At 57.1% G+C, this 53975-nt stretch overlaps 1 protein-coding gene and 1 long non-coding RNA gene across 4 annotated transcripts in view; both read right to left on the reverse strand.

Moving 5' to 3' along the window:
- Window positions 1–1483: 1483 nt before the first annotated feature.
- FADS2 (fatty acid desaturase 2) lies at window positions 1484–34643 on the reverse strand. The gene is given in 12 exon segments (NM_001329067.1): window positions 1484–1535; window positions 1842–1967; window positions 2635–2714; window positions 3035–3131; window positions 3323–3420; window positions 6447–6523; window positions 6850–6910; window positions 15495–15620; window positions 22711–22812; window positions 22899–23096; window positions 25623–25733; window positions 34437–34643. Coding segments are annotated over 12 exon segments (1335 nt in total).
- Window positions 34644–47049: 12406 nt separating this feature from the next.
- LOC103352296 (uncharacterized) overlaps window positions 47050–53975 on the reverse strand; it is a 17937-nt gene continuing 11011 nt past the window's right edge. For all 3 annotated transcript variants that reach the window (XR_007914318.2, XR_011386921.1, XR_011386920.1), the window contains one exon: window positions 47050–47384. This is a non-coding gene — a long non-coding RNA (uncharacterized lncRNA). The remainder of the gene's footprint in view (window positions 47385–53975) is intronic.

A 53975-nucleotide genomic window follows, 5' to 3' on the forward strand; every position in this document is an offset into this window, starting at 1 on the left:
CAACATGGTAGAAATTATGAGCAGTTTCCAGGGGAGTCGTTCTGCCCCTGGGGGAGCAGGCAGGCCCTGGCTGGGGCCGCTGTTGTCATGACAACCTGGAGACGGACACTCGCTGGTCCCTCCTGGCTGGCCGGGGGACTAGAAGGCCTGCCCCAGGCGCCCCCACGCTCCCGTGTTCTCGCTCCGCCCCTCCCCTGAATCTAAGGGTCATGGGTTAGTGGGTTAGATCGTGGAAAGCAGCAGCTCGGACCCCTCCCTCCCTCTTACGTCCCCCTCCCCTCAGCTGCCCTGGCCTCCAGCGCCCACCTCCTCTTCCTCTTCTCAGCTCCGCGTGGCCCTCATTGGGCCCCTGTTCCCCTGGCACCCCAGGGTCACCTCCTCCTCAGACTCCCTCCCTCTCCGCTTCCCCAGTCCTCCTAACAGCAGCAGCCCCCAGTCCCCATGGCCCGGTGTGTGTCCCCACCTCCGCCCATGGGGGCACCTGGGGCAAAGCCGATGTCCCACCCTCCTCTCCGAGTGCAGCCTGCAGCAGAAGGTTAAAACACAGTCACAGTAAGGACAGCAAGACAGACAGCGCGGGCAGCCCCGCTGTTTGGAGGGCTGTGCCAAGACCTCGCGGTGCTGGTGGCCTCTGGGGAGCGGCTGGCACTGCCCAGCAGGTAATGGAACATTTTGGAGAAGGTCTTGTTGCTCAAGAATCTCAGGACAAAGATCCTCGCTGGGTGGGAGAGGCCACTGCCTCTGCTGTGCCCCCGGGGGCGGGGCTGGTGGTAGTAAGCCCCTCTGGTCCTGAGGCCCAGTGCCCTGGAGTGGGGACGGTGGTGGGCCGGCACCTGGACAAGCCCCAGGCAGGGAGCGCCAGCGGGCGCTGTCGAGCACAGCGCCCTGGACCTCGAGGTCTGGGCTGGCTGCGCCGCAGAACCCAGGGCCCTGGGCAGCAGGCAGGAGGGCCCAGGTGCCCGTCCCAGCCTTGGGAGGGAGACCTGGAGCACAAGGCACAGCTTCCTACAACAGGCACGTCACCAGCGGCCGTCAGGGAGAGCAGCGCCAGGCCCAGGGGGCCAGGGAGCTTTACCCGGCTAGCACCCTGCCCCACGGACCCGGGAGTCGCGGGACAACAGCGGGGAGTGTGACCCTGGTGGCTGGGTCAAGAGGGGAGTCCCGGGCCTGACCCCTGGGCCTCTGGTACCCTCAGATCTCTAGAGGCAGAGGCTGCAGCAAGGGGTGGAGACGCCTCCTGGGGCCACCTCTCTGCTCCGTGGGAGAAGGGGCTGGGAGGCAGCAGGCGGAGGGCTGGGGCCCACCGAGGGCAGGGCTGGGGGCAGCAGGGAAGGGAGAGAAGAGAAAGGAAGAAAGACCAAGCATGGGGTGCATGGGCCGGCGTGTACCCCAGCCTCACGGACACCCCGGAACAGAAGCCCACCCCTCCCTGCGGCCATCACCCAGGCGCCCCTTCCCGGTGGATGCCCCGAGGGCTACGGCCTCATTTGTGGAGGTAGGCGTCCAGCCACAGCTCCCCAGACTTCTTCAGGGACCTGCAAAAAGAGAGGTGGGGAGAAGGCTCAGGGACCAGGAAGCTCTGGGAAGGGGCAGAGTGGAGAGGCCACCAGGAGATGGTCTCAGCTCTCAACCAGGGTTTGCCACTGGCACAGGCGGCAGCTACTAGAGGGGGGCTCCGCAGGGGGGCTCCAGAGGAGAGGAGAGAGGAGGGTTCCTCCACCATCCAGAGAAGCCACGTGATGCCCAGCCACGCACGGGCCAGGGATCGCCTGCCAGGCGCTGCTGCCAACATGCGTGACCTCAGCCCCTCCCTGCACCCACCTGCCGACTCCCCACCTAACCTGATGATGTCCAGTAGCGCCTTCAGCAGCGGCTTCTCCTGGTACTCAATGCCATGCTTGGCACACAGGGACTTCACCAGCGGGGCGATCTTGTGCAGGTTGTGCCGGGGCATGGTAGGAAAGAGGCTGGGGAGGGGCAGGTGGAGTGTGAGGACGCCGGGGGCTGGGCTGCTCCCCACCACCCTCTACAGCCCCGGAGAGGCCCAGGCCACAGCCAGGACGGTACTCTGGGTGCACAGCTCCTCCTCCTGCGAGCCTGTGGGGCTCCCCGGCTGGCCCGGGAGAGGGGAAGCTGGGGCCATTTGTAAGCAGGGTGGGCTTGTGCTCTTGGGAGCTGCAAGGACATTGGGCGGCCAGAGACAACAATGTGGTGCTTTTCACAGAAGGAAGTAGAAGATAAGGAAGGAGAGGGAGAGGAGCAGCGGCCAAGGACAAAGCCGGGCAGGGGGAGTCCCTTGGCTCCCACGCTGCATGCGAGCTGTCAAACCCGCCTCAGCTTGCCCGTCCATCAAGTGGGCTTGAGGACCCCTGCCCTGCAAGCTCTCTGCAACTCCGGCCACCCATGAGGGAGGGTGGCTGTCACCGACACCATGTGACACAGGGTCCAGCAGCACCACACCTGACCGCAGGGAGCCCCTCTCCTGACCGCAGTGGGCTGGCTGCAGAGCCATGACAATCAGACAGGGACCTTGGCAGGGGGACGCAGGGGTGGTCTCACGAGCCGCCCTCTGCCCGCCCCTCCCTCCCACTGTCCGTCTCCCCGCCTCACCCAAGCCCCCGGGGCCGCACTCACTGGTGCTCGATCTGAAAGTTGAGGTGCCCACTGAACCAGTCGTTGAAGAAGGACTGCTCCACGTTGCAGGTGGCCGCCAGCTGTGGAGGAGATAGGAGGAGTGGCCGGGGTAGATCAAAGGCTTGGCTTCATCCCCCAAAGGCCCAGCCTTGCCTGGGGCCTCAGGACCACTGCTGTGTGTCACAGGGTCCCGCCTGCAGGCCTGGGTCTGTCCAGATCCCCCCCTTTCCCTCCCCCACCGCCCGTTCCTGCAGGGGACTCCTGTCACTTTCTCCTTAGCTAGCCCCGAGGCCACCAGCGGGGCATGGGGAGCCCAGCACAGCCCTGTCCACTGGTCAGCCACATCTGGGACAGGACCGTGGACACTGGTCCTGGCTCTGCAGGGCCTGCTTCCCCTCACCTGGCTGCTGAACCAGTCTCGGTAGGGTTCAAGGTCAATCTCCATGACGATGTGATTCATCTGTGTGACCCACACAAACCAGTGGCTCTCCAGGAACCTGAAAGAGAGCACAGCTCAGCGCAAGGACCCCCGGGAACTCTCCGTGGGGCCGGCCACATGGCAACAGATCCACTCTCCCACCCAGCCCAGAGCAGGTGCAGGAATGGGGACATCCGGGGCTTTCCTCCCCTAGACAATGCCAGTGCTTGGGGTCGGGGGCCCAGGGATCAACCGGCAAAGCTCAGGCACCTGATGAAGTTGAGGAAAAGGAGGGCTCCCAGGATGCCGTAGAAAGGGATGTAGGTGAAGAAGAAACGGGCATAGTAGCTGATGGCCCAGGCCAGGTCCTGCGGGGAGGAAGAGGATGAGGTGCGGCTCCACTCCACCTGCCCTGGTGCAGCACACTGCCCTCGGCCAAATGCACACCGCAGGCCATGCAGCAAAGGTGTCCAAGAGAAGCTCCCAGAGGCCTCCAGGAAGCGGGGCACGGAGCCACAGAGAGGCAGCACCTCCCTAACGCTGTCGTCCGCATGCCCGGGGTTTACCCGATGGCCTCGGTTTCCAAGGCGATGCTGAGTATCTCTGTAGCAGCAATGGGACTGCGTGCTCTGCTCTTGGGCACACAGGCAGGGGTGGGCCACGGGTCACCGGCCCAGGGGCAGCCGCAGGGAGGGACAGAGGGCGGCAGCCCCTGCCAGGGCCCAGGGGACTCTGAAGGCGCATTCAGAACATAGCCCTCGACTCGTGCCCAGGCCACCGACTGCCCTCAGTCCCCTCCCTGCTCAGCAGCACCTGGGATCTCCTTCCCTGCCTGCGAGGGACCTTGCCCTCCCCTGTCCTCACGGGGGCAGTAACAGGGTCACCTCCTGGGCCAGCACCTCTGCTGCAGCTCTGCCCTCCACCACAGGCCCACTGGCAGGTGTTTTGCAGATATCACGTACCCAGGCCCATGTGTCTCCCTGGACCACAGCAGGGGCCTCCCATTGGTCTCCTGCTGGCCCTTGGGTAGCCATGGCAACCGGAGTGACCTTTGTTCCAAGCAGATCCTATCTGTCCCCTGCTAATGCCTCTCAGAGCTCTGTGGGAGCCACTCTCTTCAGTCACCCTGACCCAGCTCATCCGCACCGCAGGGCCTTTGCACAGACTGCTCCACCAGGGATGCTTAGACGGCATCATCACAGGCTCCCGCACAGTGATCCAGGTGGGGGTGAGATGAGACTAAGGAGGCGGGCCACAGCCAGGTCACCCCCATCTCGGGGACAACCATGGGGGAACATCATCACATTGGTGTCTTTTTTTAAAGGGAACAGATTTCATGTATTTCATAGATACATTTTTTTTAAGATTTATTTTTATTTATTTGAAAGAGTTACAGAGAGAGATAGAACCAGAGAGAGAGGTCTTCCATTCTGCTGGTTCACTCCCCCAAATGACCGCAACAGCCAGAGTTGAGCCAATCCGAAGCCAGGAGCCAGAAGCTTCTCCCAGGCTTCCCATGTAGGTGCAGGGGCCCAAACACTTGGGCCATCTTCCACCACTTTCCCAGGCCATAGCAGAGAGCTATATCGGAAGAGGAGCAGTAAGGACTTGAACCGGTACCTATATGGGATGCTGGCACTGCAGGCTGGGGCTTTAACCCACTGTGCCACAGCACCGGCCCCTACATTGGTGTCTTAAAGTAGATCTCGGGGCCTGCGCTGTGGTGTAGTGGCTAAGCCTCCACCTGCAGCGCCGGCATCCCATGTGGGCGCCTGTTCATGTCCCGGCTGCTCCTCTTCCAGGCCTGGGAAAGCAGTGGAAGATGACCCAAGTGCTTGGGCCCCTGCACTCGCGTGGGAGACCCAGAAGAAGCTCCTGGCATCAGATTGGCCCAGCTCCAGCTGTTGCGGCCATTTGGGGAGTGAACCAGCTGATGGAAGATCTCTCTGTCTACTGTAACCCTGCCTCTTAAATAAATAAATAAACCTTTTTAAAAAAACTAAAGTAGGTCTCATCAACTGGAGGCAGGGTGATGAGGTGGTGACGTCAGCCCAGACCCAGGCCCACAGCACAGATGAAGAGGTGACAGCTCCCTTAGGAGCCACCTAAGGTGGCATCACCTGCGTTTGGTGATGGCTCGGTTGTGAGGCATGGCAAGGAGGGGCTGGAGAAGGGGTCAGCAGAACCAGCAGAGCCCGGCGGCAGCCTCTTCCCAAAGAGGAACTCCCAGAGGAGCCGCAGCCAAACCCTGGGAAGGCGGGGCTGGGAGAGCTTCCCCAGCATGCGGCTGCCGGTGCCTTTGCGGGGCAGTGAAAACCTCCCCTGGCGAGCCTCCACTGAGGCCTTTGCACCCCCCTGGTTCGGGGAGCCCCGGCCTGGCTGTTGAGTGGACTCGCCAGACACGGCCAAGGCCCAGACTTCAGGAGACAAAGCACTGTGAAGCCTTGGGTTGCCCTGAAGACAAGAGGCCCGCTAAGTGGCTGTGTCCTGGCCGGATCCCTTCTGAGGGCTGAGACTGTGTCCCTGTCGGCAAACCCTGCCCTGCCCACGGTGACTCCCCCATACAGGTTACTCCACCATGGGCACAAAATGACAATGCACATCTATGGAAATCTGGGGGCCTCCTCGGCCCCCTCTCCAGGACCCCCCAACTTTGGAAGCAAAATCGGGCGAGTCTTCCACGGCTGTTGTTTTGGGTTGAACTGTGTCCCTCTTCCAGATTCCTACACTGACGTCTGGCCTCCCACCCCATCAGCAGGTGAATGTCTGGTATTAAGGTCACTCCTGATGGAACCAGCTAAGATGAGCTCTTCAGGGTGCACTTCTAATCCAACACAACTGGTGTCCCCGCAAGAACAGGGACATTTGGAGGCAGCCACAATTGCAGGTGGGAGACAGAGGCAGGGAGAAGATGGCCAGCTCCAGCCACGGAGAGTGGCCTGGGGCAGCCACCCTGGCTGAGGCCTTGCAGCCCCCAGGCTGAGACCAGGGCCTTGCTCTGCAGGTGCAGCCAGAGCAGCCACACTTGGAGTCCCAGGCATCACTCAGCTGCTCCCGTGCCCCAACCAGCGTGGAGGTGACATGGCTCTCGGGACTTCAGGGGCCCCACAGAGGTGCAGGGGGACCGTGGCTGGGTTGCATCTGCCTCCTATCACGTTACCTTTGGGAACTTTCTGGAGGGAGGGGTCTGCCCAGGCAGTCACTGCCCCAGCAGACGCCCCTGCGGGTGTGTTTGGGGAGACCTTAGCAGGGGCCTCCCTGGCTCCTGGTGGCCTCCCAGAGTCCCTTCCAGAGAGTGACAAGGCACCGAGAGGGCAGTGCAGGCCTCCAGGGGCCCCTCGCCCAGCACCCTGCCTCCCCACTCCCCACAGAGCCCGTCCAGTCCCCAACTCACCACCCAGTCTTTGCGGACGATCATGGTCATGATGATTTGGTACTGGAAGTACATGGGGATGAGCAGTGGGGGCCCAACTGTGCAGAGAACAGAGGTTGGCCGGTTGCTTCCTGCCCCGCCCCGCCCCATCCCCACCCCGCCCTGCCTGGGAGATCAGGAGGGGCGGAGACACTGAGCCTAGGGACAGGATCTACACACAGGGGGAAGGCGGCCCATGGCCCTGGTGCCCAGGGAGGGGCCTGGGAGCTGCCCGTGGAGCCAGCGCTCCAAACAGCCAGGAGCTGTTGAGTGCGTGGCCCTGGATGAGGCTGTGCCCCCCCTTGTCTTCTGATGGGTCTGGGGTCTGCAAAGGGTGCAGATGGGAGGAGGGCAGCGGCCTCCTGGGCGGGGCGTCCACACTCACTCAGGAAGAAGTACTCGTGCTGGTGGTTGTAGGGCAGGTACTTCAGCTTCTTCTTGCCGTACTGAGGAGAGAGGGCAGATCCTGAGTACGCGGCACCCCCTTCCTGCCCTCCGTGCCTCCCCAGCTGGGGACAGGCCCATCTGCGCCGGGCTTCTGAGGCTCAGGGGCAAAGTCACTCCCAGGCAACACACAAAGGGGGCCGGCGTAGAGGATGAAGCCAGTCTGCAGCACTGGCAGCCCATATGGGTGCCAGTTCGAGTCCCGGCTGCTCTTCTTTCCAATCTGGCTCTCTGCTAATGGCCTGGGAAAGCAGCAGTGGAAGATGGCTCAAGTCCTTGGACCTCTGCACCCACGTGGGAGACCTGGAAGAAGCTCCTGGCTCCTGATCGGCTCAGCTCCAGCCGTTGCAGCCCTTTGGGGAGTGAAACCCAGTGAAAGACTTCTCTCTCTCTCCCTCTCCCTCTGTAACTCTGCCTCTCAAATAAATAAATAAATGTTGGCTGGTGCCGCGGCTCACTAGGCTAATCCTCCACCTTGCGGCGCCGGCACACCGGGTTCTAGTCCCAGTCGGGGCGCCGGATTCTGTCCCGGTTGCCCCTCTTCCAGGCCAGCTCTCTGCTGTGGCCAGGGAGTGCAGTGGAGGATGGCCCAAGTCATTGGGCCCTGCACCCCATGGGAGACCAGGATAAGTACCTGGCTCCTGCCATCGGATCAGTGCGGTGCGCCGGCCACAGCGTTCCGGCCACGGCGGCCACTGGAGGGTGAACCAATGGCAAGGGAAGACCTTTCTCTCTGTCTCTCTCTCTCTCTCTCTCACTGTCCACTCTGCCTGTCAAAAAAAAAAAAAAAAAAAGTTAAAAAAAAATAGAACAAGTGGGCCCTGCTGGGAACTGAAAAACATACCCCAAGGCAGGGCACCCCCGGGAGGGGCTGGGAGACGCCGGGGAGGGCCCAGCAATCATCGGGCTGCACCTCTCCCTCTCCTTGTAATTTTCAGTCACTCCCCTCAAGGCGGGCCCTGACAGGTGCGGGCCTCACCTGGTTACCTGAAGCCCTGAAATACCTGGGCCCAGCCCAGCCTGTCCCTCGGGACTGGGAGTGACGGATGCTGTAGGCCAAGCCCAGTGGCATCTCTTCCTCTCACCTGCAGGAAGGAGGAGGCTGTGGCTGGGACAACTTCCCGCCTGTGCCCAGGACCTGCATCCCGGCGCCAGCGGCCACGGTCGTAAGAGCGTCCGGCTGAAGCATCACCAGAAAGGGTCCCTTTGTCTCCCACACCCTAGCGAGGATCTACTCGTTCCCAGAAAGTGTGGCCCTCTGCTCAGAGACTATCATTAAGGTCAGGGCTGGGGCTGGCCTGGGGAGGTCTGAGCCGGGGTCCTCAGGGGGCGCCTCTGCCCGAGCAGTTCCCAGTGCAGGGAGGGGCAGGAGGGGTGGGTTCAGGGGAGGATGCGCCACGGCGGCCAGCCTGGGGAGGCACAGTGGCCGAGGGGAGCAGGGCTCCAGGTTGCCCTGGATCCTGCTTTAACCTCCTACCAGGAGCAGGGAACAGGGCTGCAAGCCCAGCCTCTGCTGTGGCTTCCTAGCCCTGGCCACTGGCCTCCCCACCACATCTCAGCCCACAGTTCACCCCATCCCTCTCAGGGCCTGAGCCCCAGGGGTGGCCTGGGCAGGTCAGCAGAGACACTTAGTGCTGGCCGGGTGGCAGGGTGGCAGGGAGAACGGGGGGTTGTGGGGAGAGCACCCAGCTGTGTTGGCATAGCAAGCATACTGCTTTATCCATTTATTTTTAATGCATTTACTTTAATTTATTTGAAAGGCAGAGAGAGACCTTCCATCCTTTGGTTCACTCCCCTTGGCTGGGGAAGTCAGAAGCCCAGAACATAATCTGGACCTCCCATGTGGGTGACAGGGACCCAAGACCTTGAGCCATTATCTGCTGTGTGTCAGAAGCAGAGCCAGGACCCAGAGCCAGGCACTCCCGCACAGGATGTGGGCATTGTGCTGTGTCAACCACTGTGCCCAGTGCTTGCCTAAGCCTACTATTTTCTTGGCTTCTGCTGCTTTTGGGGAGATGGCAGAGATTAGAGGGCCACAGCTGTCCCCAGGGTGACCCACAGGAGCCAAGGGGACACTGGTCCTGGGGACAGGGACTGGGGATCTGTACACAGTTCACTCTCTGAGCTGTGGCACCCAGCAGGCCCTGGGATCTTGTTGCACAGTGGAGGTGAGCTGCGTACTTCACAGGGTTGTCGAGGGACCAGCGGACAAAGCGGCTATGAAAGCCCCAGGGGATCGTAGACAGGTGCTGGACACAGTCCCACGCGGCTGCACATCCGTTTCCGTCTCATGGGCCTCTCCCAGGGCCTGGCTGGCCCACAGCCCTCTCCTCCAAAGGCTGGGAAGACCCCTGGGTCTGGCTGGCTGCTGTCTCTGGGCTAGGCAGGGACTGTACAAAGTTGCCCATGCACCGTGCCCAGGTGCCCAGGGCTCAAGGCCCTGCTTAGCCCCATTAGCTTTACTTTCGGCCAGAGGGCCCCATGCACCTGCCGTCCTCCGGGGTAGTCCCTGTCACACACACAGGAGAGCAGGGTCCTCACAGGAGAAGGCAGGCAGGCCCTCTGGACTGCAGGCCAGGGCGTGGGTGGCTCACTGTGGCCAGACCCAAGGAGATGGTGACACTCACAGGGCTGGCCTTGAGCAGGGACAGCGTGTTCCCAGGCTGAGGTTGATGGCTGGGGACGCAGGCCAGGGGCAGGAGTGGGAGGCCGCCAGCCCTGGGACCGCCCTCTTGTTCCCAGCCTCTCCAAGGACCACAAGGCCAGACTTGGGTGAGGGCCAGAGAGGGTGCCAGGGGCATGTGTGGGGTGCGTTTCAGCTTTGGAACAGAATGTCTGAGGAGTGACAAGGGCCTTCCTTGTGCAGGACGCCTTGGGGAGGGCAACTCTTGCCGAGCCAGGCCACTGCCTCTGGGCAGGGAGCCGTGAGTGGCAGAGCCACAGCGGGTCCCCGTCCCGGGTCCCTGACAGGGGGGCCATGGCTGTGCTGTGGCCAGCGGAGAGGGCAATGGCCCACTTGGGCCCCTTCCTGAAGGTCTGCAGGGAGCATGGAGGGTGAGCAGTGGATAGGCAGAGGGGCAGGGGTGCGGCCTGGCTGGAGGGAGGGAAGGGTGCTCTGTGGGGAGGCAGAACCCCAGTTTCTGAGTGTCCATTTGCAGCAGGGCATGAACACCAGCCTGGCAGCTCCCTTCAACCACATACAAGAAACAAATGAGCTGGCGCCGCGGCTCACTAGGCTAATCCTCCGCCTTGCGGCGCCGGCACACCGGGTTCTAGCCCCGGTCAGGGCGCTGGATTCTGTCCCGGTTGCCCCTCTTCCAGGCCAGCTCTCTGCTGTGGCCTGGGAGTGCAGTGGAGGATGGCCCAAGTGCTTGGGCCCTGCACCCCATGGGAGACCAGGAGAAGCACCTGGCTCCTGCCTTCAGATCAGCGCGGTGCGCCGGCCGCAGCACGCTGGCCGTGGCAGCCATTGGAGGGTGAACCAACGGCAAAGGAAGACCTTTCTCTCTGTCTCTCTCTCTCACTGTCCACTCTGCCTATCAAAAAAAAAAAAAAAAAAAAAGAAACAAATGTCTGATGAACGAAGCAAGATGGCCACGGGGCTCGCCACCGTTTAAGGCTGCTCTGAAAAGTGCGCTTCGGTGCAATCAAACCCCAAGCAGAAATAAGAGTGGGGGGTCAGCGGTGGGGCACCACCTCTTGCGGAACCAGCCTTCCATATTGGAGCACTGGTTCCAGTCCCTGCTGCTCCGCTTCCAACCCAGCTCCCTGCTAATGCACCTGGGAAAGCAGTGGAGGACGGCCCGAGTGCTTGAGCTCCTCCCACTGATGCAGGAGACCCTGGCTTCAGCCTGGCCTAGACCTGGCTTTTGCGGTTATTTGGGGAGTGAACTAGGAGGTAGAAAATCTATTCTCTCTGCCTTTCAAATTGATAAAATAAGTATTTTTTTTAAAAGAATGGAGTGGAGGAGAGCATTTGGCCTAGTAGTTAAGATACCGCTTGGGACACCCATCCCACAGGAGTGCCCAGGTTCAAGTCCCGGCTCCAGCTTCCTGCTCATGCTCACCCTGGCAAGCAGAAAGTGACAGACAGCTTGAGTACCTGGGTGCCTGCCACCCACTTGGGAAACCCAGATCAAGTTCCTGGTTTCTGGCTTCAGCCTGGCCCAGCCCTGCCTATTGTAGGCATTTGGGGAGTGAACCAGTGGATGGAACATCTCTCTCTTTGTGTCTCTCCTTTTCAAATAAAACAACTAAATGAAACTTTAAAAAAAAAAAAAAAAAAGAAGGGAGCTATAGAAAGAAAGAGATGAATTTTTCATTGTTTCCAAAAATGTGATCGTTGTACCCAGGAAACTCAACAGAATCCACTGAAAAGTGACCTAGGTTCAGGCAGAATCCGGTACACACGAGCCAGACATAAGAGCACCAAGCAAAATCAATCACTTTCCCAAACGCGAGAGAAGCCCCAGTTGTGAGAACAAAAATATAAAGCCCCTAAGGATTAATTTAAAAAAAGGACACTCATAAAACCACGTCCCAGGGTGGGACCCTCACATCCCGCATCCGAGTGCCTGGGTTTGAGTCCTGGCTCTGCTACCGATCCAGCTTCCTGCTAATGTGCCTGGGAGGCAGCAGGTAACGGCTCAAGCACCGGGCCCTGCCACCCAGCTGAGTTCCCAGCTCCTGGTTTCAGCCTGATCCAGCTCCAGCTTTGGTGGGCAGTTAAGGAGTGAACCCACAGATGGAGGATCTCTGGCTGGCTGGCTGGTGGGCTTTCAAATAAAGAAATTTTTTTAAAAAATTTTTCTTTATGTATTTGAGAGGTAGAGTGACAGAAAGAGAGAGAGTGAGATAGTGAGAAAGGTCTTCCATCTGTTGATTCACTCCCCAAATGGCCGTGATGGCCAGAGCTGGGCCGATCTGGAGCCAGGAGCTTTTTCCAGGTCTCCCAGAGGCCCAAGGACTTGGGCCATCTGCTGCTGCTTTCCCAGGTGCATTAGCAGGGAGCTGGATCAGAAGTGGAGTAGCCGGGACTCGAACTGGCATTCATATGGGATGCCAGTTCTGCAAGCAGAGGCTTAGCCTACTACGATAGAACACTGGCCCCTCAAATAAATAAACTTAAAATACGTAAATAAATAAGGCCATGTCCAAGGAGATAAAGATTCCTGGATGGGAAAGCAATGGAGTGAGGGGCATTCAGAAGGGGGAAGCTGCCCCACTACACTCTCACAGTGAGTTAAGTGCCAGGTACAGCCGAGTGCCGTGCACAGGGCACCCAGACACTCGGGTGCAGGAGAGCCCCCGCCATCACACAGGAGGGGCGTGGGGGCCCATGGGTGCCGGGGAGACTGGCTGGCTCAGGAGGCCAGTGGAGGTGGATGAACACACATCCCCTGTGGCCAGTGTCAGACACTGGGACAACAAACTGAAAATACTCCCTACAAAGAACTTCCTTAGCATAACAGCAAGGAAAGGAATCTCAAAAAGAATCTCGGCAGGGAGAGTATTTTGCTACATAAAACAAACAAAAACATCCTCCCGGAAACCATCAGTAAGCCCCAGAGGCTGAGCACTAACTGGCGAAGGGCAGGGCAGCCTTCGACAGAGCTGCCTGCTGGGCAGACTGTGCAGCCCCTGCTGGCTGCTTTGTTTATCTGTGCCTGGGAGAAAAGCCCTGGCAGGTATCCTGGCTCCCAGCCCTGGCCAACCTGGAGCTGGGAGAGGGAGTCCACGGTGATGCATGGGACTGGCCTATGACAAAGGCCATCTGACCCACTGTCCAGGGCAGCATGGCAGGTGCTCGGGCCCCTGCCGTCCACATGGGAGACTCAGCCTGGCCACCCCTCTCCACTGCAGCCATCTGGGGAGTGAACCAGCAGATGGAAGATTCTTCTCTCTCTCTCTCTCTCTCTCTCTCTCTCTCTCTCTCTCTCTCTCTCTCGTTCTCTGTAACTCTGCCTCTCAAATAAATGAAATAAATCTTTTTTAAAAAATGTTAAGGAGCTGTCATTGGGACACAGTTGGTTAAGCCACTGTCTGTGACATCTCTATGAGCACTGGTTTGAGCCTTGGCTGCTCCATTTCTGATCCAGCTTCCTGCTAATGTGCCTTGAAAGAGCGGAGGATGGCTTGATTGTGTGGGCCCCTGCCACCCACGTGGGATACCTGGATGAAGTTCCAGGCTCCTGGCCTGAGCCTGACCCAACCCCAGCCTTTGAGGCCATTTGGGGAGTAAACTAGCAGATGGACGACCTCTCTCTGTGTCACTCTTTCAAATAAATAAAATAAATATTTTTTAAAAGTTGAGGAAAAATAGAATGAAGGGATAATCTTATTTTGGTGTAAAAAAAAATTGAAATCCATGCTTAGGGAGCCAGTGCTGTGGCATAGCACCCATGTAGGCGCCAGTTCGAGTCTCGGCTGCTCCACTTCCGATCCAGCTCTCTGCTATGGCCTGGGAAATCAGCAAAAGATGGCCCAAGTGCTTGTGCCCCTGCATCGGCACTGAAGACCTGGAAGAAGCTCCTGGATCCAGGCTTTGGATTGGCCCAGCTCCTGCTATTGCAGCCATCTGGGGAGTGAACCAGCGGATGGAAGACCTCTCTCTCTCTCTCTCTCTCCCTCTTCCTGTAACTCTGTCTCTCAAATAAATAAAAAAGGAAATCTATGCTTAGTTATTACACATTTTCCACGAGCCTCCTTAAGAACCTTTGAATTGGCAAGTGGAGGACCAGACTCCCACAGCCCCCTACCCCAACACCTGCCCCAAAGCCGGCTGGAGAAAGGTGTGGGTGAGGAGCTGGCGTTGGAGCTCTGCCAGCCGCCCTGCTGGGAGCGCAGCTGCTGAGGCTGGTGTGGCGGAGGCACTGAGCCTCCGTCCCAGTGATCCAAGGCCCAAGGCCATCAGTCTGCTATCTGGACACCCTAATCTAAGTGAGCACACTGCTTCCTAGAGGGAAAACAAAAGCTTGGATTTGGGCAGAAAACAAACGCCAGGCTGGAGCAGCTGGGGTGCTTCCAAAGGACCGGGTTGTGGCTACTTTCCTGTAAGCAGCCCTGTCCCAGGGGGCTCACGTGCCCACGCACATACTCGTTCTCTCAGCTGGCAACACAAGGCTGAGATGGGCACCAGCTTCTGTCCTGGCCTCGTGCCAGGCCCTGGCTGCCCACGCGGCTAGGGGGAGCAGTGGCAAGGTGCCACACCTCACTCAGGGCACAGGGCTCAACTGGCAGAGGCCGGGACAGCCCTCCCTCCTGCGCCCGGCACCCTCATCCAGGGGGTGCTCTCCTACCCCGTGTTCTGCGTCCTCAACGTATTTGCAAAAAGCAAAGCTCATGTGATCTTCAAGTTCAAGTTCAACCCTGACTTTGGGGCTGCTTGTGACCTTACTAAACGATGACATCCTCCATACGCATCGAGAGTGCTTTTATTACAGGGAAAGGAAGGCTACACTAGCACCAGATTTTTCCCACCTTCTCAAACCGTGGGTTATGCTGCCTGTAGGAACGTCCCTGAACATGCACAGCCCCCAGAGAGAAAACCAGTCTCCCGGGACCCCTGGAGACGGGTTCAGGTGGGGAGAAGTGGCACACTGTTGTGTCTGATGTTTGTGGGGAAGCAGATGGACACGTGCTCACACACTCACGTGGGCACAGAATTCAGGGGTGGGGAGAATGAGACTCGCTTTTTAATTTTGTATATTTCCATGCTTATACCAAGTATGTGCTGCATCTGTGGTAAAGAAATGAACTGATACAAGAACAAAACGGTGTAGCAGAGTGAAGAAAACGCCCCGGTGGTCAGAAGATGTGGCAACTTCTCAGGGACAGGCCACTAAGTGGTGCGACCCTGGACCCACCTCACCCTCTCACTGAGCCTTGCGTCCTTTTACTCCATTATAAACTTGACCGAATTTTTCTTATTTGGAAGACAGAGAGAGAGAGACACACACACACACAAGGATAGATAGAGAAATCTCCTATCTGTGGGTTCACTCCCCAAATGCCCACAACAGCCGGGGCTGCGCCACACCAAAGCCAAGAGCCCAGACTCCAATCCAGGTCTCCCACATGGGTGACAGGGACACAACCACTTGAGCCATCAGCTGATGCATCCCAGGACGCACATAAGCAGGAAGCTGGAATTGGGAGCCAGAGCCGGGACTGGAACCCAGGCCCTCTGATGCGGGATGCAGGTGTCTTAAGTGACGTCTCAACCATCGCACCAAACCCCGGCCCAGCATTTCTCGCTTGGCATCAGGCCCTGTTGGGGTTCCTCCCAGTGCAGAGGAGGCTGCTGCTCCAAATAAGGTTTCCTGAGCACGGTCTGGCCTGCTGGGGATCACCTGGGCCCTAGAGCCAGGCCTTCCTGCTAAGCTGGAATGAGATTTCCCAGCGTCCTCTCTTGCTGAGGAGCTGTGTCCCATGCTCACCCCGGAGGCCGGGCCACATACATTCCCACTGCAATGATCAACAGGGCGCCTAGGAAGGCTTTCCACGCGGCTGAGATGGGGACGCGCCTGGCTGAGCCGGTCCCTGCCTGTCCCTAGCTCCAGCCAAGTTCACCCACACGGTTGTTACCTCAATGGGCTGCGACTCGCCCAGGACAAACACGTGCAGCATCTTCACATCCGGATCCTTGTGGAAGATGTTGGGCTTGGCGTGATGCTGGAAGTGGCGATGGTTCCACCAGTTGGCGGAGGCACCCTGTGGGGGCAGAGGGCTGGAGTGAGCAATGCAGTCCCCTGGGGACCCGAGCTTGCCTGCAACAGGCCCCACCCCCCACTGCCCCACACCCAGGACCAGCTCCTGGCACTTCCAACACTCAGGGTTGACTTCACTATACTCGGGGCAATGCCTTGGGACCCCGAATCACGGAGCCCAGAGGACCGACCAACCCCAGCCACGGTCATGTCGCTCCATCACTCCGGGCCTCCATTTCCCCCACCGTAAGATGGTGATGGCGGATGGAACACGCGCGGGCGGGACCACAGTGAGCGCTGCAGCAGGCATGGGGAGGCCTCTGCTTCTCTGCCAGCCCCAGGCGTGGTCCAGCCCACACCCACTTCTCCACCACGCTCTTCCTGGCCGCCAGCGTCTCGCCAGGGGAGGGGGCTTCAGGGACAGTGAATGCTTGGGTGAATGCCCAAGAGGAGTAGAAACACGTCCACATGCAAAGCCGCACACGAGGATTAAAAAGAGAGAGAAAAGCAAATTAACTGTTGTATCCTAATGTGCAGAGTAGCCCCCTTCAAAACAACCGCAAGGTGGAACAACACAAATGCCGTCAGCAGGTACATGGGGAAAGGCAGTGGGGGATGGGCCACGCCCCTGGGCGGGCTGTAACGTGGACCAGCCCTGGAGAGGTGATGGCAGGTCAAAGGACCCCACATTCCATTGATGAGAAATGCCAAGACGGGGAGTGGTTGCCAAGAGGAGTGGTTGCCTGGGCCAGGACAGGGAGACTGGCAGAGGCTGAAAGAGGAGTGGTTGCCTGGGCTTGGGCTGGGGGACCCGGGGAGGCAAAGGGGTCAGGACCTAGGGATGGGGTGGCTAAGAAGGGAGGGGTTTCTCTGGGAGGGGATGAAGATGATTGTGGTAATGATGGCAGAAAGCTGCAGCCGTATTTAAAGTCATTGACTTGCACATTTTAAATGGACGAATTGTGTACTCTGTGGATTATAGTTTAATAAAGTTTTCCTTAATTATTAGTTTTTTAATTGAGAGATAGAGAATCATCTGCTGGTTCCCTCTCCAACCGCTTTCAACTGCCAGGGCTGCCCCAAGGCTGAAACTAGGAGCCAGGAACTCAATCCGAGCCTCCCGTGTGGGTGTCGGGGACCCAACTACTAGAGCCACCACTCGCTACCTCCTAGGGTGCATATCTGCAGGAAGCTGGGGCTAAGAGCAGAGCCAGGGCTCCAACCCAGGCACTCTGATACGGCATGAGGTCATTCCGAGTGCTGTCTTCACTGCTGGGCCACATGCCTGCCCTAATAAAACTTTCAAAAACAGAAAGGCATTGCGTAAGTGGCCACTGTGCGGAGGGGTGGGTGCCGGGGCTCCTGTCCCACCCAGAAGGCTGGCAGTGGCTTAGATGACACTGGTTCTGGCTTCAATAAACTGATGAGCCCCGAGACAAGCAGCACAACACGGGTATTCGTTTCCAGGTCACAGATCGCCGTCTGACTCAAGCTCGTAAAACACTGTGTAGAGGCAGCTCCCGCAGCCAAGTCAGCCGGGGACACGCTGCGGACTCTCCAGTGTCAGCACTGCACTTGGGAGCTGTGACCCGATCAATGCCTTGGCTAAGGGTCTGGCCATCTGCGAAGAGGCCTGTTTGCTACAAACAAACATTGACTTGGAAGAGGCTATTGGCACGCGCATGGTCTCAGGACACCCACAGCTGTGGGTGGGGACAGCTATGAACAGCTGTGGCCCTGGAGACAGGCGGGAATCAAATCCAACAGAGAAAAGAAATGGCAGCAAGTGCAAGCCCAGGGGCTTGAGGAATCACGTGACACATTCACAGCTGTAGCCCCGACAGAAGAAAACTCCTGGGAAGAACTGAATGGCTAAGTCCCTGGCACAGAGATTGAGGCGTGAGGCCTGTGAGGTTTAGAATATCCCAACTCAGGGGCGGGTGGGCTGCCTGGAGGTTAGCACACCAGACAAGGACCCACGCTCCGTATCGGGGTGGCTGGCTTTGATTTCAGCTCCTGACTCCAGTTTCCTGCCAGTGTAGACCCTAGGGGGCAACAGTAATGGCTCAGGTGATTGGGTGCCAGCCACCCACATGGGTGACCCCGATGGAGCTCCCTGCTCCCAGCTCTAGACTTTGGCCTGGCCCAGTCCCAGATGTGTTAGGTATTTATGGATTGGAGCTCTCCCTCTCTGCCTATTTCTCCCTATCAAATAAATACATAAATATTTGTTTATTTAATTGAAGGACAGAGCCACAGAGAGAGAGGGAGAGACAGATCTTCCATGCACTGGTTCACTCCCCGAATGGCCACATGGCTAGGACTGGGCCAGGCAAAAATGAAGAATCAGGAACTCCACCCATGGCTGGCAGGGGTCTAAGCACTTGTGCCATCTGCTGCTGCTTTCCGAGGTGCATTAGCAGGGAGCTGGATCAGAAATGGAGCAGCCGGGGCTGGAACTGGGGCTGTGATACGGGATGCCAGCATCGCAAGAGGCAGCTTCACCCACTGCGCCACAATGCTGACTCCAATGATGGTTTAAAAAAGAGTATTCCAACTTAGAGATGTCTGCCGAATGAACACACAGAGGAGAAGGAAGAAGGGCCGAGAACAGGGCTGTGAGGCGGGGCACAGGACACGGGAGCGGGTGGATGAACACACGTCCTGTCCCTGCTGCTCCACCTGCCGTGACTCCCCGCCCTGCTCTTGGACAGGCACAGCCCTGCTCCTCCTTCAGGACCAACAGCAGCCCCCGGCGGCCCCAGAACACGGGACTGCTCTGCGCCGCACCGGGGGCAGAGTGTGAGGCGGGAGCCAAGGCCCTGCCCCGGGCGAACTGTGAGAGGGAGGGTCGGGGAGGAACAGGGCTGCCAGAGCCGCGAGAGCCCAGGGAGGCTGCATGGAAGCTGCCTGCAGCTGCACAGGACATGGCCAGAGCCAGCGGGCTTTCCTAACAGAGGCCCCTGGTGTTTGTGTGTGGAATATTCCAGAAGCCGAAGGAAGGAACACCCCGGGGCAGGAGTGTGACAGCCAGGTCAGAGCCGGAAGCCTGAGGAAAACTGTGCACTCCTGGCTTTAACGACGCAAACCCATCCGAAGCCCTTTAAAAATCTGCTTTTTGAAGAAAAAAAAAAAAAACTGCTTTTTGGTTGAGGCCATTTTCAATTAAAACAAATACCAACGTTGGCGATGTCTGTCAGCCGGGAAACAAGTTTAAATGATTTTTAATTGCCATCAGCTGCAGTCAGAGTGTAACGGAGCTTGTCTTGGTATAAATACAGCAGTTAAAAATCAAAATCACATGGCTTTTTAGACATCAACTTCTCAAATTTTAAATATTCTTTAACAATGGATTTTATGCTCCGGAAAAAAAGAAATCAAACACGAACACCATGCCTGCAAGACCAGCGTGGGGCACCCCGGGCTAAGCCACCACCGGTGACACCAGCACCCCATATTGGAGTACTAATTCAGTCCCAGCGCTGCTCTGCTTCTGGTCCAGCTGCCTGCTAATGCGCCTGGGAAAGCAGTGGATGAAGGTCCAAGCACTTGTGCCCTGCAACCACATGGGAGACTCAGATGGAGTTTCAAGCTCCTGGTTTCGGCCTGAGCCAGCCCTGGCGGTTTTAGCCATTTGGGGGAGTAAACTAGCAGGTGGAAGATTCTCGCTCGCTCTTTCTCTGTGTGTGTGTGTGTGTGTGTATGTGTGTGTGTCACTCTGCCTTTCCAATAAATAAAGGTTATTGTTTTAAAATGACATCAACACATAAAAAAGAGTGCATGTTTTTCTACTTGCCTCTTGGTTCAGCTCTAATCTCTGGTCAAATGTTGATATTTTACTGTATTGCAGGACTGTTTTTGCATTGATCTTTTTGTCTTAAAAAAAAATCCCACACATTAGAATGCTATGTTTGTGGCCCCCTAAATTCTGCACCATAGCCAAGGGCCTCCCCTGCCGCACCCAAATCCCAGCCCTGCTGGCCAGAGACCGGCCGCACGAAGGCCAGTGGGTATCTGCCCTTTATCCTGAGTGCAAGCTCAGGATAAGAACGGGTTTTACGCAGAGAGGTGACGCCTGCAACTGTCTTTAATTCCTGGAATTCCATGTCTCTGGGAGAGACACCTGCCGGAAGCGGCTTGGCTGCAGGAGAGGGGAAGTCGTGAAATCCCACAGCAGCGCAGGTGAAGTCAGAAGCAGGTCTCGGCCCCACGAGGACCCCAGTACCTGGTCTCTGGCCTCACCAACCTGTGCTAGAGCATCGGAGCTGGCAGGGCCCTCAAGGAGCTGCCGCGCCCAACCCCTTTTCACTCAGGGAAGGGAACACAGGCACGAGGAACCTACAAGACTTGCCTACCAGGCTTCTGCGCCCAAGCTCCAGGGCTGGATCCCAGGCAAGCTGCGAGCACCTTGCTCTGGGGCACCCCTGGGCGAGCTGCACCGCTATGCCATGGGCCTGGTTCTGCAACACAGCAGCAAAGACACAGCCAGAAGGGGCTGGGGGGCCACGAGAGACCACACATCCCGAAGCCCAAGAACCTTGCTTCCCATCACCCCAGAGTCCCGATGTCATCAGTGAACATTTCGCACGGAGCCCAGCCCTCTGTCCTGGCCTCACCTCCCGTGTGGTGCAAGAGCTGTGCCCCACGGGGCTCTTCAAGGACCTGGGGCTATCAGGCAGGAAAGGCCCCCCTGGCCCCCGCCCGGAGCCTGGAACTAGAACGCAGCCCGTCTTATGGGACAACATGGGTTAGAAGAGAAAAGTAACTTTCTAACACCGAGGAGGGTTTTATCCACGGGGGTGGGGGGGAGGACAGTGCAAGATGAAACAAGGCCTCTGCTCTGTGCACCCCCTCCTTGTCCCTGAAATTCTGGAGAGAGGCCAGATTCTCCAGACCTTCAAGGCTCAGGGCAAGACAAAGTGCTTGCTGTGGAATGAGTGGCCTGCTCGGTGCTGGGTCACCCCTCGATGCACCTGTGGCCAGCAAGCCAAGGGCCCAGCGTGGCCTGGGTCACAGAGGGGAGAAGCTTAACTGGGACAGGGTCGGGGGGGGCTCTTCAGGACCCAGCTTCCCCTAGAGGCTGTTAGATGCTGTTGGGAAGGGTCAGTGGGGGAGGGGGGGAGAGTTACAGAGCAAGAGGGAGAGACTGAGAGAGAGGTCTTCCATGCCCTGGTTCACTCCCCAAATGGCTGAAACAGCCAGGGCTGGGTCAGGCTGAAGCCAGGAGCCTGGAATTTCATCTGGGTCTCCCATGTGGGTGGCAGGGAGCCCAAGCACTTGGGTCATCTCCTGCTGCTTTCCCAGGTGCATGAGCAGGAAGCTGGATCTGAAGTGGAGTAGCTGGGATTAGAACCAGTGCTCACATGGGATGCCAACTTCACAGGTGGCGGCTTAACCTGCTGAGCCACAGTGCTCACCCCTCCATAACTTTCTGATTGCCCTCTCAATATGCATGGATTTCAAAAAAATGTTTGCGCCAAAGCACACTGATCTTTTCAATTCCCTGCCCATATCTAAGCCTTTGAAAGTACTCCTTGAGGCCAGCGCTGTGGCGCAGCAGGTGAAGCTACTGCCTGTGACGCCAGCATCCCATGTGAGTGCCAATTCTAATCCCGGCTGCTCCACTTCCAATCCAGCTCCTCACTAATGCACCTGGGAAGGCAGAGGAGGATGGCCCAAGTGCTTGGGCTCCCTGCCACCCACGTGGGAGACCGGAAGAGGCTCCTGGCTCCTGGCTTTAGATCTGGCCACTGTGGCCATTTAGGGAATGAACCAGTGGATGAAGATCTCTCTATGGCTCTCCCTCCTCTCTCTCTGTAACTCTGCCTTTCAAATCAACAAATAAATCTTAAAAAACAAAAGTATCCTCACGTGTGCAGACAGTACCCAATTTACCACAGTCCAACGTAGGAGTCTTTGGCTTTACAATGGTGAGTAGTGCCAAAATGACACTGAAATACAAATTTTGAATTTCAATGCGTAGTCCCAGCCAGTCCTACGAGGTGCGATACACACTGGCTAACCAGTAGTCTGCAGTGTGCTGTGTTGAAGACCCCCTGTCTGCTGGGGTCTGGAAACAACCTAAGTCACAGCCTGGAGCACTTGTAACCACCCATCAGAGCCCACATATTTCCACACAGCACTGAGATCGCTTCCTACGTAAGAACTTACGTAACAGGGGGCTTCAAAATGTCCCTGGAGAGGTTAGGCCACCACCTGTGCTGGCGACACTGGCATCCCTTGTCAACACCAGTTCAAGTCCCAGCTGCTCCACTTCTGATCCAGCTCCCTGCTAATGCTCCTGGAACCTGGTCCAAGGGCCTGGGCCCCTGTCACCCACAAGGAAAACCCGGAAGGGAGTTCCAAGCTCCTGGCTTCAGCCTGGCCCAGCCCTGGCCATTGTGGCCATTTGGAGAGTGAACCAGCAGATGGAAGATGTCTCTCTCTCTCCCTCTGTAACTCTGCCTTTTAAATAAATAAATAAATGAGCAGTGCAAGGAAAACAGAATTAAAAGATATACTTGTTTTGGTGCAAAACATTTTGAAATCCATGTATGCCTTTTCCAGCAACTTCTTGAAGACCCTGCCTCCCAGAGAATCAAACGTTAAAACAAAGAAAAAAGCGTAGACGGCGTATTAGGAAAGGGCAGGAAAAGAGCCCCAGAAACACAGACGAGGGGTAATTGTTGTCCCAAATGTTGCTGTGCACTTCCTGGCGTCGGAGGCGAACAAAAAGGAGGGACACCGTGTACTACACAGCTCAGATTCCCAGGGAGAGAGAAAGCGCGCAGTCTCTTTACTGGGCTCCAGCTACAAGGAATTTATTAGGTAAGCCCATCGCAGACCAACAACAGCAGCCGCCGAGCCAAGAGACCAAGGAGATGTGCATCTGTTTTTATAATTAGCGCACTGCTGTTTTGCGGGTCTGGTGTGACCCCGAGACACGGCTCAGGAAGGCAGGGGGTTGTCTTGCAGCACAGCCACCCCAGGAGAAGGCACTGTTCAGAGGGAGGCTCACTGAGCAGACAGGGGCGAGGTGGCACTGTGCCAGCCGCCAACCCAAAGGACAGATGCCCAGGGCCACTGGCATTTACCTTTAAGTGGCCAATGACGAACTTGTGGACAATGTGGTTCCAGGTGGACTTCTTGTAGACAGAAAGGTGGCCGTAGTCGTGTTGAAGCCATCCAGCCTGGGCCTAGGACAGAGGGCCACAGGTGCCTTTTCAGCGTCAGCCCACAGGCACCAGGCCTCCGAGTGACAGGCGAGGGTGTCACGCCTCACCTGAGAGGTAGCCAGGACGAAGGCCGTGATGACGGTGGGGATCCAGCCGTTGCCAAAGTAAAAGATGGTGAACCAGGCGACGCTCTCCATGGCGATGATGTGGGCCAGGAGGAGGAGGAAGAAGAGGTGGTTGGTCTGGAACAGGTTCATGTCCTCAGCGGTCTTCTTCAGGGCCCGGAAGTCCTCGGTGATCTGAGACTGTCGAGCAGGAGCACAGGGAGGGAGGGAGTCGGGCCCTGTACATCCCAGAGAAGCTGTGGCCAAGGGAACGGTCCACAAAGAGCCTGGCCACCACACACTGCAACAGCTGCCAACACTGGACACCTGCCACGTGCCTGGCACGGCCCTGGGGACTGCATATTTGTCCACAGGTAGTTAAGTGGCAGAGCAAGGATTCGACTCAACACCTTGCCCTTTGCACACCACTGTTCATAGCATCACCACGCACAGTCAGCAAAGGGTAGAAGCCACCAGAGCGCCCCCAAGAGGTGAAGGGATGAACCAAAGGATAAAACAGTAGACTACTACTCAGCCTTTAGAAGGAGGGGAATTCTGACACACGCCACGACACAGACAGACCATGAAGACACGGTGCTAAGGAACACACACGTTTGTGATCCCGTTTGACACGAGGCTGCTGGAGTGGCCAAAGTCACAGATACAGAGGTGGGGGGAGGAGGGAGCTGGGGGCAGGAGGAACAGAAAGCTGTGGTCTCACAGGCGTGGAACTTTTGGGAGATGATGAGAGAGTTCTGAGATGGACGGTGGTGATGGGGCCGAAGCATCGCAAGTGGACTTAATGACATGGAAAAGGACGCCTATGTATGGTTAAACGGTGAATTTTATGGATGTATATCTGGCCAAGTACAGCTTGCATGTCTGCTACCTACTGCTGTGATGACTTGTTCCAGGGACCCTCTGGGCTCCTGAGGAGGCTGAGACGGAGGAGACACAAACTAGCGCATGATGGAGTCCTTGTCACAGAGCGGGCAGGAGGGGACAAGGGCTCGGCAAGCACTGGGGACGGCAAGCCAAGGAGGCAGAGGCAGAGCCAGAGCCAAGGACAGCTCTGGGGAAAACAAAAGAGAGGGAGGCGGGCACTCGGCCCAGCAGGTGACGGCTCAAGTCCTTGGGTTCCTGCCACCCAGGAGGGAAACCTGGATTGAGTTCCTTACTCTGGGCTTCGATCCCAGTCCCACCCTGGCTGGACATGTGCAGGCCTCTGGGAAGTGAACCAGCAGATGGGAGCCCTCTCTCTCTCTCAAATAAATTTAAAATTTAAAAAAATTAAAGGGCAGCTCTAAGGAAGCAATGGCACCACTGGGCAAAAGGAAGCTGGAGGCAGGGCAGGGCACGAGGGAAAGAAGCTGGACACGAGGAGGCTGGAGGTACCCCGGACACAAGCAGGCGCATTGAAGGGTGGTCCTGGTGGCAGTGGGTGGAGGAAGCCAGACGGGCCCTGGCGAGAGGTGGTGCGGAATCCGAGGCAGAAAGGGGAGAGGCCAGGCCAGGAGGAGGAGCTGCAGCGAGGGCCGGAGACAGTGGGAGGGTGGAGCTGGAGCCAAAGTGAAGGGGGCAGCGAGGGGCAAGCTGGGGTCAGCATGGGCTGGGGAGGACGATCCCCTCGTGCGTCCTGAAGGCCAAGATGGGGGTGTCTTCCCGGGAAGGCCAGGAGTCCAGGCCAGAACCCTGCACCCTGCCTGGCTCCAGCCCCAGGCAGAGCAGCTGACACAAACCACCCAAGGCAAGAGGAAGGGCTCGCTGGGGCCGGGGCCTGGAATGAGAAGCAAGGCGCTGAAGGCGGAATTCCCATGCGGTGAGCAGGGCCCTTAGCTCAGCCCTCAGAGCGAAGCAGGACTCCTCTGGCCAGCCCTGGGGTCACGGGCAGGCCCGGTGCAGCTGTGCACACTGCCAGGGATGAGGCCAGGCCCGGCGGGCTCGGGAGGGGATAGGCCAGGTGCCTGCGGTGCTGCCACGAACGGGGATGGAGCCGGGAAAGGGCGCTGGGGCAGGGCAAGGCTGGGATTTGGGGGGGGGGGGGGGGGCAGAGGTGGGGCGTGGAGCCTCAGCTGACTGCTGCCCTGGGCTCCGCCCTTCACCTGCGGCCAGGCACACACACTACCTCACGGTGTAACAGTGTAATGCAGCAGCCCCAGGGGCCCCCGGGCTGCCATTTTTACATCCTGCTGTCCAGGCAGGTAGCACCTGGCAGGGCGTCTGATTCACAGTGGGTTAAGTTCTCACTTGGGATTCCCGGACCCACACTGAAGTGCTTGGGATCAACTCCCAGCTGCTCATTTCTGGCGCAGCTCCCTGCTAATGTGCCTGGGAGGCAGCAGATGATGGCCCAAGGGCTTGGGTTCCTGCCACCTGGATGGAGATCCTGGCTCTTCCCTTTGGCCTGCCCCAGCTATGGCTGTTGTGGGCATTTGAGGAATGCACCAGTGAGTGCCAAGATTGATCAGTCAGTCAGTCTAACATTGTCTCTCCCTCTGTCAGTCTGCCTTTCAAATAACTTAAAAACACAAAAAAAGCAGCAGCAACATTAGCAGTTAGAAGAGAGGGGACCCCACCAGCTATGACCAAACTCCTGCAGTGCTCCCTGGCCCCCAGGTTACTCCTCCTGGACCGGCTGCCCCAGCCCACACTTTGGTCCAGGGCCCAGGGGCCCCTCTCAGAGACCACCCCTCGGGCCCCCCTACCCAGCTTGCAAGCCCTACTCACGTTCTTGCCGCGGTCCAGGCTAGGCTCCTCTGGGGCCAGCTCGCCGATCAGCAGGGGCTTCAGGAACTTGCCCACAAGGTCCAGGTCGGGGTGGAAGGCCCGGAAGGCATCCTGGGGAGCAGAGGAGCAGGTGGTAAGGCCAAGACCCCGACCTCTGCCCATTCCTCCGGCCCCAGGGAGGGTAGCGCACAGCAGCAAGGAGCCCTGTGTCTCCACACGGACACCAGCAGGGCCTCCGGTGATCCGGCCCCAACGAGCTCTCCAGCCTCACAGCCCAGGACAGGTTCTCCAGCACCCAAATCCACTGGCAGCAGCCAGCCTGGGCCTCTGTGCTAGCGGGCCACGCCAAGCCCACCAAGGGCTTGTGGGTAGACTGAGCAAGCCTCAAGCAGGCGAGCCTTTAGGGAGATGTTCCAGGTGGGCACAGGGCTCAGGGAGGGCTTAAGCCTGGCCTACTGCTGAACCTGCGCCTTGTGCAGTGTGCAAGCTGCACCGCCCACCACCCCACGGCAGCTCCTCGCCCAGTGCCCACAGCTGTCAATGAAAATCAAGGCAGAAGACTATTACAGCACAGAAAATGTGCTGAGAGCAGCATGTTAAACGAAAAGCAAACACAGAACTATGTGAAAAGACTTCCTGAAAGAAGCCTGGGAGGGGCTACACTATTTTTATACGCATGTTAAAAACAGCAGGATGAGGGGCTGGTGTTGTGGTGCAGCAAGTTAAGTTGCTGCCATGACACTGGCATCCCATGTGAGCGCCAGGTTCAAGACCCGGCTGCTCCACGCCTGATCCAGCTCCCTGCTAATGCGCCTGGGAAGCAGCAGCAGATGACCCAAGTGCTTGGGCCCCTGCACCCACATGGGAGACCCAGATGGAGTTTCTGGCTCCTGGCTTCTGCCTGGCCCAACCCTAGTTATTGAGGCCATTTGGAGCATGAACCAGCAGATAGACAATCTCTTTCTGTCTCTCTGTGTAGCTCTGCCTTTCAAATAAATAAACAAATCTTAGAAAAATAAAGTGGGATTATGCCTTATTTTAATTATTTCCAAACTTTCGGTAATGTTTTTACCATGTTATACACTTTCATCATTTTGTCTGATAATAAAGTAAAAATGTGCTTTGTGGTGGCAAAGTTGGAAAATGTACAGCACATCACCCCAGACGGGACACCCTGGCTAATTCTTTAGCAGGTTCCCTTCCAGCTTTTTTTTATACATATTATGGACAGTATATACATGATCTCATAAAACATACAGCACCTCTATCAGACATGAGCTGGCACCAGGTGACCCAGAGGGGCTGCCCTCGGATGTCCCAGGGGTGCAGCCACCATTGTCCCTGCAACAAGCCGTTCATTAAATCTGGACAGTGCTAGGATCGAGGCACAAGTCACAAGCACCGTCAGGAACAATCAGAATAAAACAAAAAACAAGGTAGCAGCGTGTCTTCACTGGGAAGACTCCTGTTTGGGGGAAAAGAACAAGTCACACCGGACGTCCTTGGGGCTGAACGAGAAAACCTGAATGTGGACCAGAGATGAGATCCTGTCGAGGAGACAGAGCTATTGTGATGCAGCCAGAGAACACAGGAGTGGCGGCTGGAGGCCCTGGGGAAGCCGCTGCAGGACCATGCAACCTTCCAGATGAACACGGCCTCTATAGGGGGAGGGAGCGAGACTGTGGCCCGAAAGCACCATCAGTGAAACCTGGTGAGGATACACGCTGTTCGCTGATTTTTCCAGCGTGTCTGCACGTTTGCGGAACTTAAAGATTTTTTTTTTTTAAAGGGCTTTGTGGCTTGGCCAGGTAACTGCCACCTGTGATGCTGGCATCCTGTATCAGAGCGCCGGCTCGAGTCCCAGCTGCTCTGCTTCTGATCCAGCTCCCCACTAAAGTGCCTGGGAAGGCAGCGGAAGATGGCCCAAGGACTTGGGCCCCAACCACCCATTCGGGAGACTCTGATGGAGTTCTAGGCTCCTGCTTCCGCCTGGTCCAGTCCCAGCCCTTATGGCCATTTTGGGGAGTATGCCTTTCCAATACATAAAAATAAATCTTTTTAAAAACATAAACACACGGGGAGATGGGGACTTGCTGACCACACCGAGGGGTAATCACCATCACGCCGAGGATAGCTGCTGGCCTCCTCCCACCTGCATACTGAGTCCCTGGCACCACGTCTTCACCCGGTCTTTGTTCTATCTGGGTCTAGAACAGACTCGCAAAGCAACACCTAGTGCCCTGGAAACTGGACCCAGGATTTCCCAAAGGCCTGTGCCCCCACCCCCTCACCCCCATCCCCGCAGCTGGGTGTGAAGGGACAGCTCAGCAAGAAGACGTTTTCAGAGAAGAGCCACTGCAGGGGCCCAGGGCCACCTCGGTCCCCTTGCAAAGCGAGCAAGGTCGTGGGAAAGGCCCAGCGGAGGCTGCTGAAGTCAGGGCGGGGCTTGAGGCTGAGAAAGTCCCTTCCCAGGCCCTCCACACCTCAGACCAGGGCTTCTGAAGCAAGAACAGGAAGTCCTCCGCAAGGCGGCTTCCTGCAGAGCCATGCAGGGGCCTGAGAACCACGTCTCACTGGGACGCAGAATTCAGCAGCTTGCAAGCACCCTAGCTCGAGCAGCTCGCCCCACCCACAGGGTCCAGGTGCCCCCCCCCCCCCCGTCTCCAACTCCCAGCCAGGAACCTGGAGTAGGTGGCAGAGCCCTCACCAGACCGGCTGCTCCCTACGCCGCGTTTCCACGGGCTGTCAGCAGCCTCACCGCCCTGCAGCCAGCCACGTGCCAGGCAGAGAGCCAGGAGCCACATCTACGGCCCCTCCCTTAAGCCTCCAAGCCCCACTCTGCAGACACGGGAGCGCAAGACGTGAAGTCCTTGCTCCAGGTGGTGGCGCGGGGCTCCAGTCCAGATCCACCTGCCCTGAGACACCTCTCCCCGACACGCTTCCTGCCCTATCAGAACACCCAGTGCTCTGTGGGACGGCCCGCGTCAGTGCCGAGCTGGCAGCTTTCATAGCAGGCCTGGGGTGGCCTGCCCTTGAACGCCCCAGGGACGTGCCTTTGGGGCTCAGCCCCCGCCTCCCCTCAGAGTCCCTGAAATAGCCCTCTCACCGCCCTGGGCATTCTCTGGGACACTATCCTGCCTTATCTTCTTGTGGCAGTCAGCAAGGTCACAACCTGAATGGCAGGCTCACTTTGCAGCCTGTTGCCCCCATTGGAACAGAGGCCACGGTGCGGGGGGGGGGGGGGGCACATATGTCACTCACGCTCGCTGCAGTAGCCCAGCGTCTGCCACTCAGCCCGACAGGCGGGCGCACCAGTGAGCAAGGCAGCCAGCACCCCACAGCTGCACACCCTGGACTCCCATTACACTCTCCCCCGTTTCACACCACCCGGCCTAGGCCAGAATTCTCTACCATCTCCAGCAGCCGCACGTGGGTGGACGGTAGAGACGCCACCTGCTGTGACCACGTAGGCTGGCCACAGAGCCACCGGAGCAGCCTGCGTACATAAACCATGAACCTTTATCAAACCCCGTGAACAGGTGCTATTTTAGAGTCGCGAAAAGAGGTTGGTGAAGCCACTTGCCCACGTCCACACTCCAGGAATTCTGGAGTTTGTATCAACTGCATTCCTCTGGCTTTTGTCACTACAAAGACATACCCAGGACAGGAGGTTTATTTCCGCTCACAGCTCTGGAGGGTCACAACCCAGGACTGGCTGGTCCCATTGGCCAGGCACTGGGTGCAGGCGTTCTTGCTGGCAGAATCCCAAGGTGGCACAGGGCACCATACAGCAGGCAGCAGGCAGCCCAGGTGTCTGTGTCGATGGGCTCTTATGAAATCACCCAGATGTAATCCTGGGGCTCCCCCTTAACAAGCCAACCCAACCCCTCCTCCCGCCTGGGAGTTGATGGCACTTAGGGTCAGCCCCTTCCAGGTGCCGTACACGGGCACCGTACAGACAGAAAGCTCCTAACAGCTGTCTCACGGCAGGAGTGTCTGCTGGTACAAGGTAGGTCGCGGTGCAGGGCAAGCCGGGGCCAACGCAAATGTTGATTTTGGAATGCAAACTGAAACGAGGCTCGATCCTCGGCTGACAGGGACAAGTGCCAAAATCTTTCCAGGAAGAGGACCCAGAGTATGGGAGAAGAGCAAGGGGGGCAAAAAATGGCGAGAGCAGAACTGAACCAGCCCCAGGGCAGGTGCCTTCGGAGCAGGCAGAGCGGTCAGCCATAGCGGGCAGGGTCTGGACACTCAGGCTGCCCAGGGTGTGTCACGCTTTCTGGTTTTGGCCAATTCCTGCTCTGCTGGCCCCCAGCTCTGATGCCACCAGACTCCTGTCCCCGCCCAGCTCCAGGAGGAGCTGACACTGCCATCCCTGCACTGAGTGCCTGGTGCCAGGACGTGTCGCTGACTGTGTCCACGCCCTCTGTGTGGTCTCTAACCCAGCTCGTTCACATCCGGCCATTTGGCCCAGGACTCAGTCAGTGTGGGATGAGCAAACCCAGGGCCTACGGAAGGGTCACTGGGGAACTAGTGATCAAAGAAGGAGAAACAGAGCCAGAACCCAGAATTCTCAGTGGAGGTGGGGAGAGCTCATGAGCGTGAGTCAGGGACACTGACCTCTTTCCCACGGCAGGCAGAGGCCAGCAGGGCAGGAAACCTTGTGCCACGTCCCCTCCATGGGGAGGCTGGTGGGGCGGTGCTCTGTGGCCTAAGAGCGCAGTGGCAAGAGCATTCTCACAGCACAGGGTGCAGGTGCGACCTCCCCTGGGAGCAGGGGCTGCACTGGCAGAGGCCCTTGCGAGACAAACTGCGCATGAGGGAAGGGATGCCTCGGCCATTCTCTTCCCAGAACCACTACCAGAGACTGCTGCCCGTGCGATCCTGCTGCCATCTGGGGGAATGAACCAGCGGATGGGAGATCTCTCTCTCTCTCTCTTTCATTCTGTCTTTCAAATAAATAAATAAATCATTTTCTCAAAAAAAATTTATTATTTGAAAGGTAGAACATCAGAGAGAGAGAGAGAGAGAGATCTTCCATCCTCTGGTTTACTCCCCAAATGGCCGCAATGACCAGGGCTGGGCTAGTCCAAAGCCAGGGGCCAGGAGCTTCTTCCGGGGTTCCCACATGGGTGCAAGGGAACAAGTACTTGGGCCATCTTTTGCGGCTTTCCCAGGCACATTGGTAGGGAGCTGGATGGGAAGTGGAGCAGCCAGGACTTGAACCCTGGCGCCCATATGGGATGCCGGCATTGCTGCCAGCAGCTCTACCCACTGTGCCGGCCCCACAAATAAATTTTTTTTTTTTTTTTGACAGGCAGAGTGGACAGTGAGAGAGAGAGAGACAGAGAAAAAGGTCTTCCTTTGCCGTTGGTTCACCCTCCAATGGCCGCCGCGGCCAGCGCGCTGCGGCCGGCGCACCGCGCTGATCCGATGGCAGAAGCCAGGAGCCAGGTGCTTTTCCTGGTCTCCCATGGGGTGCAAGGCCCAAGCACCTGGGCCATCCTCCACTGCACTCCCTGGCCACTGCAGAGGGCTGGCCTGGAAGAGGGGCAACCGGGACAGAATCCGGCGCCCTGACCGGGATTAGAACCCGGTGTGCCGGCGCTGCTAGGCGGAGGATTAGCCTAGTGAGCTGCGGCGCCGGCTACCTAAATAAATCTTAAACATAAATAAATAAACATCCCAGCCCTCCACTCTGTCTAAAGGAGGACTGCACTCCAGTCTCCTCCCGTTCCCTCGCCCCAAGAAACTCTGGCTGCTTCTAACCTTCCCTTGACTCCAAGAGGGAACAGGGAGATGAGGCAGGCTGGGAGGGGATGGCACCCAGAGGTCAAGTGGCTCGAGCGAGCCGCGGCCTGTGAGAGACGGGAGGGAAGCTCTGGATTCAGGTCACTGTCCGTGAATTATTTATCCTCATGCCCGGCTCCGGCTCCGAGCCACGGAGACACTCAATGAATGTTTGATGAAGTCCCAGAGGGGACAGCTTTGCAGCCGTGGGAACGCCCTGAAACCGAGCAGACAGGTGTGGGGTGCAGTGAGGGCTTTGTGCCCACCAGAGAAGCACGGGAGGACCAGAGGGCAGAGGGGGAACAAGGGAGGGAGGTGAGCGGAGGCCACGGGGATCCTGAGTTTAGGGCCGAGCACTGCCTCTGGAGCTGGCCCTTGAAACCTCAGAGCCCTGAGCTTCCCACGGGGCTGATCAAGGCTGAAACACAGCAGCAGGATCCAAGGTCCTCTGTGGCTCGCCAGACTGAAGTGATTCTTATTACTGACAGGAAGACCAAAGTCTAACTTCTGCAGAATGATACACATGGAAGGGGCAGGGTCCTGGCGTCTGAGGTTTTCTCTGCTTCAGAAACAGGAACTCCTGGACGGAGGTCGCTGCTGCCCCAAGAACAGCCTCTCCTGGCCGCCTCTCGTAGAACTGTACAGCCTCAGGGCTGCGGGGTGCCAGACTTTGGCCGGCCCATGTACACTCCCTCTCCCCAAGCTCTGAGGACGGCGTCCATGCCCCAAGGGATAGAGCCACTAACATAGCAGCCCTCTGGTCCCGTCCTGCAACCTGTTCCCACATCTCTGCTCATTCCAGTCCCCTGCTGCCCAAGGCCTTTTTCCAACCTGCTCCCATAGCCATAAAAAAAAAAAAACCACTCGAAGAGAACCCTGCTGCTCATCCTACCATTAGCCAATGACATCCCCAGTGAGTGCATTTCATGCCCCAAGGGTCTCATTTTTGGAAGGCAGAGGCTCCGAGAACAGGAACTATCTTTATGTCTCCCTACACGAAATAAAGCTAACCTAGATTTTTAAAGATTTTTCTCCTAAATTCCTCTTTGCATAATCTGCATTCTAGCTCTTTTGTAATCGGTAATCCGATAGCACTGTATTGCATTCACCTGGTGCTGTGTAGGGCCTGCTTTGCCGGGGGCGGGGGGGGGGGCCGATAGCAGCTGTATCTTGTAGGCTCGGAGCAGGGGCTCAGCCACACAGCCCCACACAGCCTTCTTTCTTGGGAAATCCCAAGGCTGTCTGTGGCTCACTCTGGCTCCCACCCAAGCTTTCTTATAATAAGGGAACTGACATTCAATGTGCCAGATTTGCAGTCCACGAACGTTAGGCAGAAAGTACCGGGGCAGCATCAGAAACAGAGACTCAAACTCATGAGACAGATGGGGGCATGAAAACGCTCCCACAAGACGGACCCGGGTGCCGATTTTGGAGGAAACTTCCTGTTCAGTTCAGGGAAGCGCTGGGAACTCCCAGGACAAGGATGAAATAAACCTGATGTCTTAAGCTGAAAAGTTCAAGGCACTCGCCATCTTGTTTATTGGGCATCACGGAATAATCAGACCAAATGCATCACCGTATTTGACTTTTCCTTCTCTCCTTTGGGTGAGAGCCTGGACAAGGCAGGAGCTTCTAGGAGCTTCATCTAGGAGATCGCGACCTGGCAAGCACAAGACCCCAACCAGGAGCCACAGGTATTCCACTTGGAAGTCACTTAAGCTCCTTACTGGGTTGTGGAAGGGGCCCAGGGACAGAGCGGGCTTGAAGGCGTGTGACAGGCGTATGTCCACCTAAGCTCTGGTCAGCACCCCAGCACCCAGGGCCGAGCAGTGCCCGCAAGCATGCAACACGGCGGACAGCTGTAGGCCACAGGGGCATCCCATCTTGGATAGGCCCCAGTCCAGCTCCCCAAAACCCCCGGTCCATTCAGCAGCCCAGATCTGGCTTCCTAGGCCTGTCTTACTGAGACGGGAATCCGGGAAGGAGTCAAGAATCGGGCCCTGGAGTTCGCACAGCCTCCCGCCTCTCCCCTACTCCCCTTTCCCAAGTGCGAGCTCACCAGAACTTTCTCTCCACTCCCTTCTCTCCCCTCTTCACCTCTGTTCCCTTCTCTCTCCCTCTTCTCAGCCCAGCTGCGGCCCTCTCCCCCTGCCCCCTGCAAGGTTTCAGACTGGGGACCGCGGAGGGGGGTGGGCTGCACTAGTGCCGGGACGGGACCTCGGGAAAGGCCCCACGGTCCACGGGGCGCAGGATGAGGGAAAGGCGCTGCTGGCCGGCTGTAAAAACAGAAGGCCATTGAGTTGAACGTCCGCAAGTAACCTCCGGTGCCGACGACCTGTTGCCAAGCCAGCCCAGCGCTGCTTAATCCACCGGTCCCGACCTGAGCTTGGCAAACTCAGGCCCGTTCTCTTCCCACCAGCTCCCGACGGTCGGGGTGGGTCCCGCTAATCCTCGGGAGCGTGGGAACCTGAGCTACCCGGCGGTCCCTCGAGGCAGCCATGGCGGACCTTCTGGGATTAGGGTCCTAGCGGGCGCGAGCCCCAGTCCGGGACCAGCTTTCCCTCTCCGCCCGTGGGGCTAGCTGGAGACCGCAGAACGCGCGCTGACTCCCACACATGGCTGCCGTCTCGCTGACTCTTCGCCCTGGGGTGGCCAGGGGTGGCCATCTTTCACGCTGGGGGCGCCCAAGCCCTGGGGTCAGAGCGCCCTCTTTGGGGAGTCTCTGGTTCCGAGCGGAAACAGCGGACGCGTGGGTCCCAGCGCGCGCGCGCGCGCGACAGATCCTGCACGGCTTCTCCACCACTGGGACTTTCCCGCCGCGCTGCCTCCCCGGAGTCCCAAATCCGACCCCGGCCCCAAGGCTGCCCAGCTGACCCAAAGCAGGGTTCCCGGCGGGGGACGGGCGCCGACGGACACTCTCCCCTTTCCCCGCGGACGCCCAACGCTCCATCCAGCGCCCAGGCACCCGGGCTCCTGACTCCGCCCGCAGCACAGAGGGCGGCTGGAGAGCCCCCAGACCCTTACCGTAGCATCTTCTCCCGCGTAGTGCCCGATGACCCGGTGGCCACCCGGGTGCCGGTGGCACCACTTGGTGACGTTGTAGACCTTGCGGTCGACGACGAGCCACTTGTCGGTGCGCAGGTTGTGCTTCTGAATCTCCTCCCAGCTGTAGGTGGGCATGGGCGTCTCGCGCTCGGGGGCCCCCTCGCCCTGGTTTCCCCCCTTCCCCATGTTGCCTGCCCACCCGACGCCCCGTGCACGGCGGCCTCCCCGCACCCGCTGCTCGCTGCCCAGACGGCTTCCTCCTGGCCGCGGTGTGCGGCCCGCGCCCTTCTCGCTTTCGGCTTTTGTCTTCTCCTACTCCTCCTCCCACCGCGCCCCCTCCCCTCGCTCTCGCTCCTCCTCGCCTCGCCTGCGCTCGGGAGTATCCCTGCTCTCCCTCGGCCTTATCCCTGGCTGCCCAGTGCCCCCCAGCGGTCCTCTTCCTCCGCCCCGCCCGCTATGGACTTTTGCCTCCAGCAAGAACTCCCGGGTAGCTCAGGGCCCCGACGCCTCCTCCGCCCGCCCCTCAAGCCCCCCCGGCCCGGGGCTCCGCATCCTCCCGCGTTCCCCGCCGCCTGGGTTTCCACAGTGATCAGCAGAGCGCCTGCACCAATCAGGGCGCGTCGCCCCGCCTGCCATTGGCCCAGGAGGATCTTTCGAAGGCCAGCGGGCTGGAGCGGCGGGTCCGCGGCTCCCCCGCCCGCCGGCGTGGAGTCGAGCCCTGCTGCGAGGCCGGCTACGTGTCCGACCTCCTCCCTCCCCCGCTCCAGCCCCGGGCGCCAGAGGAGATCCCAAAGAAGCGGGGCGGGCGAGCAGGGGCGGCGGCTGGGCTTTGCATGCTCCGGGTCGGGCACGCGCGCGCGCGCGCGCCTGGCGTCCCGGGGGGTTGCACCTGATGCCCGCACAAAGAAGGATCCGCCGGCGCCGGAGCCGGCTTGCGGGCGGGTGGCGCACTCCCGGGCGGGAGTGGTGAGGTGCCGCCCTTTCCCTGCCCTGCTGGAATGGGAACTCCAGTATCTCACATTGTCTGGCGCCCTCCTGCAGCCTTTTTGGCCACAGGCTGTTCCAGGGCTTCTAAACCTCTAATTAGACAATCTTAGAAAAGAATTGCTTGCGGAACCTCTGCTGCGCTTGTGCTGAGCGCCTGGTTAGCGGGGGAAGAGGAGGCGCCTGGGGGTGGGAGGCAGGGTTGCCAGGATGAACCCAACCGTCCTTGCTCTGGACTTGCGACGCTCACAGCAATACATTTGATCTACCGGGGAGAGTTGTTTGTATCCACTCCAGGAAATAGACCTGGGGGGGAAGACAGGCGTAGGGGGCGGGGATTAGGGCGGGGCGAGGCTTCTAGGCACGGGGGCACAGCGGGGCCCCTGCCGCGGGCTGGGTGAAGCTGTGTAAGACAGCCAGTCAGAGTCCGGGGGAAGGGGGCCTGTCTGGATCTGGAAGGCTCATAGGGAATGAGTGGGAAGCAAAGATAACCCAAGGAAGGTGGGGTGCAGAAAGCTCAGGAAGCAGGAGTTCTGGGGTCCCTCCGTGTCCATGGGAGCTACAGGTCCCTGAGTGTGGGCACTCCCTACTCATGCCACTCTCACTACCTCCCTGGGAGGGAGACAGCATCCGTGTTGTCCTGGCTCATGGAGAGCCTGGGGCAAGAGGGGGGAAGCAAACAAGCATGGTTAGCAGGTGGTCCAGCTGGGCCACTTCTGGGCTGCACACTGCCCGGCTCCTAGGGGCCACTGGCAAGGACCGATCTCATGCGGGGGTGCAGGAAGGTCACTGTGGCCAGATGGGATCCCTTGCGTGCCATTGGGACTGTCCCGACCTGCAGAACTTCTTGCATGGTTACTTACACCTGCTGGTGTCAGCCCCAAGCACCCTTACATATTCTCACAAACTTCGGGCACGGAGAGAGCAAGGTCTCTGGCTTTGAGTAGAAACAGGACAAAGGAAGGGGATGAGGAAAGCACCCGGAGAGTTCATTTAGAGTTTTTCACAAGGTGGACAAGTGCACAATGCACAGAGAACCATCATGCAAGTTTTCACAGGGCTGTGGAGCTCAGAGGAGGGAGTGGTGTCTGAAAGGGAGATGCAGGCAGAGGGGGCAGGATGGGGACCCAGCGGGGATGGGACAGGGCCTGAGGTTTCAAGCAGGTGCCAGCATGGCGCTAGCCAGGATAGTTCCCGACAAAAGACAAGACTGACGGAGACCACAGTGAGGCATACTGGGTGAGGCCAGCTGTGGGCAGGGTTCAAATCGGCCAAAGCCTCCGATGCCTCCGGGAAAGACCGGGCTGGCGCACTCTACCCTGGAGGAGAGGTGGGGCACCTTGGAAGGTCATCACGCAGCAGTGTGCTCTGGGCAGACCTGTGACGTGGGCTGCGGGTGGGATGAGACGCAGGGGAAGGTGACCCGGACGCTGCCTTGCCCCTCCTGCCCTCTTCCTGCTCCTCTGTTGACTGGGATGGAGAGATGCGGCTGTGTGCTAAGAAAGCACTCCACAGTATCCAGGCCACCCCAGAGCCACTTGGGCACAGGGGTGACTTCAGACAGGGACAAGGTTCCCATGACTTTCTTTGGCCCCGCAGAATTGCAGAATTCCTCCCCACCACCCCCGAGCAGCACCGATGCCCAAGCTTCCTGGGGAGCCTGCCAGGACACCACTGTGACCAGTGTACTTTATCAGGGACAAAAGAGGCTGGCCTGAGTGGCTTGCAGCCCAGGTTCCCAGCCAGCCAAGTGGGTGAAAGGCTGAGCCGTGTGGGGCGGTGCTCAGAGAGACGAGGCTTGCAGGGATGCGGCCCCGCTACCTGGTCCAGGAAGGCAGGAGGGAGGCTCCCCAGCCTGTCTTCCCCTCGAGGAGCCACGTGTCTGCAGGGAGACTGGTGCACGCTCACAGAGCAAAGAGGCTGCTTCCTCCCAGGGACAGTAAAAGTGAAAGGCGCCCTCCAGGCAGTCAGCAACCCAGAGGCCGCAAGAGGGGTTACACCGAGGACACAGCACCCTGAAGCCAGAGAGTCAGCAGAATCAATGCTCTTCCTGTTTCTTTCCCGTTGGTAAATTTGGCCAAGTCACCTCATCTTTAAGAAAATCTCCCAGCTTGCTTTTTTTCTCAAGATATCACTGCTCTCTTTCATAGGAGTCAGCCCTCTCTGGATCCTAGTCTTTCTTCCTTTTTTTTTTTTTTTAAATTTTAGATTTTATATCTTTATTGAAAGGCAAAAAGACAAAAACAGACAGAGGTCTTCCACCTGCTGTTTCACTCCTCAAATACCTGCAACAACCTTGGGTGGTGGGCCTGGCCGAAGTCAGAAGCTGGGAACTCCATCTGGGTCTCCCACATGCTGGCAGGGGAAACTTCCCAGCATGCATGTTTGGAAAAAAGCTGGAATCAGAAGCAGAGCTGGGACTCGAACCCAGGCACTGGATATGGACCACAGGCCATCCTAAGTGGCATCCTCACGGCTGTGCCGGACAACTGCCCCTGGCCAGCTTTCTGTTCCATTCACTTCTCAGCTCACTATGACCCTCTCCAGTTCTGTTAGAATGACAGCAGTGATGGCCGGCGCTGCAGCTCAATAGGCTAATCCTCCACCTGTGGTGCTGGCACCCCAGGTTCTAGTTCTGGACGGGGCACCGGATTCTGTTCCGGTTGCCCCTCTTCCAGGCCAGCTCTCTGCTGTGGCCAGGGAGTGCAGTGGAGGATGGCCCGAGTGCTTGGGCCCTGCACCCCACGGGAGACCAGGAGAAACTCCTGGCTCCTGCCATCGGATCAGCGCGGTGCACCGGCCGCGGCGGCCATTGGAGGGTGAACCAACGGCAAAGGAAGACCTTTCTCTCTGTCTCTCACTGTCCACTCTGCCTGTCAAAAAAAAAAAAAAAAAAAGAGAGAGAGAGAGAGAGAGAGAATGACAGCAGTGCCTCCATCGGTCTGTCATGGGCCCAAGCGCCCGCCCAACGTCAGATCCAGGGTGAACATTCAGTAGATGCTGGTTCCTCTTGGGACTTCCTTCCTCGTGACAGGGCGTAAGGGAGCTACGACTACTCCGTCTTTGCAGATGAAGACCCAGGAGTTCAGGGAGATAACGCAGCGGTCAACCTGCCAACAGCAGCCCCAGTCCTGGAACACAGCCCCAGGCCCTGAAGGCAGTCCTCTTGGCCTGAGGTCAGCAAGCCTCTTGGGACCCTCCCTGGAAGATTACCAGCAAGTCTGGCGCCTCTTCTCAAACCCCTGAGCAGTGTCTGGTAGGCACCATTGCAAAATGCCTTGTCCCTTGGTGCTCTGATAACACACACCCCAATTCTACTGGTAGAGCACCCCAGTTCTGGACCCCTCCATTTGTTCCTCTTCTTCTTCCTCTTGGCCTTGGCTCAGTCAACCTCTTCTCCTTCAGGGATCACATGTGGGATGCATCTGCACCCCAGAACCTATGTCGCCAGCACCCTCTCTTTCCCAGGGCCCCACCACCAGAGTGCAGGCTCACAACTCGGGTGCAACATAACCTCCCTAAGTTGGGGAGGGGTTCCCACCTCACGTGTTCTGTGGGCCTACCCATGGTGACCCGTCAGTTTCCCTTGCAAATCTGAATTTGTCATCGTCTTTCTGGCCCCGAACCAGCCCATCGTTCCAGCTTCCTCACTAACGGCACTCGATCTCAGAATTCCAGAATGGCCTTTGCTTCTGCTCTTTCGAACCCCAGGGCAGCAGGAGGATCGTAACTGCGTTCAGCAGATCCTGCCTCTAACAGTTTCCACTCTGCCCCCTTGTCCCATTACCTCCGCTACTGCCCTGGCTCAGGTCCCTCCGACAGCCAACCCTGGCACACACCACGTCTGGTGATCACTGTCACTTCCCCTGTCCCCCGACTTTCAGTGGCTCTTCATTGCTTATTGAATCAAGCAGGGAGGGAGGGGATGAGGAAGGGAGACATGTAAATATTAAGAGTGTCCTTGGCCGGTGGCGTGGCTCACTAGGCTAATCCTCCGCCTAGCGGCGCCGGCACACCGAGTTCTAGTCCCGGTCGGGGCACCCGATTCTGTCCCAGTTGCCCCTCTTCCAGGCCAGCTCTCTGCTGTGGCCCAGGAGTGCAGTGGAGGATGGCCCAAGTGTTTGGGCCCTGCACCCGCATGGGAGACCAGGAGAAGCACCTGGCTCCTGCCTTTGGATCAGCGTGGTGCACCGGCCGCAGTGCGCCAGCCGTGGCGGCCATTGGAGGGTGAACCAACGGCAAAGGAAGACCTTTCTCTCTTTCTCTCTCTCTCACTGTCCACTCTGCCTGTCAAAAAAAAAAAAAAAAAGAGAGAGAGAGAGAGAGACTAAAAGAAACAGGATGTCCTCCAAGGATTCTGGAGCGAGGGCTTCCCATGCAAAATTGTGGTAGGAAAACCCCAGGGGGTCTGATTGCGAAGCCAGCATGGCCGAGAAGACGGCTGTCTCACTCTAAAAGGGCGCTTCGCGTTAGTCTGAAGATGAAATGATGACTAATAAAGAAATCATAAAGGGTGAGTTGAGAAGTCAGGCTTGCTCACCAACCTAGAAGACCTAAATCAGAGCAGCCTCCTGGAGCCCTGGAGAGCAGCAGCAGCTCCCACACCCGTATCTTAAAGGCTCGTTTTGTCCATGACACAAACCTAAGCATGCATGAACAGGACCCCGGGGACTCCAGGCTGGGAGGTGTGCGGCCAACCTGTGATCCTCACGTTAGACAGAATCGTCACACACTTTTACGACATGTCCCTATCAGGGAAGGACACGGGCGTGAGAGACTGTGGCCCAGACCCCCTGGACCAGATACCGGAAGACCAAGCTCTGGCTCCTATTGGTTGTATGACTTTATTCCTCTGAGCCTCAGTCTGCCCATTTGCAAAATGGAGGTGATACCTACCTCACCAGGTTGTGAATTCAGACAATTACACTAACAGCTAAAAGCACCTGACTTATCTACCTACCCAACAGAAGGGCTGACTGTCTTTGCTGCCGTCACTGTTATTGTACCTGTAGAGACACGGCTTTGGCACTGCTGCTGCTGTTTGCTTTTTGGTTATCATGATATCTTTGGGCAGAAATAGAGAGAGACAGAAAGACCTTCCATTGGCTATTTCACTCCCCAAATGCCTTCAACAGCTGGGCATGGGCCAGGCCAAAGTCAGGAGCCTAGAACTCCATTCAGGTTTCTCGTGGGGTGGCAGGGACCTAAATACTTGAGTTGTCATTTGCTGCCTCCCAGGATGCGCACTAGAAGGAAGCTGGATAGGGAGCAGGGTAGCCAGGACTCGAGCCGATCACTCCCATGCAAAGCAGTGACTGAATCGTTGCACCCAACATCTGCCCCGGCCCTCGCTCTTAGTATTGAACATTGCTTGAACATTTCCTGTGCACTATGCACAGTGTCAAATGCTTTCAGCCCATTGTCTATTGTCCTGCTAACAATCCTGCGAGACAGGATTCCTAATTCTCATTTCACCAGTGACGACACTAAGGCTCAGAGAAGTTAAATAGCTTGCCCAAGGTCCCAAACACAGAATTGGTCTGACCTGTAGCCCACACCCTTTCCACCAAACTGCACTGCCTTGTTGACTGCAGCGGCTACGTGGTAAATGGCTAAACCTAAAACCACTCATTCATTCGTGTAACAGCTATTTATTGAGTACCAACTAATACCAAACACACAATAAACAAGAGTCAGCCAGGCAGCCCTCTACCAAGGTGAGGAGCTGCACTGGAGGCCTTGGGTTCCATGTTCAAGTTTACTAAATTCAAATGCATTTGCACGTTTCATAATGTGGTGCTTTTTAGAACCAGAAGGGTCTCATTTTCCCCACAAGATGGCTAAGGCCCAGAGAGGATGAGGAACTTGGCCAAGGCCACATAGCAGATGAGCGGCAGAGCAAGACTATGCACTCTGACTCAACGTTTCTGGATCAAAGGTCACTATTTTATCAACACGGCCCAGACAAACACAGATGGCAAGACCAGATCCACCACCACAAACAAACACACGTGTTTGAGGGGGCGCTGAGGGTGCAGGGTCCTGGTGGTTCTCTGGCCCTCACCCCTGGCCCACGGCAACCCCCTCTCTCTCCTCTGACTGTCTGCAGAGAGACCTAGGGGTTGGAGGCTCTGATTAGCTCTCAGGGTGGGGACTTCCAGCACCCCCGCAGCGAGACTCCAGCCTCCTCCACGGCTCAGCCTTTGGTTCCCTACACAGCTGACTCTCACTGCTGGCACCTGAATGTGGTAGGGGCTCATGGAGGGGACATCCCATCTCATCCCAGTCCACAGCTGGGGAAATCAAAGCTCGGGGACATGAGGTGATTGCCATAATTGGGATTTGACTTTCACATTGGATTCGCAAGTGCAGCCTCTTTCCAAAACCACATGACTTCAGGCAGCTCAGAATGAGAGCCCTTTTCATACTAGTTTCCCATTTGTGAAAAAGAGATTCGACGGGCTCGGTGCCATGGTGTAGCGGGTAAAACTGCTACCTGCAGTGCCGGCATCCCATATGGGCACCCATTTGAGTCCCGGCTGCTCCACTTCCGATCCAGCTCTCTGCTGTGGCCTGGGAAAGCAGTGGAAGATGGCCCAAGTGCTTGGCCCCTGCACCCACATGGGAGCCAAGTCAGGAGCCATGGAAGAAGCTCCTGGCTCCTGACTTCAGGTTGGTGCAGCTCCAGCCGTTGCAGCCATCTGGGGAGTAATCCAGTGGATGGAAGACCTCTCTCTCTCTCTTTTTATTTTTTTATTATTTTTATTTTTTATTTTTTTGACAGGTAGAGTGGACAGTGAGAGAGAGAGAGACAGAGAGAAAGGTCTTCCTTTGCCATTGGTTCACCCTCCAATGGCTGCCGCGGCCAGTGCGCTGCGGCCGGCGCACTGTGCTGATCTGATGGCAGGAGCCAGGTACTTACCCTCGTCTCCCATGGGGCCCAAGCACTTGGGCCATCCTCCACTGCACTCCCAGGCCACAGCAGTGAGCTGGCCTGGAAGAGGGGCAACCGGGACAGAATCCAGCGCCCCGACTGGGACTAGAACCTGGTGTGCTGGCGCCGCAAGGCGGAGGATTAGCCTAGTGAGCCGCGGCGCCGGCCTCTCTCTCTTTCTGTTTCTCTCTCTCTTTGCCTCTACTTCTCTCTCTGTGTAACTCTGACTTTCAAATAAATAAATAAATCTTGAAAAAATAAGAAAGAGATACTTACCTGTGTCATTTGCCTCAAAGGGCTGTAGTGCCAATCATTCAATATCAGGGGGAGAAAAAGGCTTTGCAAACTCTTCCAGACGCCGGTTACATTACACGTACACACGTAGACACAGATGGGACCTCTGCACAGGGTTAGCGTGTTGGGGCTGGAGTCAGAGTCGCCTCTGATCTAATCTTCCGATTTGACCAGACGTGAAACTGGTCCCAGAGGCAGGCCTTGGGGTTGGGTTTTCTGGTTCCTATTCCTCGGCTCTTTTCCCAAGGGGCCTTGCAGAGTCAGCAGGGCTGGGCAGAAATATTGCTGCTACACTGCTGTGGCTCCCCTGCCACCCACACTGTAGGGTGGGACAGCTGTCCTCTGAGTCCAGGCGGTGTGGGGCCAACTTCAGAGGCTCAGGATGGGCAGAGGAAGCAGCACCCAGGAAAGGGAGCCTCGGGCAGCCCCAGGAGCAGAGCTGAAGCCGAAAGGAGTGTGACCATAGCCATGGCCGGGGAGGGAGGGGACAGAAGCCCACAGGGTACCTGGCCCGAGGTACAGGCCTCGACAGGACCGCCAAGGCCGTGGGAGCATTACAAATTGGGGTGGGAGGCAGCCTGGTGATTATCTGATCTTACCCTTCAGGCAGGTAAACTTGAGGCCCAGGAGTTATGAAATCTGAGAGCTCTCCTGTTTCTAAGAATACCCCGGTTTAGGCAGCTGGATCGACCCTTTTACTGCAAAGACACAAGCCTGCTGGACACAAAACCTAAAGTTTCAGTAAAATGTAGCAATCTCCAATTTCCTCAGCCATGCAAAGACTTGTCAAGACCTCGGATGACCTACTCCTGTGCAGACAGAGCCGCATCTCTCGCCTTCCAGTCTGGTTTGCTCACAGGTGGGACATCGTCCTGTCTGGGCACCACCTTTGGATGCCCTAGGCCATGTGCAGCTGGGGGCCAAGTGGAGCAAAGGACAATGGACAACACGGGTGCAATATTTTTTTTTTTAAGCTTTTTTTTTTTTTTTTTTTTTTTGACAGGCAGAGTGGACAGTGAGAGAGAGAGACAGAGAGAAAGGTCTTCCTTTTGCCGTTGGTTCACCCTCCAATGGCCGCCGCGGCCGGCGCGCTGCGGCCGGCGCACCCTGCCGATCCGATGGCAGGAGCCAGGAGCCAGGTGCTTTTCCTGGTCTCCCATGGGGTGCAGGGCCCAAGCACCTGGGCCATCCTCCACTGCACTCCCTGGCCACAGCAGAGAGCTGGCCTGGAAGAGGGGCAACCGGGACAGAATCCGGTGCCGCGACCGGGACTAGAACCCGGTGTGCCGGCGCCGCAAGGCGGAGGATTAGCCTAGTGAGCCGCGGCGCCGGCCCACGGGTGCAATATTAAGAATGACATCAAGTGGGTAGAATAGGCCCAAGTTCAATACCTTCACTTTGCCTTTCTTGGCTTTAACCTTTCTTTGGCTTTGAGTAGATCGAAGTTCCCTTCTCACCTGTGATTCTGCTTGGGCCAAGGGTGATAGCGAGCTTCAAGGTCAAGGTGCCACTTCCCTGCGAGAAGCGGTCAGAGTGCACGGAGCCGGCCCATCCCTTGCGCTATGCTGGGAGGAATTGCCTGGCGGGCATGAGTCATCCGGATGTCCTGTCTGGACTGGTACTGGTAGACTGGCGAATGCGACGGCCTCCCTGCCTGTAGCAGAGTCTTCCTCCGAGTGAAAGTGGCTTCTGGCCCTGCCTCTCGGTCCCAGGCCCTGACACTTGGCGTGGGTGCAGGGAGAGACTTCCTCACCCAACGTTGTCCTTGTTCTCAGCTCCCAATTCAAACCTGCACCCTTCCTTCCCCTCCTCCAAGAGAGCCCACAGCTCTACCGAGTGGATTTCTTCTCCCCATGCCCGAATGCTACCCCAGGCCGGCCATCTCACCTTCCTGGTTTGGTGCCCACTTCACTTCCTGGCTCTTTTCACTCCTTCATGTCCTACCCTCCAGCCATGTGGACCTGCACAGGTGCTGCAACCACGGCCATGGCCTTGACCTCCCAGTGTCTTAGTTTCCGGAGGCATTCTCCTGGCCAGAGTGCCTTCCCGCAGCTTGTGTGCCAGCGACTCCTACTCAACCTTGAGAATTAGCTGGTGAGCCGCCGCCACTAAGGCAAAATCAGGAGTCCCTTCCTCATCCACGGCCAGACTGCTCTGAGTGTCCCCAGTCTCGTCGGCTCTTGGGAGCTGAGCAGGGCCAGGCCTGGTTAGTACGCAGACAGACGTCCTCTCCCCTGGCTCCCAAAGCACTCCTACAAACAGCATCAAAGCGGTTTCTCCAGTGGCCTCCACCACCCAAACTGTGCGTTCCCTTTGGGAAGAGGTCAGGTCTGACTCAGCATTCAGTCCTCGGTGTGGGGCACACGCTCACCAAACACTTGTGGAGTTCAGCTCCACCGAGAGCTCTGGGAGGGAAGTGGTCTCCCAGCAGGGCAGGGGGATGTCCTGCCTGGGGACCCTGCCTCAATTGCTTGCTGCATGGCCACATGTGCTGCTTCACACAGGCCACTGCATTCATTCATTCATGCAGTATGTAGGGGACACCAGGGTAGCCTTGTGGTCAGCTTAGCTAACCCAAGCTACATTCTCCAGATTGCCAATGGCAGGGCTGGTGCCGTGGCTCACGTGGTTGATCCTCCGCCTGTGGCGCTGGCATCCCATATGGGCACCGGGTTCTAGTCCCGGTTGCTCCTCTTTCAGTCCAGCTCTCTGCTGTGCCCCGAGAAAGCAGTGTAGGATGGTCCAAGTGCTTGGGCCCCTGCACCCGCATGGGAGATCAGCAAGAAGCACCTGGCTGCTGGCTTCGGATCGGCGTAGCTCCAGCCGTTGTGGCCATCTGGGGGGTGAATCATCGGATGGAAGACCTTTCTCTCTTTCTCTCTCTTTCTCACTGTCTGGAACTCTACCTGTCAAATAAATAAATAAATAATCTTAAAAAAAAAACACCAGAATGCCAATGTCCCATAGGGTCCTGGGTTAGAGCTGGCCACCAGAGAAATAAGTGCAAGGTTTGGAAGGCAGGAGTGAGCCAAGGCCACTGTCATGCTTTCGGGTTGCATAGGGCAGTGGGAGGTCACCTCACACACTTGCCACTGCGTGACTGACTCACCTGATTGGCTGGGGGCAGTCACCGGATCCGCAGCTTCTCCCGCTCCTGAACGAGGAGTGTGGGATTCTGAAAGGAGGGGTCCACTTTGTCCCTGGAGTCACCCCCATTGGCTGAGATCACAGGCAGCAAGAGACAGGTGCGCGATTCCAGGTCCTCCTGTCTTCCCCACCCCCTGTCCGTCTTCCCTCCCTGCACCCGCCCTCCTGACCTAAGGCCTCACAGAGAAACAAACACCCACTTCCAGACAACTCCACAGCCCCAGCGGGGCGGGAGCTCTGAGCCCTGGGTTAAGCCCCTTTCTCTCTCTCCAGGGTCTCAGAGGTTCTGCCTCCCCGGTGGCGCCCTGCTGGGTCCTGTGACTGGCCAGCTCATGGGCACTGCAGATGGGGAAGTGAGTAAGACACGGCCCACCAGGGTCGCAGAGCCCAGTCTGCCTGACATGGGGAAGGGCCAGTAGACGAAGGCGCAGACTTGCAGCTGCTCTGTCAAAGGCACGATCAGGCCAATCCTCCAGGGAAGGGCACACAGAACCACTCTCCGCACAGCCCCGGACCAGGGCACCAACCCTCCCAGGACAGGGCTTGGGGGGCCCGTGGGCCCGGCCTCCATGACCTCACAGCTGTGTCTGCCTTGGCTGAAAGAGAGACCTTTGGGCTCTGACCACCAGTTAGTTTAGCCAAACAACCGCATGTTATTTTTCTTCCTGTTAATCCTCAGGTCAAAGACCTTCCCTGGTCTGCGCAGGACGTGGAAGGTATGCAATCTCTCCCTCCCTCTCTCTCTCCTCTGTCTCTTTAAGATTAATTTATTTATTTGAGATGCAGAGTTACAGACAGAGAGCGGGAGAGACAGAGAGAAAGGTCTTCCATCAGCTGGTTCACTCCCCAAATGGCCACAGCGGCTGGAACTGGGCCCATCCAAAGCCAGGAGCCAGGAGCTTCTTTTGGGTCACCCACCTGGGTACAGAAGCCCAAGCACTTAGGCCATTTTCCACTGCTTTCCCAGGCCATTAGCTGGAAGCTGGATTGGAAGTGAAGCAGCCAAGACTCAAACCAGTGCACATACGGGATACCAGTGCCGCAGGCAGAGGCTTGACCTACCACGGCCCCATGCAGCCTCTCTAAACCATGCTTTGTAAGTTGTCAACGTTGACGGAATGAAGGATTTTTTTTTCTTTCAAAACTTCCCATCTGTCACAGACTGACACTTTCATAAAATACTATAAAAGTGAATCATTAGAAAGAAAAGTGAAATGTAAAAAAGACACTCTCCTAGCTGAGATGTTTTTATTAGACTTAATGGGTTTAAAATTGCGCCATCAAATTGTTAGAAACATTCCTAAGTGCTTATTCTCAGTTCCTGCACCTACCTCATCGCAGACTGCTAACCAGCAGTTCGTAGGCAGGTGCCGGTGTGTGGGCCACACGCTGAGTAGGCCTGCTCATGCCACACACACTCGGGGAGCAGCCCCGCCCCCGCCCCACATGGAGGCACAGCCGGGCAGCGTCCTCACTCTTCTGGTGTGAGACAAAGAAGAACGGCCGTGGATCCCCTCGCCTGTGACCTTGCTCTGAGATCAAACCTCCTCAGGTCTCGGGCTTCTCACCTGTAAAGTGGAGCACGGGCAGAAACGTGGGGTGGGGTAAGCAAGAGCACACCGTCCACTCTCCACGGCGTGGTGAAGACCGGCTGAGGCGGCGGCGCTGGGGGTGGCTGTGGCTGCTGAATCGGGGCTGCTCACAGAGCTCTGTAAGGAGCGCCTTTGGGGGGTCCTGGGAGCAGAGACGGCTGAGACACAGGGTGGCATCTTGCCCAGCCCAGCCTCAGCGGGAGGATCATGTTCGTGAGAGCTCTGTGAGACTGAAGAAGGACACGCATGCTGCCTCTGGGCGCAGACACGGGAGGACACGGAGGGGAGGAGGGTGCTGGGGCGCAGGAGCTGCAGGGACCCGGTGTCTGCAGTTCTGCTAGGCTTCTGCCCCTTCCGGGGCTGCAGAAAGCTCATCTCGTGGGGAACGAAGTCCTCTGCAGCCAAGATGTCCTTTAAGGAACCCAAACGGGGTGCTGTTTGGCTCAGGGCATAGAATGTTCCTTGGAGGCCCACATCTCACGTTGGAGTTCCTGGGTTTGAGCCGGCTCCACTTTTTTTTTTTTTTTTTTTTTTTCAGGCAGAATTAGACAGTGAGAGAGAGAGAGAGAGACAGAGAGAAAGGTCTTCCTTTACTGTTGGTTCACTCCCTAAGTGGCCACTATGGCTGGCGCTGCGCTGATCCGAAGCCAGGAGCCAGGTGCTTCTTCCTGGTCTCCCATGTGGGTGCAGGGCCCAAGCACTTGGGCCATCCTCCACTGCCTTCCCGGGCCACAGCAGAGAGCTGGACTGGAAGAGGAGCAACCGGGAGTAGAACCCCAGGTACTGGCACCACAGGCGGAGGATTAGCCAAGTGAGCTGCAGCGCCAGCCCCGGCTCCACTTCTGATTCCTGCTTCCTGTTAATGTGCACCTGGGACGAAGTAGGGGTGAGTCCTTGGGCCCCTGCCACCCATATGGGAGACCTGAGTTGAGTTCTGGGCTCCTGCCTTTAGCTCTGGTCCTGCCCTGGCTGTTGCAAGCATTTGGGGAGTGAAGATTTGGGAAGATTTCTCTGTCTCTCTCTGGCTTTGCCTTTCAAATAAATAAAAATAAATTTTAAAAAAAGATATATTTTATTTATTTGAAAGACAGAGAGAGAGATTTCCACCTGCTAGTTCACTCCCCAGATTGCTGCAATGACCTGGGTTGGGCACTCCAAAGCCAGGATCCAGGAGCTTCTGCTGGGTCTCCCACATGAGTTGTAGGGACCCAAGCACTTGGGCCATCTTCTGCTGCTTTCCCAGGCCACAGCAGGGAGCTGGATCAGAAGTGGAGCAGCCAGGACTTGAACTGGTTTTCATATGGGATGCTGGCACTGCAAGCGACAGCTTAACCCACTGTATCGCAAAGCTGGCCCCCATCCCTCTGACCTGAGGCCTCACTTTCTGTGTTTTCAGTTAGTTGAAGTCTACACTGACCAGAAAATTCCAGAAATAGATAATTCATAAGTTTTAAAACAACCTTTATTACAGTATATAGTACCTATTACCGTTATAATTGTTCCATTTTATCACTAGTTATTCTTGTTAATCTCTTACTGTACTTAACTTTGTTAACACGCTAAGTATGTTTTGAAGGGCACTTTAAAAAGTTTGTGGAAAGTGGAATTAAAAAAATAAGTTTATTTCGGTGCAAAATTTTTTTGAAATTCATGCATAGTTTTTTTCATACTATGAAAAAACACATTTTTCATGAGCTTTTGGAAGACCCATTGTAAACATGGATTTCAAAACAGTTTACAGGGGCCAGCGTTGTGGCACAGGTGGTTAAGCCACCACCGATGATGCCGGCATCCCATATGAGCACTGGTTCAAGTCACAGCTGCTCCACTTCCTAGGCAGCTCCCTGCTAATGCACCTAAGAAAGCAGCAGAAGATGGCCCAAGTGCTTGGGTCTGTACCCCTCTCGTGGGAGACCTGAATGGAGTTCTGGGCTCCTGGCTGCAGCCTGGCCCAGCCCTGGCCATTGCAGCCATTTGAGGAGTGAACCAACAGAGATCTCTGTCTTCCTCTGTCACTCTTCCTACAAATAAATAAATCTTTTGAAAAGCAACAACAGACAGGGTTTGGAACTATATGCGGTTTCAGGCATCCGTGGGCCAGCTTGTGACACATCCCCTGTGACTGCATACAGTGGACCTGTGGCACTAACCCGGGGAGTGTGTTACCATTAGGAAGGGGAATGTCTAAAAGGGTTCCTTAGGAACACGACAGTGAAAGTGTTCAGATGCCCCAGCTGAGAGGGCTGATGTCCTGCCGCAGCAGATGCTGTAGCTGGTGAGGTTTGATCACAGGCGCCACCGTGAGCTCCTCCACCCCAAGCTGGTAAGACCCGGGGGCATCCACATCGCACTGTTAGTGACAATGAACCCCAAACTGCTGAGCACCCAAAAGCAGGGACATCCCCGGGCGTCTGCAGCGCTTCCCGGGGGGCTCCTCCAGGGCTGTGATCTGCCCCCAGGTGGTGACCTCCGAGCTATCTTGGGATGCTCCAGCTTCCCCTAGGGGCTGCATGAGAGAGCCCAGGAGGTCTGGTGCAGATTGTGATGAGGCCTTAGGAGCAAGCCCCTGCCCTTCTGCCAACTTCCAGAACAGTGCCGCCGCCCACGACTATGTCAGCCATGTTAGCCGGACAGGAAATCTACCCCCACCCCACCCCACCCCCGCCATGGGTGCCTGGAAGCAGCAGCACCTGCACACTTCCTCCCGGGAGGCCACCTGGCGAGACTCAGCCTTACCCTCTTCTGTTCAGGTTGAGGATTTGCAAATGTGGGTTGGATCGTGTCACTCCCCCGCGTTCCCATGGTGCTCACCGCGGTCCACACTCCTGGCGCTAAGCCCGGGTGCTAGTCTTGGAAAGTCAAGTCCAGTCCTGTTGCACAGCCTCTGCCCAAACACTACCTCTGCCTGTCACGTTCCTCCTCTCCTCTCCCTCTGCCCGTGTCTGGCTCCAGAGTCTCCCCTAACTGCCCCCCGACCTCCGCTTTTTCCTACCACCCTGTGGTTTGCTTCGCAGCACATAGTTGCCACCCTCGGTAATGGTTTCTCTGCTGTTGACTGTCTGTCTTCCCACTGGATTGCTAATCTCCTGAGGGCACGGACCAGGGCCATCTTGCCACCCACGACTGTGTACACAGTAGACCTCAGTAATTATTTCTTTCTTTCTTTTTTTTTTTTACAGGCAGAGTGGACAGTGAGAGAGACAGAGAGAAAGGTCTTCCTTTACCGTTGGTTCACCCTCCAATGGCCACTGTGGCCAGCGCACTGCGGCCGGCGCACCGCGCTGATCTGAAGGCAGGAGCCAGGTGCTTCTCCTGGTCTCCCATGGGGTGCAGGGCCCAAGCACTTGGGCCATCCTCCACTGCACTCCCGGGCCACAGAGCAGAGAGCTGGCCTGGAAGAGGGGCAACCGGGACAGAATCCGGCGCCCCAACCGGGACTAGAACCCGGTGTACCGGCGCCGCAGGCGGAGGATTAGCTTATTGAGCCACGGCGCCGGCCAGTAATTATTTCCTGAACGAGGGACTGCGTGCCTGAGAGGAGACTGTGCTATGAGAAGTAACAGGCAATTGTGATGCCGGCGTCCCACATGGGAGCACTGGTTTGAGTCCCGGCTCCACTTTTGATCCAGCTCCCTGCTAATATGCCTGGAAAGGCAGTGGAAGATGGCTCAAGTACTTGGCCCCTGCCACCTGCTTGGGAGACCCAGATGGAATTCTTGGCTCCTGGCTTCAGCCTGGCTCAGCCCTGGGGCGTGACCCAGCAGATGGAAGATCTGTCCGTCTGTTTCTCCCTGTCTTTCAAATAAATAAATCTTAAAAAGAAAAAGAAAAGTAACAGATGGGTATGAATATACATGTCAAGGTCAAGGAACCAGGAGACTGTCTCCCCCCACCTCCCTGGGCCTCCTGCCCTAGCACTGCTATTTAGGATCACACAAACAGGTGACAGGAAAGGGCTGAGATCAGAGAGGGTGCCGCCCCATATTCTGCAGGGGATCGGCTCCGAGTGCCGCTGGGGGACTTCCCTGCGTTCCTGATAATTCACAGTCTGCTGGCAATTCACCAGGGGGTGAGAGCATGTAACTTCAGCCTCCTTGCACGGGAGCTGCTCCGGGAGCTGGTCAAGAGGGTGCCCGGAGGCAGGACGGGAGGGTGGAGGACGCCCAGGCACCACTCCGGCAGTGGCAGCGAAGTCAGCGGCAGCACCGAGGCGCTTCCAGAGCTAATGACTTGGAAGGTACCGGCTTGGCTTCTACACGGTTTCCAGGAAAAATACCCACCCCGACACGATCCCGCCTCACTAACTCAGGGTCTGTCGGTAACACCAGTGGGCCTTTATTTTCAAGGAATTTCCACCTCTTCGATCTCCCTGACCCAGCCACCCTAATCACCAATGCTATGCTCTACACTCAGGGCAAGAACATAGAAAGAGAGTCAGCCAGCTATCTGACATTCCCTCCCGCTGTGCAGGGTGCTCTGTGTACATCATCCCTGGGTGACTCAAGACCTGTGAAGTAGGCATAAGTGGCCGCATCGACGCGGGATGATAATTTACCCAAAACCACAGAGGTATTCGCTGAAAACCCATTAGGAGTTCTTCAGCACCACAGCTTGTGTTTTCAGGCCATAAGGATCCGTGACAAAAGATCTGTAGCTGGATTACATCCATTACGTAATCCGTGATTAAGAGAGATTTCATCAGACAGGATTTAATGTGAATGAACTCAGCCGGCAAGTGGATGTGGAGATCGCAGCCAAGGGTGAAATGAGATTAGAAGCCTTTCGGAGGCATGGAAGTTTCTCCATTGATAAAGAGGTTGAACTACATAATATGTCCCATGAGCAGGGCATGTGCTATATCTGACTCCTTACACACAAGCACCTTTCCCGAATTTTTGTTTTTAAAGATGTATTTATTTATTTGAAAGGCAGAGTTACAGAGAGAGACAGAGAGGTCTTGCATCAGCTGGTTCACTCCCCAAATGGCTGCAATGGCTGGAGCTGGGCCGATCTGAAGCCAGGAGCCAGGAGCTTCCTCCAGGTTTCCCATGCGGGTGCAGGGGGCTCAGGGACTTGGGCCATCCTCTGCTGCTTTCCCAGGTGCAATAGTAGGGAGCTGGACAGGAAGAGGAGCAGCCAGGACTCAAACCGGCACCCATATGGCAACTTTACTCGCTGTACCACAGCGCTGGTCCCTGCTTCCCGAATTCTTGGCTGACCAGCATTATCGTGCTTCCCACTGCCCTCTCCATCACTCCCTTCCTCGCCCAGTATTCTTGCCCACTGCTCAGTCTTCACTGGTCCCCATCCATCGCCCACCTCCCTTTTCTTGCTGCCATCAGCCTGGCTCAGGGGGCAGTGTTTTCCCACCATCTCTTGTTCAGCCTCAGCGCTGGCTCAGTTGAGGATGCTGCTATACTGGTCTAATTAAGATAGCATGGAGGGGCCGCGCTGTGGCTCAGAGGGTTAATGCCCTGGCGTGAAGCGCCAGCATCCTGTGTGGGCCCGGTTTGAGTCCCTATGGCTCCACTTCTGACCCAGCTCTCTGCTATGGCCTGGGAAAGCAGTGGAAGATGGCCCAAGTCCTTGGGCCCCTGTACTCATGTGGGAGACCCAGGAGAAGCTCCTGGCTCCTGGCTCTGTATCAGCTCAGTTCTGGCTGTTGCAGTCATTTGGGGAATGAACCAGCAGATGGAAGACCTCTTTCTCTCTGGCTCTACCTCTCTGTAACTCTGCCTTTCAAATAAATAAATCTTTAAAAAGAGAGAGAGAGACCATGGAATTGTTCTTTTGTTCTAAACCCTCAGTGACTCCTGTAATGCTGTGGCCCTGACCTCTATGCCCTCCCAATCCTGGTCCCAACCCAGCCTCTTTGCCTTTTAACTAATAACCCTGACACATGATTTCTGGTAGTCTCTGTCCTTGCTTTATAAAAAAAAAAAAAAAAAAAAAAAAAAAAAAAAAAAAAAAACAATGGAGAGTGGCTAATTTCCTGTCCAAAGTCCCTCTTGATGGAAAAATACCCTAACTCCACCACAGCCAGCCTGAATTTTCAGCTGTCTTTTCCCCGGCCACAGGGCTGTCTCTACTCTATTAAGCCCGTAAGTCTTGTGAGTCCCTGAGCGTCTGACTGTTGGAGACAGTGGGAGGGTCTTGATCCTTGACCTGTGCCCTGTGCTGGCTGTAAGCTCTAGGAGGTAGTGGTTACCTCCCCAGCCTATGTCAGCACCTAATAGGTCGTCCTTGTCCTGCCTCCCCTACAGACTTGTTGAGAAGACCAAGTGAAGGAGTGACTGTGAAAGCAACCCTTCCTTCCTCTCCTCCTCTCCCCCTCTCTGCCTCCCTAACACACCCACCCTATGCACCAGGCACTGCGTTAGGCATTGGGTGTATTGCTGTCAACCAGGCAGATTGGGTCCTGCCCCTAGAAGGGGTACACAGGGTAGACCAACACTAGCCAGTAGCGCATTCTGAGAGACAGAAAGAGGACAGCCGCCAGTCACACCTGGTACCGAGCACTAGAACTGGAGCTAGTGAGGGTCTGGATCACTGATTTTATTCGATTGC

Source organism: Oryctolagus cuniculus, chromosome 1 (assembly GCF_964237555.1).
Source record: "Oryctolagus cuniculus chromosome 1, mOryCun1.1, whole genome shotgun sequence".
NCBI lineage: Eukaryota > Metazoa > Chordata > Mammalia > Lagomorpha > Leporidae > Oryctolagus > Oryctolagus cuniculus.